The sequence below is a fragment of the Nyctereutes procyonoides genome, unplaced genomic scaffold (genome assembly GCF_905146905.1).
Source record: "Nyctereutes procyonoides isolate TBG_1078 unplaced genomic scaffold, NYPRO_anot_genome, whole genome shotgun sequence".
Classification (NCBI taxonomy): Eukaryota; Metazoa; Chordata; class Mammalia; order Carnivora; family Canidae; genus Nyctereutes; species Nyctereutes procyonoides.
The window spans coordinates 15,595,060-15,667,148 of record NW_026575082.1 but is presented as its reverse complement, the minus strand read 5'-3'; the positions used below and the strand labels follow the sequence as shown (position 1 = coordinate 15,667,148).

The following is a 72,089-nucleotide window of genomic DNA, read 5'->3' as shown; positions in this document are numbered from 1 at the left end:
TCCTCTTGTAGAATAAATTATGATTTTGTCCTATAAGTATATAAAATACTATCCATGTATGGAAAACTCTCCTATATATATGGAAAAAAGGTCACTGGTGCATTTATAGCACAATCATTTAAATTATATTTATTACAACCATTTTGTATGTTTCATAATTAAACTTGGCTGTCAATAAAAGCCACAATTAATCTAAAAGCAATATGGGTGGGAAAGTCTAGGTTCCATGATTGAGTGAAGTATGTAATCAAAGAAGATCAGTATAAATGTAAATTTCACTATTTAACTGATTACAGTGTCTCTGGTGTATGGTTGCAGCAAGAAACTTTACATATTTTATGTTATCTACTTTAAGATTTTGAAAAATCAAAGAGCAAATCACTGTTTTTGCAAATCTATAGCTTGTTAGGAGGAAAATAGCTGCTCCACTTTGCATAATCTCCAGGTTGGCTTCTCATCTGAAATGCTGATAGCTGCTTTCTGTGAGAATTTGCTCAGAAAGTTTGTTAACAGGCTAATAGCAGACCAGGAGCTCTTTCCGATGGGAGGATGTGGAAGATAAAGCAGAAGAATCACAGCAGGATGAGAAAAGTAAAAACAAACAAACAAATAAAAACCTATATTTTTTGGTTGCAAAGGAATAGTCGTAATAATAATCGTAGTAGGAGATTGGAAGCAATTTTCCAATCCATGCTCTCAGACCCCAAGAACTCCAATATGGGATAACACAGGAAGACAAGATCACCTTAAATTTTTTTAAAGGATGATGATGTAATTCTTCAAAAATTAAAGAAGAATCCACTGATTTGCATTATTATAACAGACTGTTTCCTTTAACTTGTTTTTTTAAAAGATGTATTTATTCTTTATTTGGGGGGAAGGGTGAGGAGCAGAGAGAGAGGGGAGAGAAAATCTCAAGCAGATTCCCCACTGAGTGCAGAGCCCGATGTGGGGCTCTATCTCAGGACTCTCCGATCAACACCTGAGTTGAAATCATGAGTCAGATGCTTAACAGACTGAGCCACCCAGGGGCCCCTCTTTTGACTTTTTCCTGAGAACAAGAGACCTGAGAGGAGATCAAGAGTCAGACACTCAACCAACTGAGCCACCAAGCTACCGCTGGTCAAGTTAAGATTTTGCTAATAATTCCAGTGAATGAATAGATAAATTTGAGAAGACTTACCATCATCAAGAAACTAGGACATCTTATGAATGAGGCAAATCATTCTATTTATTTTGATCTTTCCTTACGGCTTCCAATAAATGTTTATTATACTCTCTGTAGACTAATGGCATCACTCTTCTTAGGTAGCCTTTAATTTTGTTATTATAAATGTCTTTTTAAGAATTAATTTAAATAGTCATTTGTGGTATATAGGAACATAATTGATTCCTGTAGACTGATTTTAAATCAAATAAACTTGTACTCCTGTATTAGCTCTCATAGTTTTCCTATATATTTGATTGGATTTTCTGTATTGACAATGATATCATATGTGAGTAGTGGAAGTTGTAATCTTTAGAACTTATTTATTTTGTTTTACTATATGGTCTAGGACCTTAAGAACATTTTGAACACACACAGTCATAAAACCCATTCTAGAAATACCTCTGATTATTTTTTTCCATTACTCTAAAGCCAAGTTTGATACTAATTTAGTTTACACAGCTTATTTGTAATTGTCCTGACCTAGGTTTTCTTTTCCTTTCTTTCTTTGACTTTTAATCTTTGGTATCCTTATATACCCTTACATGTGTTTCTTGTTAATAACATATATTTGGAGTATGTTCTTTATCCAATTTGATTAATCACTGTCTTTTTTTAAGTTTTATTGAGATATAATTTATATAACCATAAAATGCACCTCTTTAGGCATACACTTCATTTTTTTATGGTGAATATATAGAATTATGTAAGTATCCCCAAAGTCTTAGTTTTAGAGCATTTTCTTTTGCCCTAAAAGATCCCCATCAGCTGTTACTGGTAATGCTGCAATGTACACCCACCTACAAAGCTTCTGTGGACATAGCTTTCGTTTCTTAGGAAAACGCCGAACAGTACAATTGCTGGGTCTGATGGCAAATTTGTTTCACTTTTTGAGAAACTGCAAATTGTCTTTTTTTTTTAAGTGTCTTCTATTTCACTGTATTTTTTTTTAACTTGCCACAATGGTAGAAAAATCTTTTGCTGAAATGATTTTGATGATTTTTGTTCTATCTTGTTTATAAAAGGAAAAGAAATATACATATTTCAAATTTTGTGACTTTGTGAAGTTTTCTTTAAGATGTGCATTCCTTCCTGCTTGCTCTAGTAAATGTTTTACTACTGGGACCTGCGGATTGTTTGTCATTTGTGCTTCACAGTGAGTACATATTAAATATACAGTGCAGCACATGGTGTGAACACCCAAATGTCTTGAGTTAACACTCAGTGGGAACTAAAATGTCAGAAAAGACATTACCCTGGTTTTATTCAGATAACAGAAGAGACTGCAGGGAAGACCCAAGAGGCCCACTTGCCCCGGAGTAGAGTGAATGCCACCCAACACCGACCTTCCCATTAGGACTTACAAAAAGGTTTGTTTGAGTGTTCTAGTCCTCCACAATCCTACTGGAAGAGCTCGGGGGTCTGTTACAGAACCAACAGGAGATGTCCGAGGCCTTGGAGAACATCTTCCCTTACCACTCAGGACCTCCATGAGCTCTTTATGCGCTGCCCCTGTCTTTCCAGCAGACTGATGCAAGCAAGTCTGTAGCTGGTAGTGGGTGGCCAGAATCACATCTCCATGTCCTCACAGATCTCCTCAGAGGCCCTTGGTGACCCTGCTCACTTCTGTCTGTGTTTTTTCTTCTGTTCTCTCCTTTGCTGTGCTCTTTGGTCCCTCTTCATCCTTGAGTCCACCACCTTGAAATGACCTCTGACCCCAGCTGGCCTGCGCTCTTTGTGACCCGTGCCTTTTTGGCTACTACATAGGTGACTTGGAGGAGCAACTGCAAATTGTCTTATGAAGTGACTGCCCTGAATTCCATTCCCACCAGCAACATAAGGTCTCCTTTTCCACGTTCTCCAACATTTGTTATTGTCTGTCTTTGTGAATATAGCCATTCACCTATTTGTGAAATAATAACTCACTGTGGTTTTAACTGGAATTTCTCAGATGACTCATAATACTGAACATCTTTTCATGTTTATTTACCATTCATATACCTTTGCTGGGATGTCTATTCAAATATATTCCCCATTTTAAAAATTGGTTTGTCTTATTTTGAGTCGTTAGTGTTTTATGTTTTAAAATAAGTCCTTTGTAAATTATATGATTTGCAAATATTTTATCAGAGTAGGTGGCTTTTTTTTTTCATCTTAATGGTGCCTTTTGAAGAATATTGTACTTTTAATGTTATATATTCAAGAGCTCTTTGCCTAACTGAAGGTCACACAAGGTTCCAGAAGGTCCTATGTATTCCAATCCCTCTCTTTGGCTGATGACTTTAGTCCATATGTTTTTGTTTTTTCATGGTCAGATTAGTTTTTAGATCTACCCTTTATCTTTTTTGTTCTTTAGTATCACCTTGTCAGCAGTGAGAGGATTCATGAGTTGAAAGGATGTTCATAATATTTTAAGAGGATAATAATACTATAGAAGGATAATAACATTATCCTTTTCCCTCTTGTTCTCTCACAAGTGGGCAGCGTGGGTTTTTCAGAGACCACATAACTGGCAACAAAGGCAGAACAAGATGTGAGGATCCATTTCTCTTAAATCTTTTTAAGGAGGTTTGTAGAAATGCGAAACAACGGCACTCTTAGTGGTTTTGGAAAATATATTTATTTTTCATATGAATGTTTGTGTTAATATGGGCGAGGCTTATTTTATTTTCTCCAGGGAATTATAACACTGCAGAGTACTGAGGCCGAGGTGTTTGAGAATTGCTGCTCTGTATGGTGTTTGGTGCATCGTGGGCTGTGTGTGTGTATGTGTGTGTATGTGTGCGCAGGTGTGCGTGTGTGTGTGTGTGTATTTGAGTTCTGCTCAGGACTACATGTTCCTTGGTATGAGGGCTCAGAGCTTCCTTCCCTTTCTGGAACATCAGCCATGGTCTCTTCCAATAGTGTCCTCGCCTTTCTCTTCATTCTTGTCTCCTGGCCTATTTCCTAGACATATTTAAACTCTCACAAGCTATTGTCGGTACCTCTTTATCTCTGCTGTAGTTTTCACTTCTGGGTCTGTGTAACACATCTGGAGTGATTTCTTCACATCTGTTTTGAAATTTGTTAACTTATTTGTTTTTTCATCATTTTTCTATCTTTGTTGAGGTATATTGGACAAATTAAAAAAAGTGTATGTAGGGCGTATGCAGGATGGTTTGATATACATATACATTGTGAAAGAATTACCACAGTCAGATCAATCCATCCATCACTTCACATAGTTACCTTTTATGTGTGTGTGTTGGGGTAGAATCACTCATCATTAGCAGAACTGTATTATCTATGCTGTTTAATTTTTTCCTCTTGATTTTTAACACTGTAGATTCATTTCTAGAAATAATATTTGGTTCTAATGGAGATCCGGTTGTTTTGGTAGTGTTCTTTTTCGTCAATTAAAAAAAGAACTATTGAGTGACTTTGCCTCCTTTAAAAAAGTTTTAATAATTTAATTATTAAAATTCTCAGAATATAATCTTTTAATATGTTGTATCTATAGATTGCCATTCATGGTGGGCTGTTGCCTCATATTTGTTGCAATTTGAAACTGAGGCTCATCTTCCCTGGGACTTAATTTGGGAATATTGCATGGCTGGAATGAGGATTTAATTTGGGGGATTCTGTGTGCTTCTGAATGAGGCTGTCTCCATAATTAGGAGCTTTGCATTTGCTTCTGCCAAGTCCTTTCTAGTTACATCCTTGTCTGAGGATTTCTACTGTAAACTTTTTTTGTGTGTGTGTTTATTGCTATCAAGTGAATTCATATCCTAAACCAAAACATAGTTAGGACTGTGGTTCTGAGTAAAAATCAGATGTGCACACTCCTCTTGAGATGAGGGGAGAGCTTCTCCAGGCCATCTGAAAGTCAATTTTATCTCCACAAGGTCTCTCTTTCTTTTGGTTCCTGGAAGGTTCTCTTACTTTTATATGAGCTCATATCCAATTAAAGGTATGATTGTTGTATTTTATCCAGAATTTGTAGGTGATTTTTAATAGAAGATTTTCTAGGTTGTCTTGATGTTTCTTAAATCAATAGTCCTCCATTACTCTTAACAATGGGAGTGACCACAATTAATTGGGTTTACTATAACCCCAGTGGTCTGCAGCTCTTCTGAATCTGCACACTTTTTTAAAGATTTTATTTTATTTTTAAAAGATTTTATTTATTTATTTATTCATGAGAAACAGAGAGAGAGAGACAGAGACAGAGACAGAGGGAGAAGCAGGCTCCATGCAGGGAGCCCGACGTGGGACTCAATCCCAGGTCTCCAGGATCAGGTCCTGGGCTGAAGGCGGCACTAAACTGTTGAGCCACCCGGGCTGCCCTTAAGATTTTATTTTTAAGTAATCTCTACACCCAATATGGGGCTCGAACTCAGAACCCTGAGATCAAGAGGTGCATGCTCTACTGACAGAACTAGTCAGGCGCCCCTGAATCTGCACTCCTTCTTACGTGTCTCGTCTCTCCAAGGTTACTAGGTCCTGTTTCTTACACTTCAGGCCACCAGCTGGATTGCTACATAAAAGAACTGTTTGCCATCTTACCTCATCTATTTTGCTCAACTTCTTGTTATTAGATCTTCTCCCAATTATGCCTGTTTCCTAGAACAGCTCCATTAGTGCTGCTTCTTGACTCCTGCAGGCTCTTGCCTTCACAGGCCACCACTGCTGATATTTGATTGATTGAGTACACTTTATAACAGAGAATTTAAAAATTAAAGTTTCCCTGAAAACAAAGAGCATATTTTGATCTATTTTTTTTTCTGTATGAAACATTTTTCCTCAGTCGTTTATCTTGTTGGAATTAAAAATTCTACTAACAAAGAGAGATCCCTCCACATAAATATGGAAATAAAACTGATTTCTTATTGAATAAGCATAAGAGAGAACATGCATGTAGGTAGGCCATAAAGACTATAGAACTGGGATAAAATTCTACGCAATTTATATGGCAAAGCAGGTACAAAATTCACTTGGGAATTGAGATAGCTATTTGTTTAGTTAATTGACCTCCTCCAAAAGAATAATAAAACTTCCTTTATCTTTCTAAGAAATTAATGGTTATACCTGGCAATGTGCATCTAAATGATCAGAGGAGGGAATGAATAGCAACATTTTTTCATACACTTTCCTTATCATGCCTGAACCTCTCAGTTACGCAGTCAAGAAGAAAATAACCACATTTCACAGACTGTATAGACCCCAAAAGGTTGAAGTGACATGTTCCAGAATAGGCAGTCACTTGGTATAGTATTATGACTCTGTTCCTTTCCTTCCTTCATCCTTTCTTTTCCCCTTCCTTCCTTCCCTCCTTCAATTTTTTAAAGATTTTATTAATTTTTTAGAGAGAGAGAGAGAAACAGAGCACAAGCAGGGGAAACTGCTGGCAGAGGGAGAGGGAGAAGCAGGGTCCAGCTGAGCAGGGAGCCCAACAGGGGGCTGGTTTATCTTGTTGGAATTAAAAATTCTACTAACAAATAGAAAAATAACTTTGTTACTTCTCTTATTTTATATGAGCTCATATCCAATTAAAGGTATGATTGTTGTATTTTATCCAGAATTTGTAGGTGATTTTTAATAGAAGATTTTCTAGGTTGTTTTGATGTTTCTTAAATCAATAGTCCTCCATTACTCTTAACAATGGGAGTGACCACAATTCATTGGGTTTACTATAACCCCAGTGGTCTGCAGCTCTTCTGAATCTGCACACTTTTTTAAAGATTTTATTTTATTTTTAAAAGATTTTATTTATTTATTCATGAGAAACAGAGAGAGAGAGACAGAGACAGAGACAGAGGGAGAAGCAGGCTCCATGCAGGGAGTTACCTGTCAGTAACAAAGGTGGTGGCCTGAAGTGTAAGAAACAGGACTCTGGGATCATGACCGGAGGCAAAGGCAGACGTTAAACCCACTGAGAACCTAGGTGCCCCTCTTCTTTTCTTTTTAAACAATAAGTTGGATTTTATTTTTTTCACAGCAAAGTAGCACATAGGGATGTAAGATTGTTAAAATATTGCATCTGGGCCCTCTTCCACTCTTCAATTCTCTTTTATATCTTTGTTCTCATTTTTATTCTATATAGTTGTTAAGTTCATTATAATGTTCTATACATGACTAAGCTTTTAAATTACTGCAACATTTTCAAGTCTTTCTCTCATTATTGGGGAAGTGGAATTTTCCCTTAGGGGAAATTATAATTAACTTGATTACCTTTTATCCAGAAAATAAAAGAAAATAATAGAGACTTGCTTTCTAAGTAAGGTTTTTTTTTAAATAAAACTTTCCCACAATTAATTAAAGTAAGTGAGATGAAAAGTGTGCTTTGAACTCTATATTACTTTTAGAAATATTCAAAATTGTTTGCTTTATGAATTTATCAGGATTTTTTGGGTGCTCATTGATTATTTACTTATCCTATCTATGCATTATATACACACACATACGTGTTGTATGGATTACATATACATGTAATCTGGAATATGCCAAGCAGGGATTTTGAGTGATAAGGCTACAGCAACAAATAAAAGAAAGCGCAGCTTTCAAAAAACTTATACTTCTTTGGGGGATGGAGATAGTATGCAATTAAATATATAATATTTTAGGTAGAATACTCTGCAGTGGTAACAAAGAAGAGTAAGCTACAGCTGTGCAACATTAAGAAAAATTTAGATAAATTCTCAAGTTTTGCACAACATTGCTGTAGGCATATTGGTTTATCACCCTTAAGAGAACCTGCAATGGAGTCCAGGACCTTCTCTAATAATAGCAATTATTAAGTGCTTTTTCTTATTACCACACACACTTGCAACTCTGAGAACTTGGAAACACCAATCTAATAATATCAATACCACCATACACTCCACAATGGCTTCTTGTATCCTAGAAAACTCTTAACAAGCATTTCCACCAAAGTACTTCAGTGAGTAAAGGATGCAATGAAGGGTACAATAACCAAGGCTCAGATGATTGTCAAAGACTGTCAAAGTGCTTAAATCTTGCATTTTGACAAAAATATACCAACAGATTTATACTCTACATGTAATATGCTTACTTAAAAATAACATTTTATTTATAATTATATGTTATAAGGAGAAAACTTGCTGCCATCTCATTGATTTGTGGGTGCAATACTGGTGAATTTCACCTATTTGTTTTAGAAAATGGAATGGGAAGTTGACATTTTATTTTCATTTCAGTTTAATTTTCTCAGATTTTGTATTGCAATATTGTATTACTCTTTGTTTATTATCCATATTGAGTAACATACATGATAAAGGAAGATATGTGTGACAAAGTGGTCCTTCCAAATACCAACGTTTTACTTTATCCTCTTACAGTTCTTAGCTGTTAGAAAAAAGACCTTCAAGATAATTTATATTTCTTTAGCATAGCAGTGTTGTTTGAACTAGCTTAGTAATAAAAAGGTAAAGAAAGAAAGGGGGTTGGAATAATACTGGAATAGTTCACAAAAGAAAGTGTTCTAGGAAACAGGGCCACTCTGCTGCTGAATGAAGTGGGGAGACACTGGGGCTGTGGGGCTGAGACCCAGCCAGACCCAAAGGAGTCACTGAAGGTTCTTGGTCTTGTCATGAGAAGGAATTCAAGAACAGACATGCAGCACAGCTAATGAATAACAGAAGCAAGAATGTTTATTAAAGCAAAAAATAAACTCTCAAAATAGGACAGCCAGTGAGCTCAAGACTATGAGTGAGATGTACACCCTAAGGGTCAGGTTTCTTTTATTGACAGTTGGGCGTGGAATATTCATTACCTGGGGTAGGAAAATATTTTCGAGCTTTTCCTTCTTAATTTGGTCAGAGGTTTCCTGTCATGCCACCCGCAATTTTGGACCTGTCTGGTTTGATCCAGCTTCTTGTGGTGTGCTGCCAGAATAGGCCTTGGATTTTCCAATAGCTGGCCATGACTTTCTCATTGCTGACCCTTGGGGTGTCTTGTTAGACCCTAACAAATTGCTTATACTAACAGTTCTAGAGTCCCTCAAGAAACTGAACTAGAGATTGGCTGGATCCAGAATTTGGTTTTTATGCCTGTTTTTTTACGTTCCCTGATAATCAGTTTCATTCACTCTGGCTGATTCATGTGGCAGAGAACACAGTTACCAGCAGTCTGGGGTCAGACACTGATATGTTAGTGAAGCAAAAAGGTCTTCAGCAGCTGCTTCAATTAGAAAATTCTTGAGGAAGAGCTCTGACTGTTCTAGCTTGGGTTACATGCTCAACCCTGGATGAATGATAATAGTCATAGGATGTGTGATTGATTGAGTCTTAGGGGATATGATTGGCCCTTCAGGACCTATGTGTTTGACATGAAGTGGAACAAAATATACCATCCCCAAATATGCCTCTTTTGTATACTGACTTTTTGAGGTTGATTATTTTTAAGGATGGGCAGACTCAGGAGAAGCTCTGAAAACTGGATAGAAGTTACTCTTTTGTAAAAGACACATCATGTATAATGGATATCTCCATTTATAAAGGTGTCTCCATCTCTGTACCAGAAAAGGAAAGTGACTAAATCCTTAGGAACTCTTATCAATAAAGAAGGCAATGACTTAATCTGCATAACAACTGTAACTTTGCTTATTGTGCTTCCCTGGCAAACCCCCCCCCCATAACTGGTCTTAGCTCCCTGTACCCTCTAACATTTTCTTCTGTCTTTAGCTGGAGATGGTATTTGAGGTGATGAATTGGGCCATTTGGGGGAACTACTCAATTTCTCCTGGATAGCTCCCATTGTATACAGGGATATTATTAAACTTTTCATTTTTCTCCTATTAAACTGTCTTTTATTATGAAGGTCTCAGCCAAGAACCTAGAAAGGAAGAGGGAATATTATTATTCCTCCCTGACTGATGCATCAATAAATGTCCTATGACTCAATCAATGCAGAAATATAAGTAACATTCACTGGCTATGGTTCGTAGGATTAGAAGAAAACAAGAGCGAAAAGAAGAAATTCAGTTAGGAAGCTACTGAGATATTGTTGGCAATTTAGAAGATGAATGACACAAAGATGTAATTAAAAGTTGACTCCTCAAAGTGAACCTTGATATGGCACATGCTGTTTCAATTCTAGGTCACATCTCTAGCACCTCATCTCTCTTAACAACTACTATTTACTAATTAGGACTTTGATATAATTTAGAGGAAAAAAAATCAAAGATTATATTTAGTATTTATCCCAAGAGTTAAGAACATAGGTGTTATATTTTTTTCTTTTGTAATAGAAAATATGGTATTCTTTCATTCTTATTCAATAATAATACAAAATATGAAGACGGTACTCTTGATACTTAACTTTCCCTGAATCAGGCTTATTTTTTGGTCGTCACACCAGAAGATCCAAGCTAAGCTGAAAGAACTTGATGAGGTTATTTAATTCACTTTAGTTAATACAAAATAACCATCTACTAAGTTCTGTACTGTGCACTAGATCAATACAGACAGAGCTGAGTAAGACACAACGTGAAGAAGACACAATGCTAGTTTACTTCAAGGAACTGATAATGTAGTCAATGATGTAAAGTGTATATAAATAATTACAGTCCAAGATACTTGATAAACACTTTAAAGTAAAAACAGAATAAAACTTAAAATACTCTATGTTTCTTTTTTTTAAGATTTATTTATTATTCATGACAGACACAGAGAGAGAGAGAGAGAGAGAGAGAGAGAGGCAGAGACACAGGCAGAAGGAGAAGCAGGCTCCATGCAGGGAGCCCGACATGGGACTCGATCCTGGGTCTCCAGGATCACACCCCAGGCCGAAGGGGATGCTAAACCGCTGGACCACCTGGGCTGCCCAAAATAATCTATGTTAATACTGAGGAAACAAATTTATTTTGCCTTAAGGTATTAAGAAGAACTTATAGGAGTCCTGTAAGAATAAATAGGATTCAAATAATAAAGGAAATTTGGGGAAGGCATGCAAAACTGAGTCAGCAGTTGTAACAGATCTTAATCTTTAATTCATGCAAGTAAAGTTTCACAAGGAAGTAAATATATTTTGGACATATACACAAAACCCTATCATTTAGTATATATAGATCATGCAGAACACTAAGTGAATGAGGGTGAATTGGGTAGATAGAACTCTACCTCACTCCCAAAAAACTAGAGAGATGAGAGATAAATGTACTATCCTCTGCTCTTTCCTAGTGAATCATCACCATCTATATCAGTTTTAAAGTTTTCTAATGTGTAAACAAGACTCAAAATAATATCTCATTTTCAAATGGTGTTCAATTATGTAAATATCTTTCATCTTTGCTTTTATTAGCATAGGGGTGTCCAGTGATTATAATGAGAGCATTTTTTTCAACTATTCAAATGTCATTTATTTAAGGAGCAAAATTTTTGCATAATACACCTACAAAAGATCAAATAGATAAATAATTCAAGGAATATTTATGAGTCTATTCATTTGTTTTGCAAGCCTTCTATCTCAGTAGATGAATTAATGTGCAAATTAAATATTCATGAGCCAATTTGTGTTATTGGTTTATTTTGTGATATCCAGATGTTATTTTTTCCCTCTTTGCATTTAGTAATTATCATTTGAGATTCAAATGCAAACACTAGGCATAGTTGTCATACCTATACATCATTAAAAATGAATAATAAGGCACCATAAGATAAAGCATTTTGCTTATTGCTTTCTTTTCAGTAAGACAATACCATTGGGAATCTTATTTTCTACTTCAAAATAATTTTGTACCTACAACATCTCTGTTTATGAAAGTAGCATTTTATAACGTGGTAGTTTTAAAATTTTTTCTTCTCCGAATCCTTTTATATGCTTAAAATTATTGACAACCTCAAAGAAAACCAAAAGAGTTATTTTTTGTCTGGGGTATAACTAGTAATTTTGGCTGTATTAGAGATATTATAAAGTAAAATTGTAAATATAAAAATAATTTATCAATTTATTTTAAAATAATAGTTATAAACGATTATATATATTAACATTAATAACATTGTTTTATAAAATTAATTCTATTTTCAAAGACAAAAATAAAAATCATACCACCATTCACTTGTCAAACCACCAGACTGGCTTCCATTCTTAATATTTCATTACAACTTGTTTTGGCAAGGACAACCAATATTCTGTATATTGCCAAGTCCAGCAAGTACTCCTTGCCTTTATATTTTTATATTACTGGTTTTCTCTGTTGCATCTGAGGGGAAACAAAACAACAACAAAAACAACATATATATATGCTTTAAATAATGAATTGTTTTTTAAAAACCTTAAAATAAGAAAAATACTCTTACACATTTATCATTTCCAACATTCTTCACTCCTTTGTGTAAAGCCAAATTTTTTTAAAGCCAAATTTTTAAAAAACTTTTTATCATTTTTTTTTAGCCCAGAGAACATCCTTAATGTGTCTTGTGATACTATCAACAAAGTCCTCTTTGTTTATGATGGAGAATATGACACAAAATTCTAGATAATGTTGACTTAGTGTCTGCTTGCTTTCCTTCTTTTCCTTCCTACCTTAAAGAAGTCTTATTTATTTATTTATTTATTTATTTATTTATTTATTATTTATTTATTTAGAGTGCAAGTGTAGGGAGGGACAGAAGGGGAGAGAGAGAAAGAGAGAATCTCAAGCAGTCTCTGCTGCCCGAGGAGCCCGAACACAGAGCTCGATCTCACAACCCTAAGATCATGACCTGAGCTGAAACCAAGAATCAGATCCTAAATGACTGAGCCACCCAGGCGCCCCTAAAGAAGTCTTTTCACTGCTTTCTGACACTATTTCTGATGAGAAGTCTGGACTTTCTTAACATCAGTCCTCTATTCACAATGAATCTTTTCTTGGCTGTCGTAAATTTTTTTAAATAATCACTTTCAGGGATCCCTGGGTGGCGCAGCGGTTTAGCGCCTGCCTTTGGCCCAGGGCGCGATCCTGGAGACCCGGGATCGAATCCCACGTCAGGCTCCCGGTGCATGGAGCCTGCTTCTCCCTCTGCGTATGTCTCTGCCTCTCTCTCTCTCTCTCTCTCTCTCTCTCTCTCTTTCTCTGTGTGTGTGTGACTATCATAAAATAAATAAATAAATAAATAAATAAATAAATAAATAAATAATCACTTTCAGAATTTCAATATATGTATTCTGGTATAGTTTTCTTTCTGTTATTCACCTTGAAGTTTGCAGAGCATTATGGGATCTGTGGGTTTATAATGTCCAAATTTGGAAAATTTTTTAGCCATTATTTCTTCATATATTTTCCTCCATCTCTTCTCTTTCTGAAACTCCAGTTAAAGATATATTAAATTGCTTTATTTTGCTGCATGTATCACTAGATTCTGTTCAGATTGTTTTCAGCATCTTGTATCCTTGTGCTTCAGTTTGGATATTTTTTATTGCCCTTTCTTCAAATTCATTAGGCTTATCTTTTTTTTCCTATAACCTCTAATCTCCTATTAGGCCAACCTAGTGAATTTTTCATTTCATAAATTTTTTTGGCCCTAGAAATTCTATTTAATCTAGCTTTATTGCTTCTGTTTATCTTTTTTATTATTATATGCATATCTTCTTTAAATCCTTGAACATATTTGTAGCAGATGTTTCTTAAAGTCCTTACCTGCTAATTTCATCACCTCTGTCATTTCTGGTTCCTTTTCTATTTACTGATATTTTTCCTGGTTGCAAGTCACGTTTTTCCTACTTCTTTGTATATTTTGTAATTTTTATTGGATGCTGGACACTGTGAATTTTTTGTCACTTTGTATTTAGATGTCATCCCTCGGACAGTATTGAGTTTTGGTAGGTAGTTAACTTACTTGTGGGTCAGCCTTATCCTTTCAAGTCTTGTTTTTAAGAAGCATTGTTAGGTCTAGAGTAGCCTTTTATCCTAGGGCTATTTTTTAAGTAAGTAAATCATTCTCTTTGTCCAATCTAATAGGCAACAATTTTATAATGTTAATTTTTAAAATACTAATGATGCATTATCAATTAATTTGTGAATTATTAAAATTTAAAGAATTTTTTAAAGCCACGTTTACATGCCATTCCCTGATTTCTTTTGAAACTGCCTCTTTTGAGTCTGCTTCTCTACTTCTCCCTCTACTCCTCCCCCCACTCGTGTATACTCTCTGTGAAATACACAAATCTTAAGAAAAATAATTCTTCATAATGCAGACTTTGAGGAAATGTGGGAACTTTTGAGAAAAAATATTAATTACATGTATCAAGAAATAGAATGTGGAGATATAAATGACAATTCAATTCCCTCAATGTAGATATCCATTTAGAAATGCCTCAACTAACACAGATAAATGGAAGAATTAATGTTGAAAATGAAGAATCAATATGGCTTTACACATTAATATTTTATGTTCAAGTAAAAACCTACATTACCTGAAAACAATTTCAAATTTTGGTAAGATCATAGGACCTATTTACTTCGTCATTAGGCGGGCAGGAATAGTTAGTATGTTATGTTTTTTTCAAAAAATGAAGCAATTAAGGTTGGAAGATCTAGTTTTTGGTCAGGGATCAAAACTCTGCCCTGACAGTGGCTACTTGTACTTTGTTGAGCAACCTCTCTTAAGTTTTCTGAAGGTTTCTACACTGTGGATATTTGGTTAGAAATATATATCTATATAATGAATTATATGTTTATATAATGCCAGTGGTGATTTACAAAAACAAAACTGTTTTTCAACTTCAAAGATCAAGCTAATAAAAGAAAGATATCCTGTAGTTATCCACAATAAGTAAAAGAACAATATACGGTTTCAAGTATATTGTATAATTATGATCTTTTCTCCTCTCAATATGCATAAACAATAAGTTTGCAAGTGCTTATGGGAAAATTAACGTGAAATGAAAGATGAAAGAATTACATGAATGTAAAAGACCAGAAAAAAGTATGAGTGATTTTCTCTGTCCTTTGTGTATTTAGAATATCATGCTTTATGGTATTGTCAAAAACAATATTTAAGAGATGAAAAGCAATGTTCCCAGAAGAGATCAGTGACTTACAAAAACAGATGAAGTCAAATCTTACAAAGTAAACACGTATCAATATATCTCTCGGTGTTTATTGAGTTATCGTGTCTTTTTGTCCCACAGCTTTAGCTGTTTACTCTATCTTCAAATTTATCTTTCTCTTTGAACCCATATAATCAGAAATTATATGGAAAGAAAGCTACTAAAGATGACCTAGGTGAACAGAATGATTTAACCCTTCTTTGAATTTTACAGTGTGACTACACATTATATAATTGTGTAAAACACTGAATAATATAAAGCACCATGAAAGTAGAATTCAAAGAAATTGAATTATACTTTTTCTCACCTTCAAATTTTATACATAAAATATCTACAGTATCAGCATAGATAGGTTAAAAAATAATAAAATATTAGGTAACAATTGTTTCTAACATATGCTTAACATGTCAAAATTCCAAACTTCTTTTTTTCAAACATTTTTTATATCATGGTCCAAATATATTTTTTTTTCAAATTTAGTAGAATATATGCATAAATGTGGGCAAGGCACACATTTGTGCTTCCATTTCCTTATCTGAAAATTAGTGCTACAGTATCTGCACGTGGCATAGATTGTCAGTGCTTCCTAATATCGATCTCATCTTTGTCTTAGTAATGGTAAACTTCCTCTTCTCTGCCTACTTCTTTTTTTTTAATTTTTTATTTATTTATTTATGATAGTCACAGAGAGAGAGAGAGAGAGAGAGAGAGAGAGGCAGAGACATAGGCAGAGGGAGAAGCAGGCTCCATGCACCGGGAGCCCGATGTGGGATTCGATCCCGGGTCTCCAGGATCGCGCCCCGGGCCAAAGGCAGGCGCCAAACCGCTGCACCACCAGGGATCCCCTCTGCCTACTTCTTTACAAAGTGTTAGCATGGAAGATGTACATCCAGCAGAAGACTATGATTTCTATCCTAACCTCCTAGCAGCCCTATATGGCCCTGTCAACTCTCTGGTCACATGACTGAGTCCGCCATAAGGACGAGCAGAAAGTCTAGATCACACCTTAAGCAATAGTCGAATTTCTTGTAATTACCTTTCCCTCATTGGTTTAGAATCTAGATACAGTGCTAACAGGCTAGCCTTGTGGATGAAAAGTGAGTGAGAGCAACAATTTTGACCTGTGCTGTCCAGATCAGTGGCTACCAGCTGCATGGGGCTGTTCAGCCCTTAAAGTGTGGTTACCATGACTGATGAAATGAATTTTAAATTTATTTGGTTTTATTTATTTATTTTTTAATTTTTTTTTTTTTTTAAGATTTATTTATTTACTTATGATAGAGAGAGAGAGAAAGGCAGAGACACAGGCAGAGGGAGAAGCAGGCTCCATGCCGGGAGCCCAAAGTGGGATTCGATCCTGGGATTCCAGGATCGTGCCCTGGGCCAAAGGCAGGCACCAAACCGCTGAGCCACCCAGGGATCCCCAATTTATTTGGTTTTAATTAATTTAAATTTAAAAATTGATACTCTGGTTATCAAAGAATTTTTAAGTATTTTTGAAACATACATAAATTAATCCATTTTTTTAACTGAGACTTTTATGAAATCTAAAAATGGAATAAGTATTTCCCAATTAATATGTAATTAAACATCCACTTAACATCTAACTGAAAGTCAATGCATGTTTGAATTACAACATTTTGGACATAATAGGATACGCTGAATCGATTTTAAAGTTAATTTCATCTGTTTCTTTTTATTTTTTAAATGTAATTAATAGAATACTAAAAATTACATGTGTGCCTCACACATTTTTTTCAGAGAGCACTGGTCTAAGGGATGGAATGGCTGCAAGATAGAAGGACCCCAGTCTTTGGATAACCTCCTGGACAGAATAATACAACAGCCCTGAGCCATTTACCTGCTTAGATTTCTATGGAGGAGAGCAATAAAACTTCTAATTGTCTTAAGTCACCATTATTTTGGTTTCTGTTAAAGCAGCATATACTGTTTTAATTAATAAACTACTTCACAGAGTTTGGGGAAGACTAAATGAGTTAACGCTCATTAAAGTTTAGAACAAATCATGCCTAAGACTATAGGCTCAATGCCTATAAATTATTATCATTATTATGTCTCTCAGTTTCAATGTAATTTTCTACCCCCTTGTAATTCTATGTCATTTTATATATTTGTATAATATAATGCCATCATCATTCAATCTCATGCATTTAAATTAGAACTCACTGTGGAAAATTTGTCGGAAGGGGTATGTTCATATTCTATAATTGTTAACCTCAAAGATGATAAGCAACTCTTGCTCAGAGTTTTACTAATCTATTCATTACATTCAACCACCACCCCTTCACCATTGTTTCTACAACCATAAGGAAACCACAGTCATATCACTGTACATCTCAAACCCTTCTCTGGTTTTCTCTTGCTCTACGAATAAGCACCAAACACATTCATGTGTCCTTCCCACCTCCCTAGGATTACTTCTCCCCGTTGGTTTCCTGGGATGTCCCATACTCTGGTTTTCTCTTATATCTTCAATTGGCATCTCAACATCTTGTGTATTTGATTCTTCCTTGAATTTGTTCTCTTCCCTCAACATGCAGGTAAGTGATACTTATCCTCCATTTTAGCTCACATATTGTCCTCTTCAGAAAGGCCTTCCCCGCTAGTCTCCTGCTTCATGTTTGCAAAGCACCTTTTCTGTACCATCCTGTCCCATGTCTCTTCTAGAATCTATGAATATCATCCTTATTATAGATGTAGCACATTTCCCATTATTAAAATGTGACACTGTTTTCTGTCCATTATTCACTTTTCTGCTAAGCCATAACTTCCTTAAGGGCAATATTGAATGTATACATTGACTTCCCCTCCCACATCAAGACAGAGCTTCTTCTCTCTTTTTTTTTCTTTAATGTAAGCTCTATGCCCAACGTGGGGCTTGAACTCACAACCCCAGAATCAAGAGTTGTATGCTCTACTGACTGAGCCAGTCAGGTGCCCCAAGACACAACTTCTAATAAATGCATCAAACTACCAAATAAATTATACAAAAATTGACTAATATTTGATGTGATAATTTAGAGAAAAATAAGGAACACGTCATCTCAGTGATGGAGATGAGAAAATATTTATGGAGCTACTAAGATGTGAGTTGGACCTTCTAAGATAGAATTCAGTATGGGTTAAGAGAGTGGATTCTAGAACCAGAATGGCTAGGGATTGAATCCTGGATCTTCCAGTTAGTAGCTATGTGATTCTTGGCAAATAACATGAATCCTTGGTGCTTTAGCTTCTTCATCTGTAAAATAGAGAAAACAAGCAGCTGTGTCATAAGCTTTCAGGGAGAATGAAATGAATTAATACAGATTTAGCATGGAAGAGTGCTAGGCACACAGGAAGTACTTGATATATGTGTTAAATGTGACCTTTGGGGTGGGAGAAAGGAGGAAGGAAGGCATTTAAAATAGATGAAATTTCACAAAATATAATGAGGGGAAGTAATAAAAAGAGTGAATGAACTTACTTTTGAGATGCAGAAAATGTCCGTAAATGAGTAGTAGGTGGTAACACAAGGAAATGGTCAATAAAAGACTTCATCATATAGTGGTTGGGAAGTCAGTGTAAACTCTGGTCAGAGCAAGTGTCATTCTCAAAATTATTTTTTGTTTTTGTCTGTCAGGATTGCCAGGGGGGAAAATAGTGACATAGAGAATTACTTGTTAAGGCATTTAAGAGGCATTTTCTCTTTTGATAACACAAAGCCATGAGTAGGTATTACTACAATGCCTGCTTTATTGATAGTGGAACTGAAGTAAGGAAGATGTGAAACAAAAAGACAATGATAATACCAAAATAATAGAACTTCTAAGAGGATTCAAAGTATGAAAAATATTTAGCACTATATGCAATACAGCAAGGGTTCAGGAAAAGAAATCCATAGGCGTTAATGTTAGTATTACTATCCATCATAAGAGGGGAGTATTATCCTTTTATCCCCCTTTTTAATCCTATATAATGTAGTGAAATATAAGAAAGCTTTCACATGCTTTGTAGAGACAAATGGTGAGTTTTAATTTCTAATTTCTATGTGTTTTACAAATGCATAAAATTAGGGTAAGGTGAAACAACAATATTAATTTCTCCTTGGGCTGAGGAGGGTCAGTTCTGTCCTGAGCATGTCTATAAATACAGATCTAATTGCCCACAGAGAGGACATGAAAGGAAAAAAATGAGTGATAGCTAGAGGGTACTTCACGGCTCCAAATCCATTTCCTCAGAATTGAGATTGTTTGAATCTTTTTGAACAGAGTGCTGGTGGTTATTATGTGTGAGAAAGGAAGGGGCTTCAGGGGGACGAACTTGGCATGTGAGGGATGACTCATGGCACAAGAAGTGGGTGAACGTGGGTGGGCTTATTGACAGATGAGAGGGAGTCTAGTAGACATGGGAAGGGTTCAACTTTACAGAATGAAGATAATAGGACAATCTTCCTTAGTGGATGTCACGACACTATTAGAGTAAAGAAGTTCTGCTGATAGTTGAAAGAAATGGAAAGACAGCTGTGGACTCCTTGGAGTTCATTTATTCTATTTTCCCACTTTTCTGCTACTTCTATCATCAGTCAATTTCAATGAAAGCAATGAAAGGGGGAAATGATTTTCAAATCATTAAATGTATATATTTTTGTTTGTTATGGGCTCTAAGTGAACTCCTTAATGAAAAAGTTGAAGTAACTGTCTCAAATTGGGTTGGAAGTTGTTAATGGCTTTTGGTAAACCACAATGTTTTTTCCATTATTATTAGAATGAATTAAGAGTTACTTAATCTTTTTGTAAATTGCACCCAAATGCCTAGAATAGTGGATAATGTATTCCAGGTGATTTTATTATGTGAATCATCAGTGTTTTCCTGCTCGTTCATTAACATGCTTAAGCTTGCTTAATAAAGAAAAATAACATTGACAGCACATTATTCAATAGCTGTAAATCCCAAGGGATAAGTGGACATTTGATTAATTCTGGAGAAAATGGTAGTTGGAAATGAGGCTCAGAAGTGATGACCATAATGTATTTTCAAATTATTTAAAATGTTAAGGGTTTTCAATCCAAAGGCAAAACGTAATAACTGTGTTACAAAGGTGTGAATTGTATCATTAACCTGCCCCAATGCATTTTTTTCATTTCTACGCTAGAATGTTAAGTACCTAACACTTCACCCTGCAGATAAGAGTTGTAACTGTCAAAAGGGAAGTTGAAACCCATTCCTTTTTTGACATGAAGTCATACTTTTAAAAATCCATAACGTTTAAACACAAATACATTACAATCATCTTTTATTTAATTCTCTAAACAAATAAAAGTATCCCTGCCCTTTTTACAAATAATGGAATTGCTTCAGATTTCTGTGCCATCAATCAAAAGGACTTTGAGAGTCTATGTCATAAGTTACAGCAGTCACACACCTTTCCTGGTCAGGTTCTTTTCTATTACATAAAAGCACACCCTGGCTCTGGGTCTTCTTTTAAAGCAGATACTACTTTTTCATGGAACATGGATGTCAAGGAGTGTGGATACAGCCTGGCAAGTAAGTTGAAATTCTGTGAGAAGGAGTGGGATTTTGAGTATCACTTGTCAAAAAGTACAGAATGTCAAAAAAGTCTTATTTTATGTGATTATTAATCACATATATTTATCATATATCATATATTTTGACAAAAACATTAATAATCTTTGTCTTATATATTTAAAACAATAATTTTGTTATTAAATATAAATGTAATATAGTTTTAAGTTGTAGGTTCAATGTGTAGTTGAACTGTTAATGGAGGATAATTCTTATGCCAATATATCAAATCTTTTGGTTTTTATATAATTTCTTTATAAACATTTATAATAGTGTTCCATATGTAGAATTTTTAAAATTTCATATTTTCTTGTAATTGTTGTGTCCACTAATTATTTAAAACAAGTTTTGCTTCTAAAATTTTAGTTACTTTAGCATTTAATTACATTATTAATTATTCTTCATTGTGTATAGCAGTGAAACTTTAAAAAGCAATTTCCCTTGAGAAAAAAAAAAGTTTAAAGAATTAAACTAATATGTCTATTGGGTCAACATGTAATATGGAAACTTGTTTTTCAGTACACTGCATGCTTTGCAAATCATCTCACATTTCTATAATTTCTGTCTTATATAGTTTTTTTCATGCATCAGGTTATTATTTATGGAAAAAGCTCTAATATAACATTTTTATCTCTTACATAAACATTTAAAATACTTAAGCATTGTATCAAAACTAAACCAAATTAACTCTGCTATAGTCTAAAATTGCAATCTGAAATATATAGGGAATGGCTTATTTTATTTTAAGAAAAATCCATTAAAACTGGAAGCAATTAATACCACTAACCTCATAAAGTCAAAACAATAAAATTTAGCTAGAAATTATTTTCTGATTACTTCATATTTTATCCCGTCTAGCTATAGGTAAACACCTTGATGTTATGAATAATGTTTATACTTCCTTTTTCCCCCCACATTGCCCAGAACATTAAAGGATACTTAAGAATGACTTATTTGCTGGATTAGATGTTTGGTTTAATATTTTTATTGAAGGGGATCTCAGTACTTACTATTTTTAAATACTGATTTTTAAACTTAATGGTCTTTGGATTCAAACATCCATCTATAAATCCTAGTTCCACCATATAAACTATTTTTATTAATAATAATAGCATCTATTCCATAGCCCTGTGTTATGAGGACTGAGTAGAGCAATACATGTGAGATTTTAGAAGAGTATCTAAGCCATCATATGAGCTCAAAAAGTATTAATTATTACTATTGCTTCTTTAAATTTTTTTCTTCATCTGCATACTGGGAAAAATGGGATTATATTGTAGGATTATTGTGAGGATGAAAGTGTGCAAGGCACTTAAGACTCTTAATATGTAGTAGAAATTGTTATATATAGTTAAATGTTAATAGCAGGATCTTATTATGAAGTAGGCATTGTTATTTGTATTTGAACATTATAGGTCTTAATTACTAAATTCCCAATCCTGTACACTAAACTGACACAAAACTAACAATCACAAATTGTATCATTTGTTCTCTATATGGTTATAAAAAAGCCTTACATAATTTCAGTAATTTTAATATTTCTCTCTCGTGTATACCCACCAGAGATAGCATGTGGATGAATACAAATAAGAATTTCAATCATTATGAATTTCTTGAAAGCATCTATTTAATTACAGATAAAAGCACTAAATACATGTTATCACCATGTTTTAATAATGACAAAATACTTCCTTTTTAACCTAGATAAGAAACAGATGAAAAAAAAAATCTGATCATACTTTTCAATCAACTGAGAAAAATGTGACAAAAGATGCTCAGACTGAGAATGTGTTGACTGATTTATCAAATTCTTATGCTTCAGGTATGGATATTAGTAACAAATGTTATTTGTTTCATTCTTTTTTATAAAACTTTGTCATCTACGTATTTATTGAAGCAATTGTAATTTCATTACGATGATGCTTTAACATTTGTTCTGTTTTGTTTTGTTTAAGAGAAAGAGAGAGAGAAAGTTTATGGAGGAATAGAGAGAGAGAGAAAATCTCAAGCAGTCTCCAGTCCTAGCAGGAGATCAGGAGATCACCTGAGCCAAAATCAAGAAACAGAAACTTAAAACTATCTGAGCCACCCAGCACCCCTCACTGCTTTAATTTACTTTTAAAAGTACAATTACCAGCTCATTTTTTGACAAGAAAATATAATAAGGTCCAGTTGGGGATCTTAAAGGTTTAATTACTCCAGTGGCATTAAACTAAAATGGCTTTTTTTTCCTTTGATGAAAATTTTTATACAATGTGACTTTGAATGAAGATTATGAGAAAGATTTGGGAAAATTCTGCTTGTTAATTGACATAACCTTTTAATAACTTTAATTTCCAATAATCAAAACTCTATCCCCATGGTCATTTTCTTTGATACTCTAGTTACCTGACCTGGCTGTTTATCTCTTTTTTCTTCCCTCTAGATTTGTTGCCATCCAAGGACAGTAAAGATTTAACAAAATGTTTTTTGCTACAAGTGGCAAATATCCTTCTTCATTACATCAAAAAAACTTTTGATGTTAAAACTAAAATACTGGACTTTCATCATCCTCATCAACTTCTTGAAGGTTTGGATGGGTTTAACTTAGAACTGTCTGACCACCCTGAATCTTTGGAGCAGTTACTTGTTGACTGCACAGATACCTTAAAATATGGAGTAAAAACAGGTATTCAAATTGATGCGTCTGAAATGGAAACTGATTGAATAGTCTTGAGTTTATGTGTATGTTGAAAATGGTCGTTTTACTCATTTTTATTTAAAACATTTGTCTAGTTTATTTTCAAATTGGTGTTATCACGTATGAATTTTTTTATTAATTAACAAAGAGAAGTAAATAAAATAGTTTGGGTTTGGGAGGTTATATCCCAATGGCAACTAATTATAAATTTAACTTACTTATTTCCATTTATCTATTTTATTTGGTCATACTCATTTTTTAAAAATCATTTTATTTATTCATGAGAGACACAGAGAGAGAGGCAGAGACACAGGCAGAGGGAGAAGCAGGCTCCATGCAGGGAGCCCGACATGGGACTCAGGGACTCCAGGATCAGGCCATGGTGGTGATAAACTGCTGAGCCACCAGGGCTTTCCCTGATTATCCTTTTACATCAATAAAATATATAGACATAAAAGTATATGTATAATTATGTATATGTACATAATTTTAGAAATTGCATTTTCTGATTAATTGTATCATAACTTTATTCTTAACCACTTAAAGCAGTGATATTTCCAGGAGCTAACACTGCTTGAATAGACTCTATCGACCCTTTTCCCAAAATCAAATGTATACTTACATTTGGAACATGTAATGCTCCATATGTAAAACATAATCTTTGGAAAGAGGTATACAAAAAAGAGTTCAAATACAATCTATATCCAGTTTATTATTCATTTCTTATTATGTGATTTGTGAAAATATTTCATGTATATTTTAATAACTGGAAATCATTTGTATATGATGACTTGCCTTGTATTTGATAGACATCCAATAGACACTTAATGTATTTTTGACATCCCAGAAACTTTAAGCATCGCAAATATTTATCTTCAGATCAAACATCAACATGCCAACAAACAAAAATGACTTATATTAAAGAATGCTCATTTTTGCATTAATTTTAATAACAAGAACCAAAAAAAGTATACTCATTTTGATATTTATCTTATATAAACTGGATATCCTTTGAGAGGATACTCTGCAACGGTATCATTTAAAGTCCTAAGGAATTTCTCACAGAATTTTAATCATTATAAAAATCATTATTATAATCATTTTAATCATTATACAAAATTTTAATCATTATAAAATCATGATTTTGTAATCATACTACAAAATAACATGCTCAATATGATATCAATTATATTTAACTATATTTTAAACTCTGTTTGAAAGTATATATATGTACATGCACAAATACAAAACTACCTATTTATAATAAATATGTTCTTAAATTATATCTTCCAAATGTATTTATTATAAATATTTGGATAACTATGTAGATACTTTCTCTACATATATGCATAAAAATTACTGTTCTGTGTATATCATTTTCTATTCAGGCACTTCTGTAATATGTAGTATATTTACAACCAGAAAAATATTGAATAAGACAAAAAGAAAGTCTCATAGGATTCCGAAATAGAAGGCATGTTTCAAGACTAAGTTCAACCATAGAAAGAGAATGTCAAGTTGAAGTAAGTTTTAGTCTGAAATAAAATAGCAAAAGGAAGTTCTGAAAAACAGCATTGCAATTGGGAAGGACTCTGACAGATGTAAATCAAGTTCTTTATCCTTCCCTTAGTCAGCATTGCAAATGTAGGCCAATCTCTAGGGACCCATTCCCTCCATTTGCATTTCCCAGTACTAAGCACAGAGGGAAAAAGCAAAGATGCTGAGAAAGCGAAAAGTAAATGATAGAAAGAAGCATTTCTCACACAGCCACAACTTCCAGACATGCCATTCCTCCCGATTTAATGAACATTAACTGGGCCCCTACTCGTTAGAAACTATGCATGTGCTATGGGAGGAGTGGTGCTGCAAACAGGGGTAAGTGACCAGAGGGAAAAGAGGTTTGCAAAGAATTGTGATGCAAGTCATCATTAGGATAGGTCCTAAAATGGGGCACCTGAGTAGCTCTGGGTGGCTCAGTGGTTGAGCGTCTGCGTTTGGCTCAGGTCAGGATCATGGGGTCCTGGGATCAAGTTCCTCATTGGCCTCCCCTTAGGGAGCCTGCTTCTCCCTCTGCCCATGTCTCTGCCTCTCTCTGTGTCTCTTATGAATAAATAAATTAAATCTTAAAAAAAAAGAAATAAATATTAAAAGAAGTGCAAAGAACAATCTGTTATGGAGTTAAGGAGAGAACTAATTTCTCAACTCAGTGACTTCTCACAAGCTACTCCTCATAACCATGATGCATCTCCTCTACTCTCTGGCTGGAAGCAAATTTTAGATCTTACCTGAAAGATCACATCCTACAAGAAGCCTTCTCTAAAGATTGCTTCTCCTGCTCCCCAGACTGCCTTAGGACTCAGAGGAATGGTCTTACTGACATCCTGATCTTTTCCTTTGTGGTGCTTTTCGGAATTGCAATTGAACACATTTGTGTCATTATTTAATACCTTTTTCTTCCACTGGTCAGTAAGATTCACACAGTAGTGGCTCTGTCTATCTTGTTTACTACTGTGTCCCCAGTGTTGAGCACCGTCCCTGCATATGTTAGCTCTCAGTAATGTCTATTGAATGAAAAAATTAGTTTATGTGTGATTGATCCCTGAATACCTGATAACAAAAAACCTGCTAATCAAATTAAACCATGTTTTAGCCCTGTTTTTATTTTGGTTCATTTGCAGTTTTGTCTTTTTTTTTTCTAGGACATCCTCGCTTTTTTAACCAGCTCTCCAGTGGGCTAGATGTGGTTGGACTTGCTGGGGAATGGTTGACCGCCACTGCCAATACCAACATGTGAGTATCTTTCTGGGCCAAGGAGGGTGAGCCTCATAGACACCCGTAAACAAGAGCAGAGATGTAGTTTGTTTTTTTCATTGTTTATTTTGTTTTTGTTTTTTTAGAGGTGTAGTTTGTATATTTTTGCTTGCTGTATCAAAAACAAGTAGTCTATACCCTGAGAGAAATGCAAAGAATCTGCTGCATGTTCCCTGGGAGACATGTTTGAGGTTTATCCCTTCTTCTGGACCATCTCTAGAAACTTCCAAGATCAGAATTCCCCAGTCAGTAGTAATAGTCAGTTGATTAGTCTGAATTACTAATGTGCAAACTGTGAGTCCAGTTCCAGTGTTGGAATCATTTAAACACTACCCCATGGAGCCCATTGCACACAGTAGTCTGAAACCCACACACAAGTGTATAGGAAGTTGCCTGAATATAAATTAGAACCTAAATCTAATCAGAGGTGAAGAAAGTAAACTTTTAAAGGAAATCTAAATCCAACTCCAACGTGATTCTTTAAAAATTTGACCTTTGCCACAGCAAAACTGTTGTCATACAAAAATTAGATCTACTGCTGCAGTGTTTGGAAGTAAAGTTAATTTGGGGGCACTATTTTTCAAGGTTAAAAGGACAGAGAAATGATTAGGTGTGAAATTGAGAGGAACAGTCTGTGTCAAATGTTAATATAATTTAACTAGCAATCAAAAGAGAGAGCTGGTAGGAATTTAAACTTTAAAACCAACGACTAAATGTTTATGAGGAGAGACTATTTTGCTGTGTGGAAAAACTAAGGCTTACTTTAACTGTTTAGTTTTCATTGGGGTTTTAATGATGCATGGTACGTGGTAGTGATCAGCATTTTGTAGGTACAAAATGCAAACATAAATGGCTTACACAAGCCACTATTTTTAATTTTTTTAAAAATTTTTATTGCTTGATAATGGCCCTTGAAATAGGCATAGAGCAATATGTTACTTGAAAAAAAACTTTATCTTTTGAGAGAATATGTTTCTTTGCTATATAAATGGATTACAGAAAACTCAATTTATAAATCTTATTCCATTGTTTAGAATCCCATTGTTATGAGACTTAATCATTCTCTATGTGAGGAAAATACAGATTCTTTGCTTAAGCAGAAATAGAGTAAAAAGAACACATGGGAGATGCAGAGAGAAGGGACTTCAGAGTCTTCTTTACCTTCAGTTTCTTCCTTTTTAATGAACGGAGATCTCTTACCATAATCTGAGCTAGTGGGAACATGCGGAGTGGAAATAACTGGATTCCAGTTCTAATTCTACCGTCTACAGTGCTGGCAAGTTTAGTGAGTCTCTGTTGTCTGAAAATGATAATACCTACCCCATGGAACTGGGAGAGGATCAGAAAGGTAGTGTAGACCTTGAAACTGGCACAGCATGTGCTGGCAGAAATGAGCCTGATTGAAATATCAGCATATAAGGCTTGCTGCTTACTTTGTTCCTCTTAGAACTAGAATCTTAATTCTCATATGGAATGGGTTTCCTCACTGGATCTCTGTGTGGAGCTCTTGAGCAAGAGCATATATGTTACTTCGGTAATAGGCCATGGCATTCTGAAGAACAGGGTTGAGGGTAGGTGAAGGGGGTCAGGACAGGGAAGAAGAGCAACATGAGACTAGACCTGGAGACCATGAGGATAAGCAGAAGCAAAGGCTTCATCTTCTGGGATGCTGTGCCCTCCTATAAACAATTGCTTCAAAGGGCAGTCCACTCTTTCCCCACCAGGTCTTTTATGGCCAAAGGACTGCACTATGGGATGTTAACTTCCCCAGGGCTGGGGACTTTTCTGGCACTCCCAGCAGATTCCATGGCTTGTCCTGCCTGGATGCAAAAAGAGACCCCTAGGCTGGAGGTCAGTGCCTTCCTTGTAGGTGGGAGGTGATTCTCTGTTGGGTTGTGGGTATGTCTGAGTGAAAGTGCTCACAGCAGTGGCTGGGACTGAATAGTATCCACAGGCTTTAGAGACAGAGCAAGCTGAGAGCATCTAAAGTAGCACACAACTGGTGTATGATACTGACATCTTTATACGAGAACATGTACAGGGGTCTTTAAAAAGGTTTTTGAGGACAAATAAAAGAATTTCTTGAAAATAACTGAACCAACTCTGATTTCAGAATGTACTGTTAAACACTTCATTGCTTATTGTACCTGGTATGTATAGACAAAAGTGTTTAGCCTTCTTTTTAATCTTAGCTGCTTCATTTTGTGGAAGGGACTCTAATCTCACAGTTTGACTCAGAGGAGAGTCCCCATTGCCATGCTTTCAATTCTTGTTCATGAGTCTCATGCGGATCTTGCCTTGTACCATCTACTTGCTTTGAGCTACTACTGGAAAACATAATAGTTTTAAGGTTTTTTTTTTTTTTTTGGTTGTTTGCCCAAAGTAGAATCTTTAGGTAGAAAATCTTTATCAAATGATTTTGAGAAAAAGCTTTTTCTACTTATTTCATTTTCTGCGAAACATTGTCTGTAGCTTTCTCTACATATGGCAAGTTAGAAAGAGATCTAGAACTACAGACAATGTTTTGGAGAACATATATATATATATACACACACACATAACTGGGCATTTTCTGGTCATAACAGTATTGTGTATGTACTGAGGCGCTAAGGCTTGCTTTCAGAATTCCTTTCGGTGGGAAAGAAATTCCTAGTTACTGCACAGTACATTGGAGTCCATGATACATGATACTTTCTTTATAGAACGAATATATTCTTAATCTGGAAGGGGTGATTTAGAGCATATAAGTTTTAACTCTTTCTTGTACAATCTTCTATAGAATACAAAAAAATGTATGACCTTATCTAGCACATGATTTTATTTATCCTTTTCCAATTTATATGATTCACAGTGGAAATCTATGTATGTAATATAGGTTTACCTATGAAGTAGCTCCTGTATTCACTGTCATGGAAACAATACTTCTTAAGAAAATGTATGAAATCATTGGCTGGGGAGAAACAGAAGCAGACGGAATATTTGCACCTGGTAAGAAACACCAAGAAATAATTTCTCTAAACTAAATGCAATATATAGTAGGAGACACTCAAAGCATGTTTCAACAAATGATATTATTTTTAGGAGATAGATGTTCATAGGCCATTGTGTTAGTTATAAACAAAATTTCCATAAATCTAAAAGTTATGATTAGTTTCAGAGAGCTCTCAAAATGTAATGATTTCAATAAATATTTCTGAATTTTGAAATTAGGTTAACAGTCACTATTTCTCTTGTATAGGTGGAAGTATATCCAATCTCTATGGTATATTAGTTGCTCGTTATAAACAATATCCAGAGATAAAAAGACAAGGCATGACTGCACTTCTGTGTATTGTGTTATTTGTTTCTGAACAAGTAAGTATCGAGTCTAGAGTTTGCCAACTTTTAAGAACCTTCTAAGATAAACTGTAAGGTAATTGTAAGTCTGAGAACATTAGCTTTACTCTAACAATATATAGATTCAGTAATCTCTGTGTCTAGGTCTGCATATTGATATGAGAAAGAGAAAAAACAACTTTCCAGTCAATATAGGCCCCGGAGATTAGCAATACAGATGATTCAGGATTAAAATTTAATTCCAAAATATGAGAAACTAACAAAAATGTGATTATAAATATAAAGCCTTATATCTTTACCAAAAAAAATCATGGTATAAAAATTTTAAACTCTTAATTTAATGATTCTCTTTATCATTGAATGAGGAGAAGAATGTGATTAATATTTTATTTTTCCAGTGAGGATCAAAAGAATCAGTTAAAAAGAAAAGGCTTATTTTTATAGACTATGTTCTGGCCAAATGTTTCTGATATTGATAGTGTATCCACTGATGTCTCCTTTTGTTTTAATGCTCCAACCTTGTGCACAGCATCAATGCTTTTTTTTTTTAAAAAAAAATTGATTTGTCCCTATAATAAGTCTGGTCACTCTTTTTCTTTTCTCCTCAGCAACATTTGTAATATTAAAACATTTGTAATGGTAGTCCCAGTTTGAAAATTCTACCTTAAATTGTCTGCCAACACCAGGTTTTCTTTGAAATGTCCCTGTGTTGGCAGTATGTTTCCATGACCAAACTCAAATTAGCATTATATATATATGCACATTATCAAGTTGGAGACCACTGCTGCATGTTTAATGTCATTTGCTGTAACATTTAACATAACTTAAGATTCTTACTTAGTTAGAAATGTCATTTTTATCTTTTGACATATAATTTTTTGCATATAATGAGCAAATATGCTGGAATTCTATAATGTAGATAAAAATCATGTCCTATTTAATTGGTGCATTCTTCATTGAAATGGAGCATAGTTAGGGTTTACATTTATGCATTTTTTCTTTCATATATCTGATTTTCTCTTGGAAACTAAAAATAACTAGGTCCAAGTTCATATCTTGACCTGGTTAATACCTCCATCTCACTGATATTATTTACACCAGGTAGCATGACACAAGGAAATAGCTATCTAGAAGGCAAGAAATCAAGGTTGGTATCAAAGTCAAAATTAAGAATTGCAGGCATCAGAAGAATCAACTCATTTCTCCAAGCCTCATGGTTTAAAAAAATACGTATCTGTAATGCAAGAGTTACAGCTATCTGGAACCTGCAAGGATTTTATCACTGGGGAATATTGTTGCTAGATTTATAAGTGACATAACTTTCTATGTACATGGAGAACTAGGGTATTCAAACTCTTACTGCATGCAAAGAGTTGTGTGACAGTGTCTTCTAAAAGAGGTGTCACAACCTTCTTCATCTGAACAAATGTCATGATGAGGGTCTAGAAATATGCCTTGAGACCCGTACATGTGTATATACATTTATACATGCACAAACCCATTCAAAACTATGTGTATGTGTGTCCAAATGCACTCGTGTAAATTATCATTGATTTCAGAGAATTTAATGCCTTGCCTATTTTCATTTTTGCCCAAGGGTCATTATTCAGTAAAAAAAGCTGCAGCAATACTTGGTATTGGAACTGACAATGTAATTGAGGTAAAATGTGATGAAAGGTATGTTTCTAACACATTCTCAAAAATTGTTATTATCATTATGCTTCATAGATTAAAATCCTATTTCCTATTCCAATTTTTAGAAGGAATACTTTCCCCGTTTCAATAAATTTTAGCTGCTGTAATTAAGAAGCACCAAAGTTTTCCTTTTCTACTCTTAAAATTTCTTTGCTAAATAGGACTGTCGCGTATCTTCCCTATTTTAAATATATTGAATTACATATAATATAAATAAATATAAAAATATAATAATATCAACTGCTTTAGCACTCTACAAAGTAAAAATATTTTTCTATTTTCCTTGAATACCATGCTTTAGAAATAAGTAAGATTACAAATATTACATATAGTCAGAAGATCATTTTTATGCATATCAAACTTATTCACACATCAGTTCTGTGCTGTATTCTATAATTTGCTTTCATAGCTTTTTGGTTTTAGAATATGTTTTAGAAATCTTATCCCATGAATTATAAGACTTTCTTTATTATTTTTAATTACTTCAGAGTTTTCCTTTTATACATGTAACAGAATTTCACAAATCTTATTTTAAAGGACACTTAAGGGTTTCCTCCTAGATGTTAGTATTTAATAGCAGTGGTTAAATGAATATAATTGTATAAAAACATTTGAGAGTCTATGTTTGAATATCTCACATCAATTCCTAGAAACTAGATTATTGATTCAAAGAATGTCTGGATTTACAGTATCATAAAGTTTTTTTATTTGCCTTTCAAACATTTTTAAGTTAATTGATGCTCTTCAATACAATGCTAAACCTGAATATTATCAATACCTTTATAATTGAAAATTCTGATCAGCCAATTGTACATTACCATGATTTATCTGTTCATGTTCTTTGCCTACTTTTTATTGGTTGTTTATTATTTGTTATTGGCTTGTAAGACATCTTTATATATTTAGAAATTCTGAAATATAAAGTAAATGAATATAAAATATCTTACAAATTTTATGTTTATTATTCAGTACTTTCTCACAAGTTGTTTGATTTTCTTTTTATATTCTGTGTGCACCTCCTGAGAATCATGCCTGTCCAAGATACTTTACATCTTTTTTATTATTATGAATGGGATATTCTATTATTTATTCACAACAATTAGTTTTTAAAAATAGGAACATGACTTACTTTTGTAAGCACCCAATTGCTAAGCATTCTTATTATTTTCAAAAGCTTTTTAATGCATAAATTTAGGTATTCTAGGTATGCAGTCATAGATACTTCCATTAGGGTTTTTTCCTCTTTTCTTTTTTCTTCCCTTTTTTCCTTTTCTTTTCTTTCTTTCTATCATACGTTTAAATAATAATTTCTTCAGAAAAATACTATAACACTAATGGTAGTGAGCATCCCGTATCTTATTCCTGACATTAGTAGGAATGCTTCCAGTGAATCATCTGTAGGCATGCTAGGTTGCAATCTGATACCCGGATGGAGTAAAAAAGTGTTGACTTTTTTTTCTCAGATATTTGCTATGAAGAAATGTGAAGGCCATCTGAAATTTGCCACCCTTTTTCCTCCCTCATCAAGTGGATTCCTGATTTTTATTCCTTGATGTCAGGAGTTTTTTGCTTTTTTTTTTGAAAGTCTCTATTTAAATTCTCAGTTAATATACAATATAATATTAGTTTCATGTGTACAATACAGTGATTCAACACTTCCATACATCACCTGGTTCTTATTACAACTAGGGCCGTCCCCATCACCTGTTTCACTCATCCCTCCACCTATCTTCTCTCTGGTGACCATGTTTGTTCTCTAGAGTTGGAAGTCTGTTTCATGGTTTGCCTCCTCCCCATTTGTTCATATGTTTTGTCTCCTAAATTCCACATATGAGTGAAACCGTACGATATTTGTCTTTCTCTGACTGACTTATTTTGCTTAGCATTATACCCTCTAGCTCTATCCATGTCCTTGCAAATGGCAAGATTTCAGTGTTTTTTTTTTTTTATGGCTGAGTAATAATCCATAGTGTATATATACTACATCTTTTTTTTTTTTTTTGTCCTTTCCTAGATCTTGGGCTAGGTTTAAGGTTAGATCTAGGGTTAGGTGAGGGTATGTGCCAGAGAAGAGATTTTTACTTTAAAATGAAGTTTAATAACTTGAAAGAGAGATTATCCTTCTGCATCTTTCTTAGAAAAGTAATACAAATTTTAAGATGACTGAATAGCACACTAAGCATTCTTTAATTCAACGTGATATTTACCATTGGTTTTTGGGACCTGAACATTTACCTAATATCTGTTTACTGAACATTACCTAATAACTAAATATTTACCTAAGAAATACATTAGGGAGAAACTAAAAACTATTTTTTTTTTTAGTTTTGCATATCATCTATTCCTCTCATTGGTAGAATTGGTATGTATATTTTTAAAGTAATTAATTTATTGTATTTTTAAGGGGAAGGATGATTCCAGCTGAGTTAGAGAAAAATATATTAGAAGCTAAAAGAAAGGTATGTTCTGTAACTCCATACTTAAAATGCAGATTCATTTTTATTTTCTTTACTTATTTTCACTAGTGGGAAACAACTGTTAAGGTAATTTCTAAGATAAATAAAGTAATCCCTAAATGTGGGAAATTCCTCATAAAATTAAAGTGAAAGAATTAAGTTAATGCTGCAGTATTTCTTTAATAATTTTCTGTCAAATAACAAATGAACACTTATCAGCACATGGATTAAACAAAGGAATTTGGTCATTTTCATTTTTGTGGTATTATTTTGCAAAAATAAATCTGGAGAGAACTATAATAAATGAAACTCAGAGACAGTGATATGAGTTCATCTTATGGTTACACTACTCTTCCCAGTCCTGGAGGTACCTCAGAATATATGAAGTTCTTAGGTATTTAAGGTTCTTGTCCAAGTCATGCAGCTTCCTGATGCCCAGAAGTAATGGTGAAGTGACAATAGTCTTCCCATGGGACCTCCTGAGGCTCTACTGACGATTCAGCTTGTGTCATCATCAGGGCCAGACTCCTTTTTGCGTTGTAGCCACAGCTGGCAGCACAGTATTTGGGGCCTTTGATCCTCTCCACGCCATTGCGGATATCTGTGAGACACACAGACTCTGGATGCATGTGGATGTAAGTCCTTTAGTCCTTACATCCTTTAGTCTAACTCCTAATTTTCCCTTTACAAAAATGTATCCCATGAACAATCCATAAAATTACTTAATTGGTATTGTAGGCCAGATGAAAGTTTCTCTGGAAACTAATTTTTATAATGAATAGAATTGACTCAATATGTTAGCCTGGAAAGAGCTATAAATGTGTCAAGGGGTTTAAAATAGTCTAAACCTCTATTCAACTAAGAATTTAGAAAATCGATTTGAAGAAATAGTTATATTTTATTTTAATTAATTAACTAATTAATTTTTATTTATTTGAGAAAGAGAATGCATGCATGCGGGGGGGGGTGGAGAGGGGAGGTCAGGCAGGGGAGGGGCAAGATGGAGAGAGAGAGAATCTCAAGCCCACTCCACACTGAGAGTGGACCCCAACTCAGGGCTCAATCCCATGACCCTGAAATCATGACCTGTGCCAAAATCAAGAGTTGGCACTTCATGAACTAAGCCACCCAGGTGCCCCTTCAAACTGATTTTAAATCAAAAGATTTAGCCCACTACTCTAATGAACATTTTAAAATTAATACCTATTAAGGAAATCACAATTTTTGATGCTATTAATTTAGTACAGTGACCTTGGGCAAAACTTTCTTCAGCTTTGGTAAAAGTTGGATAAAATTAAAGTTATACAATATGGTAGATATGTTAATTTCTCTGTGGTATTGCCAAATCTGATGCCAACATTTTCATCCGTCCCTGGAAATTATACAGAAGGTGTTTGAATTAATTAGAAACCTAAAACTTTACTGTGTCATGAATAGGCAATAAGAAGTCATAGGAGGAAATTTTAAAATGCATTGTTCTTATAAGTAGTATAATGATAGCCAAGTTTATAATTATCTAACACAGCAATTAAAGCTTCATCAATGTTTGAAATAAATTTAACATGGGAAAAAGTTGCCTCTGCTACTTAAAAAGAAAGAATAGAAGAACACGTATCTTTTGTACCTGTAGGCAGCCTGGGGAGGTGGATTGTTGCTGTCCAGAAACTACTCCTCTAAACTCAGTGGCATTGAAAGGTAAGATCTGCACCATTGCTGGTGAAAGCAAAATAACCTGTTTGGGTTTCTATTCTCTTTTATTAGACTGTGAGCACTAATTGGAGCTGTTTTATCACCTAGAGCCAACTCTGTGACCTGGAATCCACATAAACTCATGGGTGTCCCCCTTCAGTGCTCTGCTATCCTGATCCGTGAAAAAGTAAATGATTTCTATTTTTAAGTAGTGCCATGATGGATGTCTTGGTAACGACTAGTTTCATTGTGAATATTTAAAACCAATATAATTATGGCCTCATTGAATTAGCACAGTGCAGCACAGTTTGGCCTATTACACAGAACCTTCTCTCTTGATCTTTAAGTAGCAGCCACTGGGTCATTGAGGTGCCACAAAACCAAATGACTGTAAGCACAAGTGGTAACTCAATGTATGGATAAGACCTGGGATGACACAATGGGCAGTGATGAGGTCAATAGAAAACCTGACCGTTCATGCTCCACTCATTAAAAACACCACGAAAAAACAAAATGTTTTTTAGGGATCAAATTTGGTCCACTGACCCATTTGTTATCTCAGAGCGTAGGGCCAAAAATATTGCTCATTTTAAATGTAGATAAGTCTGAGTAACTGCAATATATTTTAAGCATAGAAAGCACAAATTTATGGATTGTATGAAATTATTTTCTTCTCGTATGTTTTTGTATTTTATCTCCAACAATAGTAAATGCAATGTTACATAAGGAGATAAGGCCATGGTCTTCTCCAAGGAGAGATATAATGATGAACTTTAACTTAAGAATTCTTATCTCCATGTTTGTCAGAAATGCAAATGAATTTTATGTAGTATCATTTATAGCTTTGTTTTCCTTCTCTCTTACAAGCAATCCAAAGAGTTTGGATATAAAAATAAAGTGTCTGTGCTCTTACTACAAACTGCTTTAACTGGCACTCTACTTACTCTTTTTTTTTTTAATTTACTTTTATTTAAATTCCAGCTAGCTAACATTCAGTGTAATATTAGTTTCAGGTGGATGATGTAGTGATTCAGCACTTCCATACCACAACTGGTGCTCATCACAACAAGCGCATTCCATAATCCCCATCACGTATTTCACTAATCCCCCTACCTCCTCCCCTCTGGTAACCATCAGTTTGTTCTCTAGAGTTGAGGGTGTTCTTGATTTCCTTCCCTCTCTCAGGCATAAAAAAAGAATGAAATCTGCCATTTGCAACAACAAGGATGGAGCTAGAGGGTATCATGCTAAGCAAAATAAGTCAGTCAGAAAAAGATAAATACCATATGATCTCACTCATATGTGGAATTTAGGAAACTCATTTACTCTTGAGTCCTCACTCAGTGACCACTTTATCTCTTTTTAGAGGGCCTTTATTCTCGCTACCCTAGGCAATTCTCAGCAACGCAGGCTGGAACACTTCTTAGCTCTGCTTCAGATTCTATTCTTTGGTCACATGGCAGCCATATTCCTTCAATATCCAATAAAATATTCAATAAAATGGCAGCCGCCTTGTGTTTGAAGCCTGCAGGCTAACAGGTCCCCCCTTCCTGTCCACTCCTGCATGTCCAATACCCGGAAACTATAATTTGGCTAACATTTGTTTTCTTTAAGAAGCTTCTGAGTTTGCTCTCTCTTCCTATTGCTAACAGGTCTGTCTTCAACATTCAGATTTCTGATACCTTTATGTTTAGGACTCAAATACAAATTTTTTTTTGCAGTCTTCCTTGACTTCTTCACCCATAGTGAGTATGTTGAAATAGTACATTTTACGCTATTATCACATATCATGTGTTCCTCCAAGAAGGTTCTGTTTTCTTGTTTTATCATTTTTTTTTTTGTATAAAAAAGACATATAGATGGTCAAAGGTGGTAGAACAGAACCCTCAAACTACTAAGCTTTCACTAATTTGAAGGTCGTCTCTGGAAAATAAGCCTGTTTTGGTGTGGCCTTAAATTAAGAGGAACATTTGGTTCTATCTATTAAACCACTTGAGTGTCTAAGGTTGCCCATTAGACCATTTTGACTCATGCCTTAACGAGCAGTATAAACCAAGTATGTTAAGTATTGAATGAATATATTTTCTGATGCTAAAAAAACACATTTAGGCACTATACATATAGATATGCATATACATATATATATATATTGCTGCAATTGTACACAAAATACAATTAAAACTAATTTTAAATGTCTTTTATTTGATCTTTTAAAGGAAAGGAAATACCATGTGTTTTTGAGGTGAAGTGCTAATCACGTTAATCTCTTTCATCCAGAGGACTTTTTCATAATGCAAAATTGAAACCCATTCAGTGGCTTCTTGTTGCTTTTACGATGGGGATTAAAATCCCTGACATCGCCTACAAAGCCTGGGAGGTACAGCCTATACCCTCCTCTGCTCTCCTATTCACCGTTTACTTCCTTTTGCTTTCTTCCCTTGACATCCCTTGACCTGCTCTTATTTCCCAGAAGAAGCAGTGCAGCTCATCCCCTATGACTTTGGCAGGAGTTTCTCCTTCTGCCTATGAGGGTCTGGCTCCACTTTGTCCCCCACACCCTCCCCCAACATCTTTCTAGTTTAGCTCCTACTGAACTTGAAAATGACTTTTACCCAGAAGCTTTCCTAGACCTTCAGACTAAGTGAAATCTTTGATCTTAGAGCACAATATTCCAACACTGTGAAACTCCTCCACAGAGTTTATCCTGGGTACAATTTCACACTCATATGCCGTATTTTGTTTAGTGTCTAACCCACCTAACCTCCTGTAACCCAGATTGTAAAGTCAGTAGGGCAGAGCATTTCCACCCTTGCTTGCCACAAATCCACTGCCTGGGCACGGTGTGTGACAGATTGTGGGTAAATATGACTAGCTTAATCATCACATCAGAAGAGTAGATATAACCTATACTAACTATAACTCTGTCTAACGTAACAGAAGGGGAATTTAGGGGGTGGCTGGGTGGCTCAGTAGTTGATCCCAGGGTCCTGGGATAGAGTCCTGCATTGGGCTCCCTGCATGGAGCCTGCTTCTCCCTGTGCCTGTGTCTCTGCCTCTCTCTCACTGTGTGTCTCTCATGAATAAATAAATAAAATCTTAAAAAAAAATAAAGAAGGGGAGTTTGGAGTAAACTAAAGAGAAAATATTTACACGTAGAAATAGGATTCCTAAGATATAGATACATAAAGTACTCATTTCAATGTATCATTTCTATTCCTTTCTCCCTAAATACTTCAATTCTTACCACCACATTGCACTTTTAAGCCTAGATCTACAAGCCTATCTTAAAAAAAAAAAAAAAAGAGTGTGATTTTTTTTTTTCCCTTGAAATGAGTTTACCACAAACTTCAGGACAAACTGCCCCTCTGTCGGATCCCAGATTCGTCACTGGTTGGTTGTGTGACCTTGAAAATTGCTCAGTATGTTAAAGTATCCATTTCCTCAATTTACAAACATGATACAACAATAGTACCTATGCTATGAGTTTTCTGTGAGGCTCAAATGATATACTACTTGTGAAGTGGCCAGTTGATAAAAAACACATAGTAAACATATTGTTATTTGCTTCTTGTGCAACAGTTATGCTTGGTGTGTATTTAAACGGTACCCCGTCAGTGCACGCACATTTGGCCTTGCTTGTGTTCTCTTGGCGCACATCCTTTGAGAAAACCCTCTTTAACTTGGTGACAGGAAACACTTCTTTTCTCTAGTGATCACTTCTTAACCATCCAAAGCAAATGCTTCTCCATTCTTCAACACTTAAGAGGAATGTTTTCAACATCTTTTATGTGAGAAGCACAAAATTAAATGAACGGGTTACTTTATTCTCTACCTACTGTGACTCCCAGAGCACTTTGCTGACTGGCACCCAAAAGGCTGATTCATGGGATAGTTTAGTTTAAGCGAACGAGGCCCTCAGTTCTCATTAACTTCAATACATAGTAGCAAATGATTTCAAAAGAGCAACAAAACGTCAAGGACTTTGAGAAAAGTTAAGGAAAAATAGAGAAATTGTGTTAATCCAATTACACCATCTGTTGTCCCAGATAAACCCAAAGGACAACTGGATATACAAAAATCCTAGAAAGGTAACATGTTTTTATATAAAATAAACAAAATTCTCTTTAAAAGTGCATGGACTTAGAAATGTATAGAATTGTTGAATCACTTATATTGTACACTTGAAACTAATATAACACTGTATGTTAGCTATATCAGAATTAAAATACAAAACTTCATAAAATTCAAAAAAATAAAATAAATGAAGGTAACAAAAAAGTGCATGTAAAGTAGAAATGCTAAGTTAATTGAAATAAATAATGGTGGTTTCTTATTGAAATGTATGTAACCTACATATAGATATATTCTTGCTTCTTTAGGGTCTTCTGGAAGCATGCAACCAGATGAGAGCTGGGTATCTTTTCCAGCCCGATAAGGTCTACAATGTGGACTTTGATACAGGGGATAAAACTATTCAGTGTGGCCGCCATGTTGATGTCTTTAAGCTATGGTTAATGTGGAAAGCAAAGGTAGGAATGTATCATTCCTTTTATTAGGCCTTCTTTGTCTGGATCAAGAATATATAGATTGTTCCATTTTCTTTAGAGTTCTATCTGGGTGTCTTTTCCAAAGGTTTGTCTCACTATTTTCCTAAATACCTCTCAAGAAAACTATATTTCTAACTACAGATAACAACGGTATTGTTGTTATCTAACTGCTATATTTCTAACTACAGATGACAACCTTGGCTTCTCAGGTCTAAATTCCAACTGGGGTAGAAAAAAAAATCTGGCATGTTCCACTGTTACTATATACTCTACCAAACTGTAAGACTAAAAATCTGTTAAGAAATAAGCTTGTCTGCAACTTTTTGAAAAACTGTTTTTTTCCTCTACTAATTAGAATTGTTAATAGTCAAGTAGACTTGAAGTTGATAGAGATTCTCAGATGTGAACCCTTATTTGTTACATGGATGTGCAATCTACCTGTGCGTCTAAGGTCAGCAGATGGTCTATCCAAAGATTATGACAACATAAAACATGTTCTGTACCCTTTGCCTGCCCCTTATTTATAAGTTTCTATTACTTCATTTCCAGTCCTCTATAAAAAGATGGACATTGGGTTCTGTGCTGATGAAAGCTATGACATGAACTAACACCATCTATAATGTATTACTGACCCTGCTATTTAATTTGAAGTCTTTTGTTGTTGTTAGAAATCTATTACCACAAAATCAGAGACACCACTTGTCATCAAAGTCACCTAGCAACAGCCTGTCATATAGTCAACACTCTGATAAAAGAACATTGGTGACTCAGGAAGATAATCAGCCATTATTTAGTTCATTGTGGAGTTTCATTGATAATTTTCTTCATTCAAAGATAGGCATTCTCTAAGTTCTTTTCCGGGAGATTTTTAAATATCCAGTTTGGAAATTTTGTTAAGCTTGCTTTAAAAATATTCAAAGTTCCAATTTTTGCAAACACAAAGCTCAAAATTTTGTGCAGATCTGTCAGACACCTATAATCCAAATATCCCTCAGTGTGATTCTGTATGGATTTTATTTATGTAAATATTCTCAGGGACCTCCTGAACTCTGTAAGAGGTTATTAGTTCTACCAAAGTTGAGCTGCCAGTCACAGCATATACCTACCTCGATTTACCTTACACAAATATTTACACCTAGATACTTGTTGACAGAGGGCATCCTTGAACTCACAAACGCTCAATATGTATCAAAACATTTTTAAAAATTATATATATGTATATATATATGAAAGATTATGTAAAGGATCACATAGTTCATCTATTCCTTTATATAATAAAGGGGTGACATTTAAACTTTTTAACACAAAGAAATACATTTTATGCTGTGGCCCAGTAATACATACACACACGTAATTAAAACAAAAGTTTTAGGAAAACATCTTACAATGTGAAATTCTCTAGTATTTTCTTTTCTGCTCTTTTCTTTGAAAGAAAAGCTGATCTGACCCACTTCACTGGCTCTATTACTCGCTAATGACCTATCAACTGCAGGTCAAAAGATACAGATAATCACATTTGGCCTGGATTAAGCCAGACAATCAGAGAAACACTTCGTTTGGCCTTCTATAAAGCAGATGTGACCAATGAATATTCCGTATCTATATTTATTTACTTTGTCCTTCCTGTAAACATGAGGTTTCCAAATCAGAGGAAGATCAACTATCTACTTAGAGAACATCTCTTGTGTCAGTTTCTCCTTCCCCTACTCCCCATTCGGGCAACTTAGCGAGGCCATATCACAGCACCCTCCATGTGCAAAGGAGATTTCTATCACAGGACAGGGACCCTGCAATTAGGAAACCGGAGTCTTATACCAGCTGGCACACCCACCCTGAGAGAGAGGGAGGGAAGGAGAGAGAGCTTACATTGACTCCTAAATGCTAAGGAATCCTCTTTGGGTGGAGAAAAGGAAGTCTCTATCCCATTCTACTCCAGAATGATAATCACTTGACTCCTGGGGAGATAAGGAATATTTTATTACCCTTTCAATGGGCGCAGATGATTACATAAAAACTTAGTATACACTGGCATGGAAATGCTTTTCCCATAAAAAAAAAAAAAAAAACATGTCTCACACTGGAAATCAAATTCAGGAAATATCCATGGCAGGTCCGACAGGGAGGTTTTGACTTCCAAGATTGAAAAATTCTATTTTGTCCTCCTTTGCTCTAATTACACAATGAAAACTTCATTGATGATAGAAGGAGGAGCCATTGTTAATGAAATTCATATTACTTATAAATATAATCAATTACATAAAATACTGTGATAGGCTATAAAAATAAGAAGAAAAATCATATAATAGTGTAAGATGCTACGAGCATTGACTATATATGCAAAAGCAAATACAATACAGAACCTTCCTTTTATGTAGATTTTCTACATGGGTTGGACTGGTTGTGGATTCATAATATGAATCTGTTTTGGCCATGAGAATGCTATAGGGAGTTTAATTGTCCAAAAACCCCATCTGCTTTTCTTAACTTCATCATTGCATTTGTCCCGGGGCTGTTTCCCAAAGTTTTCTCCCAGCCAATGACTGAGCCTGTCAGGGATTCTAAAGCATCCCCACTCCTGAGAGGCATAAGGCTCTTCTGACAGCTGACTTGGTGTGAGGTCTCCTCAGTGACCTTTCTGAATTTTCCTTGGACTTCTTGGTAGTCTAGGAAGTTTCCACCCCACTTAGCCTCCCTTTCTCTTTCACTTAGACTCAGACTTATTTACAGTCTGATACTTCTCCCACTCTAACCAGCTCCTCCTTTCACCCAGGCACTTCCACTATTAAAATCCTGGCACCTTTAATCACATTGTGATGTTTGCTTTTTTGGAAAGCATGAACTAACAGAGTCCACTAAAGCTTAAACTAGAAGTGCCATTGTCTTTAATATTCAATCTTTGTAGATTCTTTTCACAGAACTTAGATTCATTTGTAATATAGACACATACCTTGATATTTTTAAATGCCAGTTCAATATGTATGAATGCCATTAAAAGTTCTATATGGAAAATTCCTGGGAAGTAGTAAGCTCTATGGCAATTACTTCAATGATCCCTGGCCTCATTTCTTTGGAATCAAAAGTAGGATCATTCATCAATAATTTCTATTAACTTTTCCACAAGCCTTTCTCCTTCCTCTTTTAACTGTTTATAGCTTCCTCCAAACCGTACTGCCCTCAAAGAGAAACTTCTGGGCATCAGATGATAACGTGGTTATCACAAGAAATTAGTCCATCATTCCAATTCTTAAGCATTTCAAATACTAACAGTGCCTTTTCCAAATGAATGTTTGTTCAAAATTGTGAGAGTTGTTGGTTCTAGCCATGTATTCATATAATTGATTTTTCAAATATATGTGTATATATAAAATATACATATTATAAACATAACACATACTATATATGTTAATTTCCTGTAGAGAAAGACATTGAAGGCATTGAAAAGGATAAGGAGTGAAGGAAACAAATTCTGTTGGAAACAAGTTCTGATTTGAGATAAAGTCCCCTTTAGGGCTCTTAGCACCCTGTTTACTCAGTTGTGTTCACCTGTATTGTATTGAGAATCCCAGAGCTCCCACATATCATAGGGGCCGTGAAATTCTGTGCTCATTGAATATTGCAAATGCTGTGTGTAAATTGGGTGGCTAGACATGGAAGTTGCATATATCTCCTTAGCTCACATGTCTCATTAGGGACACTTTACTTACCTGACTCACAAACACAAGTCCAAGGCAAAATTTTAAAGAATTTCAGGATAGCAATGGCAGAGAATAAATTAAGCAGAAAACCCTTCTGAGTATAGGGCCCATGTGATTGTGCAGGTTGTATGCTCATGAAGCCAACTCTAATTACAAAGGCTTATGTACTGAGAATCCACTAAAGTACCACTTCATATGGTTGTGAAGCCTAGAATAACTGTGAATGCATACCCTCAGCTTGGGCTCTGGGTGCATGGACAAAAGCAAAGAGATCAGTGGGGAAGCAATTTTAATAATGTGGGAGAGAGTGATTAGGCCAGCAGAGTGGCAGTGGATTTAGGCTAAGGTATATTAGAGTCTAATTACATTTTGAAGATAACCATAATGAAATTTACCAAAGTATTAGATATGGACTATGAGAAAAAGAAGATCAAGAATATGAGAGCTTTAAAGTCTTGGGATTTAGCAACTAGAGGATCAAATCGATACATTATTGAGATTGGAGAGACTGTGGCAGAAATAAGTTTGTGTAGAAAGATCAGGAGTTGTCTTGAACATGTCATTTTGAGATGTTCATTAGTCATCTCAGTGGAGATTTGAGTGAGTAGTTGAGTATATAAGTCTGAGATTCAAAGAGAAGGTCTCAGATGAAAATATAAGTGGGAGGGTCACCCCGTGTAGTGCTTAATAACACGAGACAAGCAGAAATCACCATGGGAAAGAAGGTGGGTGGAAACAAAGACTGGACAATGCTTCTATGCCTCGGTTGCCCACCTTATAGGGTTCTTCTAAGAGAAATTAAACCAAGTGTATACAGTACGGAACTACATGCCTGTGGTGGAGCAGAATTTCAATGGTTGTTAATGTTTAAATACATTCTGGGGATCCCTGGGTGGCTCAGCGGTTGAGCGCCTGCCTTTGGCCCAGGGCATGGTCCTGGGGTCTCCAGATCGAGTCCCACATCAGGCTCCCGCATGGAACCTGCTTCTCCCTCTGCCTGTGTCTCTGCTTCTCTCTTTCTCTCTCTCTCTCTCTCTGTGTGTCTCTCATGAATAAATAAATAAAATCTTAAAAATTAATTAATTAATTAGTAAAAAAATTACATTCTGCCTGTGAGCATGCCAAGGGCTTTATTTATAGTATTTCTCTCATTCCTTGTAACATTATATGTAACTTTTAAAAATTTGCTCTACATACTAGACAGATGAGAATCACATGTCAATATATTTAGCAAATGTGTGTAAATCTAGGCACTGAAGTGCAGAAGGCCGAGAAATTGGCCTTACATTCACTGACAGTAGGGATCAAAGTGGGATGAGGATCTAGAAATAATGAAGTGATAATGGAGAACACCTACTGGTGGTAAGATAATAATCACATTATTATTTATTATTATTTATTATTTATTATTATTATTATACATTATTATTTATTATTTATATAAGTACATTTAAATAATTTTAATCAATTTCAGGAACTTTTTTGATGTAATTTAAAGGAACTTACTTTTGAATGGAAACTTTTATTTTTTTTTTTTTTTGATTACAGGGAATCTGTGGCTTTGAGGCACAGATTGACAGATATATGGAACTTGCAAAATACTTCTATAAGGTTTTGAAGAAAAAAGATAACTTTAAGCTCGTGTTTGATGCAGAGGTAAAGATGTCTTTCTTTCCTTCTTTTTTTTTTTTTTTGATAATTTAATGGATTTATACTTTGCTGAGTATTCTTACCTGAGATAATTTTAGAAGTATGCTTAGCAATTCTCATAAATAGTTTATCTTATCTAAATGTAAATCATCTAGGTTTTAAAATCTGTTTTAAGTTCTGTGTCTTACAAGCCACGGGTCCAAAAGACTTTTAATTGATAATGATTTTCAATATTTTCCTTTTTAGGACAATTAGAACTATTTGGTTAAATTGCTTTTCTGATTTCTCTGGCACAAAATAAGAGTAATTTAATTGTTCCTAGCTTTTTTTCTTGTATGTTATAATATGTAGCTGGGTTTCTGGACAGCAGATCATAAGAGAAGGTAGACTTAAAATTACCATAATCTTTGGTAGATTGTTATTAACCCACTAAGTAGGTATTAGTGAAAAATTTGAGATTTTTGCCAGTATTATGTCAATTTTCCTCTCCAAGTCCCAGTCAACCATCCAATGGCATAAAGCCATGCTAATAAGAACAATTGTTAGAAAAAAAAATGTGCTTCGTCTGTCTTCAAAATTGTCTTCCTCTGACTACATTATTATCTTAATTTTGGTGAGTCTCACAGTTTTAAATGGAAAATAGTAGTAAATTTAAAAATTAATTTAATTTTTTTTTTTTAGAGAGAGAGAGAGAGAGAGAGGAAGGGGTGGGATAGAGGGAGAGAGAGAGAGAATCTTAAGCAGGCTCCCTGCCCAGTGTGGAGCCCCAGATGGGGCTAGATCTTATGACTGTGAGATCAACACCTGAGCTGAAATGAGAGTCAGACACTTAACTGAGCTACTCAGGTGCCCCAAAGTCTGTTTTTAAAACTATACATCTTCTACTAGTTTATTTTCCTCTCTGAAATCAAATTTATGTAAAGTGTTCTTATATTTTTTATCTATGTGGAAAACAGCCAGTCACTGAAACCAGAAAACTTGAATTCATCTTAAAAGACCAGCAGAGGTTACTTATATCTGTTGAAATTTTGGAGATGTAAACCCTCTTATCTGTACCCACAGCCACTGCTTTAGTGAAGTCATCTCTGTTCTCTCCTGACTTACTATGATAGCCTAATACTAACAAGTAATATTATTCTCTATTCACTTGTTCTCTCCTCTAAGCCATTGTCCATATTGCAACCCAAATGATCTTTCTCAAATATGAAACTGGAACTAGCATTATTGTTTAAAATATTTTGAGGAATGGTCATGGAATGGATAGCTGAAGTTCTCTGAAGGAAATTGAGAGAACAGAGCATGGCAAAAAATGACTTACATAGATATGAACATCATTAAGAATTGTGGTAGGAGAGGTTAAGAAAGACAGCAAAAGCCGTGCCAGACTGGAAACTCTGTAAGGACAATGATGATGTCTGTTGTGTCTGTGTCTAGAGTCTGACATGTATTATACCCTTAAAAGCTATTCTTAAATATGTTAAAAGTGGGGGCGTCTAGGTGGTTCAGTCAGCTAAGCATCTGACTTCCACTCAAGTCTTGATCTCAGAGTCCTAGAATTGAGCTCTACATGGGGCTCCCTGTACAACAGTGGGGAGTCTGCTTGTCCCTCTCCCTCTGCTCCTCCTCCTGCTTGTGTGAACTCATTCTCTCTCAAATATATATATATATATATATATATATATATATATATATACAGAGAGAGAGATTAAAATATATAGAATATATTAAATATTAAATATATTTATAAGTATATTATAAATATATATTATACATAAGTGTAATATATTAAATATAAAATCATTAAAATACTTCTGAAATGCTTAAGAAATTAGGTAGAGTTTTAAAGATACTTGTAAAATTTTTATGCTCAATTTAGCCTGAGTTCACCAATGTCTGCTTCTGGTATTTCCCACCAAGACTTAAACATATCCCAAAAGGTTGTGAAAGAGATCAAGAACTCCAAAAGGTAAGTGTGTGTGTGTGTGTTTGTGTGTGTAGGTGTGTGTGTGTGTATGTGTGTGTGTGCATGCGCACACGCTGTTTTTAATTTTAACATTGTCTTTTAAATAATGTATCTGTCTGGTTAGTTTGATATGTTAAGACATGGTACTCACGTGGTCCCAAGCCATTGATTTAATACTTATATAGAGATGAGCTCAATCTCAACATGTCAGTCATTTTTCAAATTAATCCAGTCATAATATATGTAATTGAAAAATATTTATTGAGTGCTTAATATACATTATGCTGATTTTCCTACTCTTTGCTTAATCCATTCATCAGTTAATACATATTAGGTATTCCAATAGAAGTTTAAGGTATAAAATGAATTAGAATCCAAGTCGTAAGTTGGCTAAGAACGCTGAGTAGGAGAGAAGACAAAAATGTAAATAATCACAATTGCTAACAACAATACAAGAGGTAGTTGTAGAACTGTTACAAAATTTGAAATATTTACCAAAAGATCACCTGAGCATGGATATGAGCTTTTATTAGAGAACAAAGAACAATATACTGGAAAAAATTCCAAATGAATATCATAACAAGGGGGATATCTCATATTACATTATTAAAGAAGATCACTACCGTCATATGCAATTTATCACATATATTTATCATAAGTTTTTAACCAGTATTAAGCAAGCATCACATAGACACATTTTACTTTGAGTTATGCCAACATCACAACCACTTATGTTGGTGCCCTTATGAGGTACCCTGGCATACACTGAGTACAAACCATCTGATATCGGTGTTTAAGAGCTTTAACTTTTTGTATCACTAAAATTTCACTGGGCTTGTAAGTCCTAAGTGAAAAATAAAGATTTTTTTTTTTGTTTTGCTTTTTGCTTCTCACAATACCACTTGTTTAAATATTTTGTGGTTTGAGGCAAGTATTAAGTGAAACTCTTTATATTTGTTTAAGTATATGTGTGATCTTCCACTAGGGCTATTACTACGGTTGAGAGCTAGTGAGGCACATGTTTTTATGCAGACTTGCAAGCTGGCTCCTGAGGTGCACACAGCTCATTTACCAGAGAGCTGTCCCTCTTAGGGACATGCTCTTGGATAGAAAGCAAGGGGGAGACCATCAAACAGTTCTTTAAAAACACCGCAGGCAATAATTAATATCTATTGTTTTATGATCATCTTGATTAACTAAAATATTAAATAGGGAAAGACATTACATGAAGTGTCTTTAAGGTAGATAAATATATCTATTTGCTTCTACACTGCCATCATATAAGATTTATGGGGAAATTAAGTAATGGATAGCATATGCAGCATTTAAGTAGCAAACTGTGTGCAGAAGCAAAAGTTTCAAGAAGCGCAGCAGGTTGAGTAGTTATAGAATGCCTTCCTCTGGCTTTCCCTAATGCCAGTGCCTCTTTGCCCTATAATAATAACCCAAGAATGTATTAATGTGATCTGGTCCCACATATATGCTGTCATTTACACAGACAGGATTTGTTTCTGTGAAACTCACAAAGAAACTATGTTTTGCTGCAGAACAGTGACCTGGTAGAAAAACTTAAGGTGTAGTACAATAATTTAAACAATGAAAGTTATGATGCCAAATTGCGCTACTATTTTTCCATTGCCTATTTCCTTTTTACCTCTTTCTCAGATGCTTCTATTTGAATTGCCATATAAATATAAGCAAAATGTCATACAACCTTCTTTAATGCATTCTAGCACATTCATATTATTTTGAGTTGGGTCATTGTGAATCATGAAGTAACAAGAGCTACAGTATGAATATAGAACATGCTGGGTATATATTTTTTTCCTGTACTAAACATCTTAAAAATTATCCCTAATAGTTTTAAATTGCTTGCTATTTTTACTCTGTACTAATGATAGCTATGTAGGCATCTAGAATGTGGGAGAGCACAGGCTTGTAAAATTACCTTTTAATAATATTTACATTTGCACACAGATTGCTCCAAAGATTAAAGCACAGATGATAGAGGAAGGCACAGCCATGATAAGCTACCAGCCATGTGGGGACAAAGTAAATTTTTTTCGAATGGTCTTTTCTAACCCTGCCACAAGACGAGCAGATGTTGACTATCTCATCGATGAAATTGAAAGGCTTGGAAAGGATTTATGAGACTTCAATATGAGCTTGAATACAAGTGTGAATGGCAACTTAAAAAATCTGCTGCTGAAGATAAGAGAGGAATACTATAAGCAGTTTCCTCTCTTTCAGAACTTAGGATTCTCTTTTATCCTTTGCTATCTAAGATGATGAAAGGGAAGCCAATTCACCGAAGATAAATAGATTAAATTCAAGTTCCTTCATGTATTTGTTATTTTCATTAATTTGATCAAAATTATTGAAAATCTGCTAAATGTCAGCTACTTGTCTAGGTATATTCAGAGCACATCAGTAAATAAGAAAGACAAAAATCCCTCCTCTTGTAAAGGAAGAAGCTCCATTGTGGGCATTGAGTAACTTAGCATATATTTACATGTTGGAATTAACTGAATAAAGATTTCCTGAATTGAAATAATTTTCGATATCACATGGTAGTATTGTCTCTGTCAAAAATAAAATCATACGTATCATGTTTCTCTTTTTCAAACAGTCAGATGAATAAAGTGTTCTGTATTTTAGAGCAGAGAGTCAGGAATGGCAGCAGCTGACGTATTTTCCCTTTGATCCTTGTCTTTTTATTTAGAAGGGACTGTGGGCCTACTATGCTTCTATGCAATAATTTAATTCATTTTTTTCCTGCAACACCATTTTTAATGTCTCTAAAGATCCACTGCAGTGACATCTTTTACAGTTCTCCAAAAGTGTATCAGCCATATTTCATAAAATGGAATCAGGCCGTTCCATATTGATGGTGTCATTAGCGTTTTTTCAGCTCCATTTTGGAGATAATAATAACTAACATTAATTGAGCACTTACTGTACATCAAATGGTATGCTAAGCATTTCACCTTGCATGGTCTCATTTAGTTCTCTATTAATGCTATGATTCAAGTGATCTATTATCTCCATTTCACGAATGAGAAGGCGAAGATTTAAAGAATTTAAATAATGTGTTTAACATCATGCTGCTGGTAAGTAATGAAACCAAAATTTGAAGCTAGGTAGGTTTCTTCTCAAGTGTGCATGACGAAGAATCCGCCCAATACCTTGCTGCAATTAACATTCACCACCTGCCACTTGAGACGTTTGTCAAATGACTTGACTTAAGCAGTTCTCTTTGCTCTTCTCTGAAATAGGAATAGTAATGGTGCCTTTGCTACACCACAGGTTTTTGTTAGAATAAATAGTTTTGTTAAATATTTTTAAAAATTGTGTTAGTTTTCTCCTTTTACAATGTATACATATACCAAACCATCATGATGCACACTTTACGTATCTTACAATTTAATTGGTCAATTATACCACAATCAAGCTGGAAAAATTAAAATATTTTCTCAATAAAGAAAAAAAATCAAATGATTCAGTAACTTCAAAGGAAGCTGAAAATTTAAAACAATATCACATACTGAGGAAAATGAAGGGAAACATGGTATTGAATCTACAGAAAAATATAAAGAGGGAAAAAAGTGTAATGTAGTGTACATGTAACTTCTTCTTTATAGTCTGACAATTTACCTTTCCCCCACAGACAAAGAAGAAGATAGACCCAGTAAGAGACCTATAGCATGCCTGTTATAGGCTTGGCACATAATTAATGTCAGTATTGCATATTTCATTTTTAGTATGTCAAATAGAGCCAGAGACTTAAAAAATATACTAAGTAAAAATCAAGTTCTGTAACATTGGTTTTATCTTTATTGTAATCATTCAGGGTTACAATCAAATATTGTCACGTTTCTTTATGATAGAGGACATTGTACCTTTCTGTTTTCCAACTTTCTGTTTTCCAAACTGGGTTGCATTCGTTCAAGTTAAAAGTGTAAGAACTTCTGTATTTAATGAAGAAAAACACATGAATTGGGATAGAGATTCTTTTCAATTGTTTTTCTCCCAAATAAATAAGACGTTTCAGATCCAAAGTTTTCCTCAGAGGAAACATAAAATTGATTATACTACAGACTTTGATAGGCTGTGTCTTTGTGAGATATAGGGAATGGCAGTTTAATTATCTAAGTGCAATGTATCCCTTGATAAGAATTACTGCTCTAGACAGGAGGGTTTGTTCCAAATGTTATCGGGTTTGTCAGACTCAGAAACATAAATCTGTTTCTTCCCTATGCATTATGCATGATCGCCTATCATTACATAAAGGTTATCAAAGAGAGATTAAACATTTCCTTTTCAAGAGTGCACCCCAAGTTTCTTTGTCCCTATATTTACAATTGTAGGTACTGGCTTTATTGCTTAATAAATACTTGGAAAAAGAATAAAGTAAATCATAACTGTTTCAATATAATGTGCATGTTGTGTGGGTTAAATAAACAAGTTAGAACAGCGCTTTCTTCTAATATCAATTCTATGAATTAAGCAAATATTTCTGTAGCATTTCTAGAGATTCACAATCTGATTTTTTCGGTAGTGCCCTGTTAATAACAACTAACTTAATATGAAGTGTTCTCTATTGTTTTGAGGTATGTGACATTTTCAATGGTTCAGATACCTATTTTATGCAGTGTTGGAAATTTGTGACATTTAAATTAAAGGACAGTAGTCATTAACATATGTCACTCCTTACCTCCTTGACCTTGAATTATTTTTTATTTCAAAGTCAATCAAAATTATTTTAGCCACAGAACACTTACCCACTTTCCCCATGGCTATGTTCTCTCAAGCATCCGACATTAGGCTTGAATTACATGAAATAATGTGTGAGTTTGCCTTCTACAACTTACAGAAATTCTATAGAAAGGGCCCTTTTTTGCTGCTATGTGATTTAACTTAACATGAAATTCTTAAAAGAATTTTAACAAGTTGATTTTTTTGGAGATTTTACCAAATATAATATGTTTTTAACACAATGAATGTCATTCATTTGAACCAACAGAGATGACTACCAAAGAGACTGTATCTCCAGAATTTAGGGTACAGTGGGGTAGACCAACAAAAGAAGTTAATGTATCTCTTAAAATTGTATTTTTGATTCAAGGTGCTGCTATAGAATCATGCACAACCTATAGGCATTTATTCTGATGGCAGTTTCAAGGATGTGTTAGAGGAGGCACAAGCCTTGAACTCAGAACCCTCGTTTTAGAGGCTATTGCAATAATCCAAGGAAGGATAAGGGTCTAACAGTGCGAACCAATAGGGAATTGAAAGCTATTTAGGAAGTAAATTACCAAAATGTATTGGGAAGAGAAAAATTCAAAAAGCCTTCAATTTCGTTTCTAGCTTAAGAGACTGCTTAGGTCTTAGTAGCACAGAAATCCAAAAGGCAGAGCCTTATTAGCACAATGTCTTTGGTCTATTTAGCTTGCTTACAGTAAATAACCTTAATTTATGGATTTAGAGGACTAAGCTCTTTAGAAAATATCACATAAACTATGTAACTGAGTATACAGTGGAGATGTTTCATGATTGACTAAGTTCCCCTCTACGTAATTAATGGAGAAGCGTACATCACTTAGAGACTTTATATGTTAATGCAAGTCACAGAGCATCCTGAACCAGCACAAAAGAATCTGAGAATCCTCTGGGTAATTCCATACCTCTCCCTACTTTGTGCTTCATTAATTACTTCTGTCCTCCAGATTCTTAGTAAGGCTTTGTACTGGACAGGATCTTTGGCTCATCTGAGTCTGATCTGACAATCAGATCCTTTGTATTATCTCAGTAATTATCAGACCCAAGAGACTGAGAAGGAATATTTGAAGACTCCGGTCTAGTTAGCTCTTAAATATTTCCAGCGCAGTGATGCAGGGGTGGGCCTGGAACAGAGAAAAGCCGCAGAGGCCCTACATTAATTAGAAACAACTTCTCTTTTGCTGAATCATGTTGTTCTAGATGCTTGCACTCCTCAGTTTTCTGTCTGGCTTTTGTCTCAGCTCAGCTGGTCATTTAACTCCTTTTGAGTGAAGGGTCAAGGTTTGGGAGATTCCCCTCCCCAAAATCTGACTTTGACATTTGTCCTCTCTCTAGGTTCACAGCTTTTAGTGTTCATTCTGACCAAACAACCAAGCCCCTTGCTTCTCCTCATAGCCCGTTTGTCAGACCCTTAACCTGCAGCCCACATCAAAGGTCAGGAATACCAATCCTCACTTGTCACCTTCATCATTCATGTTCATTTCAATGGTATTAGATTCTCTCCATCCCAAGTGTACCAACTTGAATGATTCAACCCTAGGTATCTCCTCCTGCATCTTTTTCCTAGTCCAAACCCCACTCAAATGGGGATGTGAGCACAAATTCAACAAATATTTTACAAGAATATTGAAACTTATTCCTCCAGTCTCATGTGAGATGCAAATATAGTAGTTGATGGACATTAAATTTTTCTGATCTTTACTCCTAACACGGAATGTCCTCTCACCTATAAAACATTTTTAAGAAGTTTCCTTGATAAAGTAATGATAGCAGCTATGTCAATGTTATTATATATAAGAATAATAGATATCTCATTCAGCCATATTCACATATTCTCAAATTAATGAACCATTTATAACAAGCACAGACATGCCTTCAATTCTGCACCACATTGGATATTTCACAGTCTTATCTTTCAACTTCCCCTCAGTATTCTGAAATTTCCTGTTAAAAACAACTTTATATTTTCCTGAAAAAGGAAAAAAAACATGTTTTTAATTGTAAAATAATTAAATTAGCTTTGGTCAATACATTCTAGCAGAACTGTAGGCCACGGTTCCTTGAAAGGCATGATGTGACCATCAGTGAAACAGAAAGGCAACCTACTGAATGAATGGGAGAAGATATTTGCAAGTGATATATCTGATAAGGAGTTACTATTCAAAACATATAAGGAACTTATACAACTCAACACACACACAAAAAAAAACAAATAATCTGATTAAAAAATGAGCAGAAGACCTGAATAGACATTTTTCTAAAGAAGACATATAGATGGCCAACAGATGCATGAAAAGATGCTCAACATTATTCATTGTCAGGGAAATGCAAATCAAAACTATAATGAAATATCACCTTCCACTTGTCAGAATAGGTAAAACCAAAGATAAGCAACAACAAGTGTTGGCAAGCATGTAGAGGAAAAGGAACCCCATTGATGGGAATGTAAATTGGTACAGTCACTGCGGAAAAAGGTATGGAGCTTACTTTAAAAAGGTAAAAGTAGAAAGATCATATGATCTAATAATGCCACTACTGGGTATTTACCCAAAGAAACTGAATACACTAAATTCAAAAGATATATGCACCTCTATCTCTATATTTACTGCAGCATATTTACAGTCTCTAAGATACAGAAGCAACGTAAGTGTCCACCAATAGGTGAATGGATAAGGGAGATGTGGTGTATAATCACAGTGGAATATTATGTAGCCATAAAAGAATGAGACTGTGCCATTTGAGACAACATGGGGCATAGAGGATACCATGCTAAGTGAAATAAGTCACACTGAAAAAAGCAAATACCATGTGGTTTCACTAATATGTGGAATCTGCACAAAACAAAACACTGAATAGAACAAAAAGCAGAATCAGACGTATGAATACAGAAAATAAACTGGGAGTTGCCAGAGAGATCAGAGCTAAGGGTTGGGCAAAATTCATGAAGAGAGAGGCTTCCAGTTAGGGAATGCATAAGTCATGGGAATGAAGAGCACAGCATAAGGAATATAGTCAATGATATTGTGCTAGCGATGTAGGCCATATGGGGACAGATGGTAGCTACACTTGTGATGAACAGAGCATAACATGAACGTACGGAATCACTAAGTTGTACACTTGACACTGACGTAACATCGTGTATCAACTATGTGCAAATAAAAAAAAGAATATCCCTTGTGAACATTTGTTGAAAATGTGATAATAGGTAATAATAATAATACCCGATCTTTGATAGCCATTTTCCAGTTTAAAATCACCTTGGGATAACTTATTTTTAGCTGATTGTGTTTTCTAAGGAAGGCATGGTCACAAACTGTGAAAATAAAAGAGTATAACAAAGAGGTTAAGAGCTGGGATGCTGGAACCAGGATTCCTGGGATCAAACCCTAGCTCTGACCCTTCAGAGTGAGGCAAATCAGGCAAGTTCTCTGCTCTCTGTATTCATTTTTCCCCTCTCTCTGCTAAATACTAATAGTATTTCCTCACAGATCCTATGAGAATTAAATGAATTACTTTGTATATGTTACATTCTTTACACAGTGTCTGGAATGTAATAAGCCCTCAATGCATGTTAATATTGTTAATACCACAAACACAAGCTTTACCAGTATTTTTATTTATTTTTTCTTTTAGGTAGGTTTCAAACTCACTATTCTGTTTCTTCCTTTTTTAAAAAGATTTTTATTTATTTATTCATGAGAGACACCGAGAGAGAGAGAGAGGCAGAGACACAGGCAGAGGGAGAAGCAGGCTCCAGGCAGGGAGCCCAATGTGGGACTCGATCCCGGGACCCCAGGATCACACCCTGGGCTGAAGGCAGGTGCTTGACCACTGAGCCACCCAGATGTCCCTATTTTTAACTTCTTGAGGAACCTCCACACTGTTTTCCAGAGTGGCTGCACCAGCTTGCATTCCCACCAACAGTGCGAGACGGTTCTTCTTTCTCAGCATCCTCGCCAATACCTGTTGTTTCTTATGTTGTTAATTTTAGCCATTCTGACAGGTGTGAGGTGGTATCTCATCATAGTTTTGATTTGTATTTCTCCGATGATGAGTGATGTTGAGCATCTTATCATGTGAGACCCAGGGACTTTCAAGACAGCAAGCAACACACTTGGATCAAAATAATCAACATTACATTTGCTGAGGTTGGTCCTGTATTCCCAGGCAGACCATATAATCTTGGCTACAGAAACCTCACATGTATTTGGAGCTTGTACTTGGAACTGACTCATGGTTTCAAATTTTCTCTTGGCAACCCTGCAGTCCTGTCTGGGAGCATTTTACCACTGCAGTCCCTTGGGAATATTTCATGCCACAGTTAATCTTTCACAGATAGTAAACACAATCCAAGTCTCAGCTCCCTCATTCCCATTCGTCAAATCATTTGTAGGTAAATAGAAATAGGAGTGAAACCATATCCAAATTATCCTTGGCTTAGTCAAGAACTGGAGGTATCATATAATTCATAGTTTATGTTAATTCCCCTTGCCCAGCTCATATATCTCAGGAAATAATTGGCATAATTAAAAGTCCAACAACCTCATTCAACATGTTAACTTTAGCATGTGCACTCTACTCCAGTGATGTATGGATAATCTTGAAAATCAACATTACTCAGCCCCTCTCAAATCCTATGGATTGATTTTTGTATAATCATAGAAAATGCATTCAGTAGCTGTGTGATAAATTAAAATTTCCTTGGAACAGATGACTTATTATGATAATTCAACAGTTTTGGATTCTTACTATAATAACTGTATTGAAAAGCTAAATGCCCCCAGGAAATAAAACAAAAATGTGAAAATGTCAACTATATAGAATTGTTTTATAGCTTTGTTAAATTTGGTCTCTGCTTCTTCCTTGATTTCCAAAGTGAAGAGTGTTTTGGTGGTTTTGTTTTTCTCTCATGTGAGAAGAAAAATTTTGTATCATTTTTCTTTTCATTTTCTGCTTACCTTTCACCTCCTAACTCCAGGGCCATCAAAGATGGAGAATTCCTGGTTGAGTATTGTGAGACAGCACTCAGGCTAGGACAAGTTTTCCTTCTGCTTTAATTTGTTCTGGGAGTGGTCTTAAATAGGAGTGGAAATATTATATCCACTCCTATCCGCTGCTATGGGAGGATTATTGACCTGCTGTACTCTAGACTCTGCTCATTACATTTGATCTGCCTTCCTCTCTCTTGCATTGGCAAGCAAGGTTAATGCCCTTATCCTGACATGACTTCAGTTATTGGTAAATCCATAATTCTGTATTCTTATATCCATCCAGCACCTACGCAGACCTCTTAGGACTTGGGATATTTCAGCTGCTTTTTCCCATACCATGTCAGGGATGCTGGACTCCCTAGGAGAATTGAAACATAGCAAGATATGCCACAACTTTTGTTTTTGGCCTTTTCCCTAAGCCTGTTTGGGATTTTCTAGCTTTCTGGATTACCATCCTACATTTGCAAGACAAGGATGTAGACAGATTGTAACTCTCAGAGATTGTTCTGGGAATGCAAAATAGTGCAGACATGTTGGAAAACACTGACTCTTTTGTATAAAGTGAAACATAGACTCACATAACACCTAGCAAATTCCACTGCTAGGTATTTCTCTCACAGGCATAAAAACTGGTTTTCGTATACATCCTGCATGCAAATGTTTATTTATAGCAGGTTTATTTCTTTTTTTCACCAAAAACTAGAAACAACCCAAATTCCCTTCAACCAGTAGATGGACAAACTGTGGTACATATTCCATTGTACCCTCTCAGTGAAAAAGATTCTGTTAATAACACAGATGACTCTCAAATCCATTTACTAAGTGAAAGAAGTTTTATACGAATTGTAGAAAAAGGCAGAATTATGGAGACAGAGATGAGATAAGTAGTTCCCAGAAGCTGAAGGCTGGAGGAGGGTTTGTATCTAAAGAGGCAGTATGAGAGAATTTGGAGGTGATGGAACTGTTCTGTATTGTGGCTAAGGTGGTGGACAAATTCTCCATGCCTTTGTCAAAACCCACAGAACTGTATGACACACAAAAAAATATAATTTAAAAGAGCCTATATTTTACAACCAGAGCCACATGAAAAATTTCTACTTTGGCAGAAGATCTGAACATCAACTTTGACAGATGATCTGAAGTATGAAAATAACAGTGAGTCATAAGAAGTTGGGAGAAATCGAAGTTGAAAAGGATCCCATGTAATGGGCTTCTGAGTAATTCTGCTTGGGCAAAGGAAAATAGAGAAGTTTATATCAAGTTTCTCTCCTTAATTTCAAATGACTGATCCTTGATCCCTCAGTGGGGTTTTTACATTTGTTGCCATGACAACAGAGATGTGGTAAAAGAGCCACTCACGATGGCTCTTTAGAAGTTACATGTTTGATAGGATGATGTAACTAACAAAGAATGATAGTGCAAAATACTGCTACATAGGCTCAATCTGGTTCTCTTTAGGTGCAAGCTGTCTTCCTAACCATCTCATCAATTTTTATGATTTTAAAGCCTGGTGAATAATTTGCCCTTAATCCAGTGATCCACAGGCTATGATTTCTTCAGACCACAAAGATTCTCATAGTCTCTTCCACTGAAGAAGCTACTCTTGTGCCCTGTACACAATTTTTATGAGTTTGATGGTTTTCCTGAAGCTTGTTCATGTGCAGGAGAAGAGAAAGGCCTTGCTCAACTGGCCTGTGGGGTCAGTCTGCGGAGTTATGACTTCCAACAATGTCTTTACACATATATCCCCACCCCCTGCAGGTGTTGATGACTCGTAGGACATGTTTCCCAAATAATGTCTCATTTAATAATAGATACTTCTTATATTCAGTTATATTATTAGCTCTACAAGGACAGGGACTATCTCTTGAATACCATTTTGTAACCGGTGTTAATGACGTAAATTCCAAAATACAATTAATGTATGTTTACCGACTGCTAACACTGAATACATTACATTGAAACAATATGCTTGGCAAACTGGTCCTCTCACTGGGTCTTAAACTGGCTCTCTCGCAGAAGAAGCAACCTCTTCTGTATCAGGGATGATGTCCTGATCTAGTCCTGGGAAATAATGGGAATACGTTGATGCCTAGTTTATCAAGAGTTTCATGCACAGAGATACAAAAGAAATGCTTCAGGATTTTGAAGATACTAGAGGATGGTGGGATTTGAATTACTTTCTTTATTTCTTTAAACAACATGTGTCATTACTCATCCCCTGTTTACAGTAGAGAAATGATAGAGGAATGTAGAATAATTTAATGTGTAGAGCATATATGACATCAACTACGGATATAAAAAAATTGCATAAAAGCAGGAGTTAATTATTTCATTAATTGGATATGGCCCCAAACAAGTAATATCCTGAATTCTAAGGTTTTGGGTGTGTGTATCATAGGGAAGCAAAATCAGAATTTGTAAATATAATGACTTTATCTGATTATTTGCCACACGTTATCTTGCTAATGTTGTTATGGCATTCTCCCAATCCTTAAGCAGGTTTCTACACTGCACTATTAGAGAAAGATTACTTGGCTGGAATTCAGTCTTTTGGCTGTTTGAACCTTGTATTGTTTCTTATAGTTCTTTTACTCTGGGTCATGACCCCTGCATGTTGGTCCAATCCAGTGATTCTCCAGAGGAGCTTTTTAAAATAATAAAAATGCATGGATCTACCTCACATGAACTAAATCAGTATTTCTGAGGTTGTGATCAGAATATTGGTTGTTGTTGTTGTGTTGTTTTTTTAAAGCATCCCTAGTGATTCTAAAATGCAGTTAAAGTTGAATCACTGGTCTTTAAGCCAATTAAATTAAATAGGAAAATCTGACCTCACTGAGTTCTAGTCCCAGAATAGCCACCAAAAAATTGGCTAGTTGCTTGAGAGAATAAATTTACACATTTATCTTATCCAGTATCTTGCTCTACCGCAACATTTGATGAAAGATCAAATATTTATTTTGAGCTTAAATATAGTATCCAATTAACCAAAAGCGCTCATTATCTAATCATTCCATATGTTAATACTATGATCTGATGTGTGGATATAGGTTTTAGGTGGAAAAATATATGATTGGTCAAGAGGTCTTATGATATTGAGAGAAGTTACTCATTCTGGAATACAAGTAGCAGAATCTATTTCGATCATATCTTTCCCTAAATCAAAAAGAAGCATGTCATTTGTAAAACAATAGAATACAAGCAAAAATTATTTTAAGGATACTGAAAGGTCTAATGTAAATGACTTGTAGGTCAGTAAGAGGGATCGCAGCCTGTTTTGTTTCTCGATATCTTACTCATGTGTATCCACTAAACTGAGAAGACTTAAAACCAGTTACTTAAAAGAAATAAAAAAGATTGATTTATTTAAGTGCAGGAAAAGAATAAGAAAGGGATGGCACTCCTTGTCCTTTCTATAACTCCATTCACCCACCAGGTAAGGTTGCCTCAGGGTTGTTTTATCTCTCCCTCTGGAGGAAGAGCAAGCAACAAAAGAAGAGCTAATGACTCCTCCTAGACTACAGCTCAGCTATAAGGGGTTGACCTTGCTAGTCTGGGAAGAGCTGAAGGAATGGTGTGGGGTCTCCTGGGATTATCCAACAGAAAATATGGCATTGCTGTCCTCAGTACTTGGTACTTGGTGTTCTGGCTACAACTGAAAGCATTTTTTAAACGGCTTAAAAACTACTTACTGCTCTTCTTAGAAACAAGAGCATCTTGTTACTCATGGACTCATTTTATCCATTGGATGGCACTGGCTATCTGTGGCAGAGTGGGAGTGACAGCTGTTTTCAGAGGCTTAGTTTACCTCTGGATCAAGTGCTGTACATTACTTAGAAAAATAACTGTATAATTTAAAAGAACACAACTTTTGTGGGTTTTTCATTCTGCCCCATATAAAAGTTAATGTGAGTCTCTAAGTGATTTGCATAAAAATATACTTGGTATCTTAATGTAAATATTTTTATTTTACTAGTTTTGGACTACTTGCTTTTACCATTAGTCTGGAAGTTTCCTTCATAGAGGCTAAGAGCTGTTCTTTTCTCTCATCTTCCATGGCAGGAGTCTTTGCAATGCCTCCATAAAAATGTTAATAAGCAAGTAATTTAATTTTCATAAACTCAAATTTTGGATGTACATTAAAAATATGCAATATTTTAACACGGTTATTAAGAATTTCAATTTGTCCTTTTCTGAACTTTCTTCTCAGAAAGTGCTGATTCTTGGAGTTTTATATCTTCAATTAGAGGATGTATCTTGTCAAATTATCCTTTATATTCATCAGGATAGATAGTTAATAACCTCAAAATCTTAGTGGCTTTATTTCTTGCTCACACCACATGTCCATTGCAGATTATCAGGGTAACTGGTCTCCAGTGTCTTACTCTAGGCCTAGGCTGACAGAACAACCACTGTCTCTAATGTCACTGGTCACTACGGTAGCAGAAAAGAGATAAATCATGCACTGGTCCTTAAAATTCCCTGGAATTGTACATTGCTTAAGTTCCTATTGCAGACCGAAACAGGTTATGTGGCTATGCCTCATCTCAAAAAGGGCAGCTAAATATAAAATTAACATGTATCTGGAAATAAAAGACCCAGAGATATTTGGTCAATAGCACTAATTACTACCACATCTGACCTTTTCATCACCAAACTAGACTCTATCTCCTTTCTTTGAACAAGATATGCTCACCCTATCTCCAAGAAGTTAAGCAACAACAACAAAACTCAGTTTCATTACAGGATCAAGATCAAAGTTCAGGATTGTTGAAGAAAGTGTGGCAATTTGTACTCAGAGTGATAAGCCATAGTCTATAAATAAAACCAGATATGGCATGTCTTAACTCAAAGACTGATAAAATCAAAAGACCAATCATGTGTCCTGAACAAACCCAATGCACAATGATGGAATAGACAGGATTACCACTGTGAACACTCCCTTTCAGAAAGAGGACAAGGAGACACTTAGCTGTTATTAGTACATAGCAATTCCAAAATTTCACTGTGAAAATGTCAGGAGCAACTTCTACCATGAGGGCAGGGAATATCCTTTGATTTGGTACCCCTTTGATTCATCACTCTGACTCCCCAACCTACTGTTCTCAAGAGTTCCTGGCTCTGCCAATTGGAGGCTTTTATCTTTCCATTCCCTACCTTGCCACAGCTGAACCACAAATTGCAGACTATGACTTCCTTGCAGATGAGTGGTTTTCTCAGACCATTTCCTGTCTACAGATGCCGGAGCACCCAAGGCTAATTTAATTGCCAGGTAGTCACATGTCTGTAATGCAAGTTGGCTCTTCCTTTGTTAGTATACCTCTTAAAAACTTAGTAAGCTCCTCATAAATTCTATTTCAACAGTTCACTGTGAGTAGCTTCATCCACAGATCATCTCCAGGCATGTATCTTAGAATTGATATATTTCTTTGTATTCTCACTTCAGTGCTTCCCCTAGATAGGTGTTTGTCTCTCTCTTTTGACTTAGCTGTGGGTACCTGAGAGCTGTTCACTCTTCCATGAGACAGCTGTCCATCCCTTCAGTCTCTTACCCCTGAGCCATTTTGACCAGTTGAAAGAATTGACTAGAAACTACTTTAATTCATTCTTTGATTTAGACTAAATACAGTTAGAGGAGCTTATTAGAAAAACATCCTTTTATTTTCAAAACATAAGGAATGAGTCTAACTTGGAGAAACTAGAAATGTGTGTAATCTGCCTCCATCAAAAGGTCAAAACTCAAAAATCAGACTTTGATAAAGGAAATATTTACATGAAAATTTTGACCCCCCAAACTACTCAACTTCCAGTACTGCTGCTGTACTGGAAGTACTCAACCTCAGTACTGCTGCTGACACGTTGAATATTTATTTCCAAAAATGAAATTCTTGTGTCAAATAAAATATCCTCCAGATATAAGTAGGTAAAACAAACATCTAGCAAAATAATCAATAAAACACCAAAGAACGAGTCAACACTGAGCATGAAGTAGGGCCTCTAATATAGATTCTACAGAGATTTTTAAAAAAACCATAATAAAATTCAAAGGAAAACCCCTATGCTAGCAATTTTGAAAGATATATTACCATAATTCTCTCAAAAAGAAATAGAATCATTGAAGAAAGTGAAAACATTAAGGAATTGATTTAATAACTGCTGCACTATGAACAGAGACACATCAGGCCCTGGTGGTTTTATGGATGGGTTTAACACACCTTCAAGGGACAGAGAATTCTGACTTTATACAAACTACTTTATCACAGAATGAGAAAAGGGGGCAGTTCTCAATCTACTTTACATGTGTATTCTAATGATTTTAATAAAACCAGAGGAAAACAGTATAATAAGATCACATTTGATAGCAAACTCCTTTGTGAACACCGACACGAATATCCTAAACAAAATACTCTTAAATCATATTTTGCAGTGTGTGTGTACATTTAAAAAAAGACTCCACATCTTAAAATAGAATGCTCTGTTAATCTTTAAGATCAAAGCAATTTTGATCAGCTTCTCGACAGGTGTTTTTTTGCATCCTTTTCAAAACACCACGGCCTGATTTCAAACTGCTCACAGGAATAAAGAGCCAAGAATAATCAAAGGCAGTATGAGGTGTAAGGAAGAGCTTGCCCTACCAAACTTTCTGCAAACCTGGAGTAATTCAGACACTGGGGTGCTGGCACGGGGGTGAATCAATGAAGCCCAAAGTGACTAGAACTGAAAGTGAGAGTTCACACATCATGTAAGAAAAAAGGGAAAACTTGAGCAAGCTGGATACATACAGATTTCAGAATTAATAATTTCCTTCTTGAGAGGGTGGGTGAGCAGTGAGGTGGGAAAGAGTTAAGATGGCCATCCAACAAGATATGGACAGTCACATTTCTTGAAGTATTCTCAAGCAAATGCGAACAAAATAGAAAGTTCGTTTATCTACATGATGGGTGAATGAATATTTGTGAAATCATCTATATGACTGAAACGTTTCATAACTTCAGTTAAAAATCCACTTTGACGTAGTTGACGGCGTTAAGCTGAGAGTGAGAAAACCTGACTTAATCATCCTCAGCCTATAATTGTCTCTATAACTTAGCTGTCAAAATATCAGGTTTTGGGGCACCTGGGTGACTCAGTGGTATAGCATCTGCTCTTGGCTCAGGTCATGATCCCGGGGTCCTAGGATCAAGTCCCAAACCGAGCTCCCAGTGGGAGCCTCTTTCTCCCTCTGCCTATGTCTCTACCTCTCTCTGTGTGTCTCTCATGAAAAAATAAATAAAATCTTTAAATGTATATAATATATATTGTATATTATGAATAAAAATATTACAAATACTTAAATATATTATATATTAGTATTAATATTATACATTATAAATATAGCCACCAGAATAGATATGTGGTTTCAGGTCAGGCACACAGTCTGTGCCCCTCGGTGCCCAGTGGTAATGTCCCTGGCCACTCCAACCTGGGTAATTCCCGGCAAGTTCAACGTGCTTTACATTTTTGCTGGATTTATCAGTTAGCCTGTGTTTGTCATGTAGGTGACTACAGCTCCCACCCACTCCTGCTCATCCCCCAAAGAGGCAATTGTGATGGTATCACCAGTGGAATGTGCTAACTAGCTCTTCGTGTTTATCATTTCCAATCCAACCTCACTCACTTATGGTAAATGCCCATCAATTCCAACATCCCTGTGGGAAAAAAGTACATGTGTCCTGGGTTCCATTCAACAGAAGGCAAACCAAGCTTGGACAGACTCCAGGTTTTTCCTTTTGTTTTTTAGGATTTTATTTATTTATTCATGAGAGACACAGAGAGAGAGGCAGAGACAAGGCAGAGAGAGAAGCAGGCTCCCTGCAAGGAACCCGATGTGGGACTGGATCCCAGGACCCCGGGATCACAACCTGAGCCAAAGGCAGATGCTCAACCACTATACCACCCTGGTGCCCTGGTGCTGCCCCATTTGATAGTTAAATATGACCTTAGGGTGAGCTCAGTACCAGTTACCCAGTCAGGCCTGATGATAGATGCCTGTGTTTTTTCTGGAATGACTTTAAAAGATAGTCAAATCAATATATTTTCATAAAAGTGCCAGCAGATGTCAGCAAAAGGCAAGGTAGTGATACATGCATTTTGTATTGGGAGGTCAAATATTTAAGTATCATAGTCAGAATTAGGTCAAACACCTCAATTGTCTAAATATAATGACTCCATGTATAATTTCCTTTTGTTGGGCAGGGGCGTCGGGTGGGTAGGTAGTGCTCCTGTGGCTGGAGTACTCCTAACCACTTCTGGTTTGGCACTGTCCAATTGCAGTGGGATTTTCCTCAGGTCAACTCTTAAAAATGTTAACATTTTAACAGTTTATCTTTTAATACATCCTAATACCCAGTTTTAATCAAAGCCCCCCCAATCAGCATCTGGAGATACTAGCTACCATGGACCTCTGCCTTTGTTAGTATCACTGGTTTGTTTAAACAGCCCATATGTTATTTTATTCTTTGGTTGTTCTTCATTCACTCATTCATTTTAAATGATCAGTTTGGGGATTTTTAGATTATCAGACCCTCAAAGCTGTCCTTCCATCTGAAACACATTTTCTTCTCTGGAGTTCATCAGCATCAACACCAACACTTCCATTTATTATATGCACACATATAGGACAAAGCTTTATTTATTTATTTAAAGATTTTATGTTTTTATTTGAGAGAGAGAGAGAGAGCAAGCATGAGAAAGGGGAGGGACAAAGAGAGAGGGGGGAGCAGACTCCCCACTGAGCAGGGAGTCTGATGCAGTGCTGGATCCCAGGACCCTGAGAACATGACCTGAGCAGAGGGCAGACACTTAACCAACTGAGCCACCCAGGTGTCCTTAGGACAAAACTTTATATGAGGTACAATTTGCTTTCCAAATTTTGCACTGATAAAAATGGCAACCTCTGACTCCATTATAGGTAAATTTTTTTGCTATCTTTTGTGTATGTTATGTAGGTTTCAATCTTATATCTGTAAATTTTCAAATTTCTCTGTGTTGACTTCTCACATGAAGAAAGTGGATGGAGCTGTTCTCAAGGTATTTTTCTGCCTTTGAGTTAATTAAAAGGTTACTCATGGCAGTTGTCGTGATGACTGTGACATTTAGAGAAACTTTGTGAAATTCATTGGTGACATAGAGGTGGACACCCACTCAACAAAGAGTCCGGTTTAATTCATACTAACAATGTTCATTGTATGCCACATTGCCTAAATTTCTCTGATATCTCTAGTAGAGCACAGGATAATCATCTTAGGTGAGAGCATTTTGACATCTCAGCCTCAGTTGACCTCTCCCCACAAGGGGCTATGACTTATTTTTTAATCTTATGTTTTTGCTTTTCCTACACAAATGGCATAGGTTTCTTGAGGATTTCATTTAAATGATGCAGTAACAAAACTGTTAAAATGTCACAAGATCTATCTCTTAACATGGAGGATGGATATAAGTTTGTGTTCCATTCTTGGTAATTCATTAAATTATATACTTAACATTGTGTGCATTTTCTGTATGAAAGTTTGCCTCTATTTTTAAAAAGTTAAAGAAAAAAACACCACCACTTTAAGCTACTATGTGGTAGTTTATACCAGACTAATATTCTTGTACACCTACCAAAACCAACTAAAAACCATGGCTAGATTACAACGAAGCATCTCTTTGGAAGCACTGCCGAGCTGCTGAGGCAGCCAGGACCTGAGGAATCTCACTGATGTGAGAGCAAAATGAGGATTTCACTTCTGTTGAGGAGCATTTGATGATTCTTGGAATAGGTGGGGGCAGCTAAGAAGTCATCAGACTTTTGAGCAATCACACTGAGCTAACACATAAAAGCTGGAGTTTGGGATTGTCATGGTTTATGTCCATATCAGAAGAGTCAAGCTTCTGGAGAAAATGCAGGCACAAAGAAATGCCCTGACACTTGGAGGTTTTCTCCTCAGGGCAGTTGCTCTTCAGGCAATAGGTTAAAAAACCCAGCAGATAGTGGGGAAACAGCAGGAGATGTGTATTTCTAGTACTGTCTGCTGAGAAGGTCTAGAAAAATGATAACCCATTAGCACTGGGTACACCTACCACCAGGTCTTGATATCTAAATATCATTCTGCAATAAAAGGAAGTAGGGGGATTCTTGGAAAAGTGGAGTTCTAGGGTGTGGGCAGGGAAAATATAATAGGAACCTGGGACATCTTGTGGTGCTGGAGACTAAAAATAGATTTAAAAACAAACAAAAAACAAACAGTGCATGTCTTTAGAAAGGGCACAAGACCATGGTAACTCACTTGAAGGGCCTCCCAGTGGCCAAAGCCAAGGGAATCTGAACAATAAAATAAGTAATGACAGTGTTAATTTTTAGCCTATAGAATAAAATAAATCTGCAAGAAGCTCTTCTGGTCTAAGTGGATAACTGAATGAAAATTAAGTGGGGAAAGGCATTACTTACACTAGAAAAAAATGAAGAAAATAGAAGATCATCAGTAAACAAACACTGCAATAATAGTTCTTGCACACGTCAAAGGGTGCTCTAATCAGTGCACAAAAGTATGATGAATAATAGAATACTTCCATAGTCTTGAAATATTTTCCCCATGTTCTCATTAATTATGAAGAAATACATATGAAGAAACTCGGCAGAGAGCACTGTAATCATGTGATCGAAGTGAAAATCACCCAGTCATCAGCTATACCAATAATACTGATGCACTGAAAAGGCACATCACACAGTCTTCAGATATGCCCAGGAAATGAAAGATGAAGGACTGAACATCTGCCAGATATTGAAGGAAACTGAGGAATCGTGACACAATGCAATGAGGGATCTGATCCTAGACATTACTGAAAAAGTGGGAAAATTCTATTAAGGTCTCTGTAGGTGAGTTAACAGTTTTGTACCAATGTTAACTTCATGGTTTTGATAATTATATTATGTCTATGTAAGATATTAACATTGGGGGAGCTTGGAGAAACAGGAAAACTCTGTATCATTTTTGCAATCTTTCTATAAGTCTAACACTATTTCCAAATAAAGATTTAAAAAAATAATGTCACAGGATATATCATCCAGTAATTTATGCATGAGGTTTTGATGCTTTTGTTTAGAAACGTCTTATGGCTCTAGTGTTCTAAATCAAAAGTTAGCCAGACTTTCTTGTAAAGGGCTCCATGGTAAATATTTTAGGCCTTGAAGACCATGTGGTCTCTGTCACAAATACTCCACTGTGCTGTTGCAATGTGAAATTAGCCATAGATAATATGTAAACAAATGGGCATAGCTATGTTCCAATAAATATTTATTTACAAAAACAAGTAGTTGCTGGATTTGGTCCAGGGGTCAGTTTGCCAATCTCTCTTTTTTTTTTTTTTTTTTTTTTTTACTAAGATCAGGATGTGTCATTTGATTAATGGTTTACCAGAGTCATCTCAATGTGGTATGGACATTTCTTCTCCTAAACCCAAGGACACTCATTAATAACAAACTGCTCTAATTGTTGATTTTAAGTGTAAAATGAGAATTTAATATCTATTTTAATATAGTTAAAAATGAATTCTCCAGTCTTTCCAACTGGTTTCCTACTTTATATTATGCTATTTTATATCTTATCTTATTTAAATTACAGTGTCTAATATTATAATCCCTTATGTCCTTTCATAGTAAATTAAATTGTAGCATAAGGCATAAATTGGATTATGCTTGTGTATCCTTGGAAAAGTATAAAGTATGACACATTTTATTATATTTTAATATTATATTAACAAAAACATTAATTTAGTTTATGTTGCTTTTCCTTCCAAGAAAATGAAAGTAAAAAGTGTATCAATTATTTACAGAAGAGGATTTATTTAGAGTGCCTAAGGGTACTATAATAAGGATATTTAATTTATATTTTAACAGTTTTGAAGAGTGATCTAAAGATCTGAGAAGACCCTTGTTTGAACTATACAAGCATAGATACTTTTAAAGCCATTCAGGCAGCACTATACAGCGTATAATTTATATTTGCTGTGTGCACTACAAATCAGGCTCCAACAGCAGGGTAAAGCCCACAGGCAAAGAGATGCAGGTGGTGGCGACCAGGAGTTGGGCCAGGGCATGCTAAAGCAGTGCATATGAGGAGCGCTTATTTGGACATTGACAACATCTACTTTTATGTTTAACTGATGAGTCTATACCAGATTTTGATGCTTAGAAAATTTTCAATGTTATTTTTTCTACTCTTTTGCTCTTTGGGGCAGGATAGAGGGCAAGTTTGTCAAGTAGAATATTTTTATTTCCTCCTCCTCCTCCTCTTCCATCTTCTCCCTCTTCCTCCTCTTCCTCTTCACCTTCTTCTTCTCCTCCCCTTCTTCTTTTTAGTTCATGTAAATTTAATGATTGGAAAAGTTGATCACATAGTGGCAAAGGGACACATTTCCCATTGGATGTGATGTGGCTTCACCACTTGCAGCTCATCTCCAAAGCTTCATATCTTTTCTTAGTTGTGAAAGTGCTTTTTTGCTGGAAAGGACTGCCCGAGTTAACTACACGAGGCTATACATTTATGTAGCAAAATGCTGAGGAGTCTTTCAGAGCTGACCTGAAGGGAACACATCTTAGAGGAACCTGAAAGCTGACGGAGAGGTGATCTTCAGCAGCACAGACTCCAGGCTGCGGTCTGAACCTGAACCCACAAGCCCTGCTCTCTGGAGCTCAGCAGTATTTGTTGTTGTTAATGATTTGATAAAGCATAGTTTGTTTTGGATGCTGTTGGTGTCGGTAAGCCCAATTCACTTCACGTATTTAACCTATGAGTACACCAGAAGGAAAATGCAGTAAAGGCTAATTCAATTCTAACCATTAACCTAGATAGATGGTGGAAAAGAGAATTCCTTCTTTGCTTTAGAAAACAACTTAATAGGGTGGTGCAGTCGGTTAAGCATCTGACTCTTGGTTTCAGCTCAGGGTTGTGAGATCAAGGCCCACATAAGGCTCCATGCTCAGCATAGAGCCTTCGTGGGAGTCTATCTCCCTCTCCCTATGCCCCTCCTGCCCGTGTATCCCATCACACTCTAAAATAAATAAATCTATCTTTTTTCTAAAAAAAAAAAAAAAAAAAAAAAGGAAAACAGCTTAGTAGCCTAGCCCTGTTTGACTACTGAAGGGAGTATCTATATCTTTAGAAAAAGAATAAACTTTCCTCTGAAATAAAGCAAAAGAGGGGATCCCTGGGTGGCGCAGCGGTTTGGCGCCTGCCTTTGGCCCAGGGCGCGATCCTGGAGACCCGGGATGGAATCCCACATCGGGCTCCCGGTGCATGGAGCCTGCTTCTCCCTCTGCCTGTGTCTCTGCCTCTCTCTCTCTCTCTCTCTCTCTGTGTGTAACTATCATAAATAAATAAAAATTTATTTAAAAAAAAAGCAAAAGAGGATTTGGAATTGTGTTGGGTTCATGCCTCTAGAAAATGAGAGAGAAGAGAGGGAGAGGAGAAAAGAGAGAAGAGAGAAGAAGGATTCAAGGGGATGGAGGAAGCAGTAACTTAACAACCCAGAGCCTCGTGAGGTTCATATCCACCCAGAATTCTGTTCCTTATGGTGAAGACTAACCAAAATATCACTACTAGGGATATTTTACATGCAATTTAAAATTTTCCTAATTTTTGAGGCAATTACTTACTCTGACTCAACATACTTTCAGTAAAAATCTGGTACAAACAAAAGCTTTGACTGGTGAAGTCGGGGACATTCAGAGAAAAGAATCACAGTACTTTATAAAAGAGCAGCAATGCAGCAAGTACTATTTAGTAGCCAACATGTTGACGCCATGCATCCTCTCAGGAGTGGACATGAGACTGATAAACTTCCCTTCGGTAGGAGATTCTGCTGAAGGGACATCCTATTATGTGGGGTTTGCAGACTCCCAGGAAAATACCACTTAATAACAGAATGTCAAATATTTTATACAATAACTGGCCTAGACTCTTTTAAAAAGTCAATGTTGTTAAAATAAGAAAGGAGATTGGAAGGAATGGAGGATGTCTCTTTACTCCTGCCCAGGAGGGAAACACCAAAAGCATTGCTTTGAGGCAATTATGCTGGCAAATGATTTTATAAGGTCTGTGGGATGGAGCAACTGTGACAGCAAGTGACAGACACTGAGAACAAGACCCAGAGCAAATTTCCAAGCACTCTGATGTGTCCATTTTCAAAATAGGATATCTGGTTGACATGAGCAAGAAAAAACAATTCCGGTCATTTCCCTGAGAAAAATAAGAGTGGTCATTTCTCAGTGACTGGCATTAAGTGAGAGCCAAGTAGAATTTCCCAGCTAAGATATCTAGATAAAATTCTATTAGATCAGGGGGATTCAGGATAGTACAGGAATAGACCATGTTTCAATAGCATAAAAGACTAAGTAAATAAATAAATGTGCTGTAAATGCTCTGTCCTAGATTTAGAAGCATAATAACTAAATGCATCATGCAGATTTTAATTGGATCTCTAAAGAAAAAAAGAAACCAACTAAAAAAGACATTTTGGGGGCAATTAGGCATTTTAAATATGACCCCGTGATTACAAGACATCACTGAACATCAATTTTATTAGATGTGGTAACAGTATTGTAGTTATGTAAGAAAATATTTTATCATTAAAAGATGTGCATGCTGAAATATTTAGGAGTAAATGTCATAATGGCTTTTCCAGAAGAAAATGTGTGTGTAAATAGATAGATAAAGGAAATATGGCAAAATGATAACAATTGGTCATTCTAGGTAAGGTGTCATGTGTTCATAATACTATACTTTCTTTTTGACTATATGTTTGAAAATTTTCAAAATAAAAATGAGTGGGGAGAAGAGTCTTGAACTAATTCTTACTGACCTCCAACATCAAAGACAGGATCAAATCTGAGAGCAGAAAATGAGAAATAGCTTGGAAGGTAGAGAGGAAAGCAGAAGAGTGTGGTGTCATTGTTGC

At 35.5% G+C, this 72,089-nt stretch overlaps 1 protein-coding gene across 1 annotated transcript; it reads left to right on the top strand.

The window, feature by feature from the left end:
* Positions 1-20,745: 20,745 nt before the first annotated feature.
* Positions 20,746-49,491, top strand: LOC129514495 (glutamate decarboxylase 1-like). Its single transcript, XM_055333117.1, has 14 exons — positions 20,746-20,779; positions 23,244-23,486; positions 26,198-26,288; positions 29,185-29,297; positions 29,548-29,663; positions 31,243-31,322; positions 33,745-33,799; positions 34,315-34,431; positions 35,427-35,491; positions 35,594-35,672; positions 39,865-40,014; positions 45,276-45,383; positions 47,254-47,343; positions 49,318-49,491. Exons 1-14 carry the CDS (start codon positions 20,746-20,748, stop codon positions 49,489-49,491), a joined length of 1,515 nt encoding a protein of 504 aa, XP_055189092.1.
* The last annotated feature ends 22,598 nt before the right edge of the window (positions 49,492-72,089 follow it).

Coding starts and splice junctions, on each gene's coding strand:
- LOC129514495 (XM_055333117.1), top strand. CDS start 20,746: ATGGATGTCAAGGAGTGTGGATACAGCCTGGCAA. Junction 35,492..35,593: donor AAACTCAGTGGCATTGAAAG/GTAAGATCTGCA, acceptor TTTATCACCTAG/AGCCAACTCTGTGACCTGGA. Junction 35,673..39,864: donor CTATCCTGATCCGTGAAAAA/GTAAATGATTTC, acceptor TTGCTTCTTTAG/GGTCTTCTGGAAGCATGCAA.